The sequence below is a fragment of the Ailuropoda melanoleuca genome, chromosome 8, assembly GCF_002007445.2.
Source record: "Ailuropoda melanoleuca isolate Jingjing chromosome 8, ASM200744v2, whole genome shotgun sequence".
NCBI classification, from domain to species: Eukaryota; Metazoa; Chordata; class Mammalia; order Carnivora; family Ursidae; genus Ailuropoda; species Ailuropoda melanoleuca.
In genome coordinates, this window is record NC_048225.1 from 57,895,593 (window position 1) to 57,966,633 (window position 71,041).

A 71,041-nucleotide genomic window follows, 5' to 3' on the forward strand; every position below is an offset into this window, starting at 1 on the left:
ACACCAAAAACCATGCGTTACCTTGGAATTAACTTAACCAGAGACGTAAAGGACCTATATCCTAGAAACTATAGATCACTTTTGAAAGATATTGAGGAAGACATAAAAAGATGGAAAAATATTCCATGCTCATGGATTGGAAGAATTAACATAGTTAAAATGTCCATACTACCCAGAGCAATCTACACTTTCAATGCTATCCCGATCAAAATACCGAGGACATTTTTCAAAGAACTGGAACAAATAGTCCTTAAATTTGTATGGAACCAGAAAAGGCCCCGAATCTCCAAGGAACTGTTGAAAAGGAAAAACAAAGCTGGGGGCATCACAATGCCGGATTTCGAGCTGTACTACAAAGCTGTGATCACAAAGACAGCATGGTACTGGCACAAAAACAGACACATCGACCAATGGAACAGAATAGAGAACCCAGAAATGGACCCTTGGCTCTTTGGGCAACTAATCTTTGACAAAGCAGGAAAAAACATTCAGTGGAAAAAAGACAGTCTCTTCAATAAATGGTGCTGGGAAAATTGGACAGCTACATGCAAAAGAATGAAACTTGACCACTCTCTCACACCATACACAAAGATAAACTCCAAATGGATGAAAGACCTCGATGTGAGAAAGGAATCCATCAAAATCCTAGAGGAGAACATAGGCAGCAACCTCTACGACATCGACCACAGCAACCTTTTTCATGACACATCTCCAAAGGCAAGATAAACAAAAGAAAAAATGAACTTGTGGGACTTCATCAAGATAAAAAGCTTCTGCACAGCCAAGAAAAACAGTCAAAAAAACTAAGAGGCAGCCCACGGAATGGGAGAATATATTTGCAAATGACACTACAGATAAAAGACTGGTATTCAAGATCTACACAGAAATTCTCGAACTCAATACACGAGAAACAAATAATCAAATCATAAAATGGGCAGAAGATATGAACAGACACTTTTCCTATAATTTTATTTCTACCTATGTGAAGAATGTCTCACATTCTTCCCTACAAGGCGTCCATAGATTTCTCCCTTATTTCTACATCTCATTGCTTGGATTGCTGCCTTTTCCATCAGCGTAATCTTGTCTTCTCTCAAAGTGTGTAAATTCTATTCATTGCTCCTGATCCTTACCAACACTGAGGTCTGCAGGACACCTTCTCCAGTAACCCTGAACCAGGCAGTCCATTCCCTGCTTATAAAATCACAGCTCTTAATCATTTTACCAAATAATCAGATGACTGTATCGAATTTTACATTATTTTCCTGCTTATTCTCCTGGATTCTCTTTTCTAGATATGTGAGCATCCTCTGTTAGTGATTGGGAACTCCTCTTGAGGACAAATTTTCTGTCCTCATGCATTTCTTCCAGAGTAAAAGAAGGCCAGATTTCACATAGAATAACCATTCATACAGTCTCAGGAGTAAAACTGATATTTCAAGCTGTCATTCTTTACTTATTTTTTCATTGTGTCCTGTTTGGGCCAGAGTATATTGAATATATATCTTGAATACACACACACACACACACACACACACACACACACACACACACACTTCTTGGCTTATTGTCTCATCTCAATCTCCAATGGAAGATTGAGTCTTTCTCAAGTCTCCTTCTTCTAACCTCCATAGTCATATATCTCTGATTCTGAACTTTCCTATCTCCCTCTTCTACTTTTAAAGACGACTGCAATTATATCAGAATCACCCATATAACCCAATATAATATTTAAAGTCAAGCGATTAGCAGCCATAAATATCTTTTGACATATAAATAACTCATGCACAGTTCCAGGGATTACGATATGCATATCTTTGGTGGGTCATTCATTATTCTAGCTACCATAATCTTTCCCTTGATCTTTCCCAAGATCTTCCCCAGTCTGCTCCCCAAGACTCCTACCACCATTACCACACTCAGATTATACTCACAGGCACCTTATTCTGATGTAGGAAACCAATAAAGAACTTGAAGAGGATAGTTCCAAGATACAGGAGGTAGCACAACACAGTTAGGGAGGACATATAAAGAGAAGGGTACCCAGACCAGAGGTGAGACATGGGAACAAAGAAATTTAATTCCAGCCAGGAAAGACTGACACACCTGGACAGCATAACCATTTATTTCTCATTGTTTTTCTCAGGGGATTAAAAGACTGAAAAGTAAGGGCTCTAAATTCCAGGGGGACACCAGGGACTCCAGTCACCAGTCGATATTATTGTATTAGTATATAAATGTTTACATTAATGTTTTCCTGGTCTAGAAATGACATCATACACAAACATGGTATGATTCAGGGTTTTGGACAGAAAGGAAGAACCAGGATGTGCTGGAATACTTCAGCCTGTGTAGACTAGTCATTTATAAAGAATTCAAAAATTTTTGAAAGATAAAACAAATTTAAGTTAGCTAGGCTCCAGGTTCTGACTTTGAAGAATGGTGTGATAATAACCCATTAAACTCTGGATCCCAGATGTTTCTGTGAATAATTGGAGAAAGACAATCGATTGATTAGGGATGTGGGTGAGTTCCAGATGATATGGTTGTAGGACAGATATGAGTATCACCTTCTGTTTCACCGAATGGGGCTTTCTGGTCCCTACTTGTAACCGCATTGAGGTACTTCTTTGAAGAAACTCTGACTTCTGAGGAAGATGAACTAATCTTTTACATAAACAAGTCCCTTAGGTCATTGCTTATTATCAAATGTTTACCATACTGCTGGAGATTATCATTAACATCTAGATACTTGTGGCAGAAACCTTAAAGTTATTCTTGAAACCCTTTTTCTCTCACTTCTCTTATTTTCTTCTCATTTTATTGATTCTGTTAATGTATGGCCAAAAACAAAACAAAACAAAACACCCAGAAGCAAAAAACTACCACCGGTTGTAGTGTCTTACAGACACCTTTCACATTTGAATTGCTTGTATAACAGTATAACAGATACACAAACAAAGCGAGCTTTGCTTACTACAGAAAAAGCTGAAGATACATTGTAATTTTGTGGTGCTGGCGAAGCCTTCCATTTTACTAAATCAGATAAAAGTATCAAGTTCAGAATATCTCAAAGGAAAATAGTCCAGAGTATTAAAGGCTGTGTATGCTGACTAGCTTGGTGTATCAATTGTGGCACCAAAAATGGGTGAAATAACCTCCTCCTCCCCTAAAAATATATTCTTTTGACTCTGTTGTGTCCCTGAGTTCTTGCAGATCTTTGAGCAACTTACATGAAATTGACCTTCTTTCCGCTCAACCAGTCAAAGTGGGAATTCCAGAGCAAGAAATCAAATTGAGCACAGGGTGACACCAACCCCATCCATTCCAACAATATAAAAAGCTAAGTTAAACATTTTAAAGTAAAAACACATAGCATACACAAAAACTCCGTTTTAAAAATCAAAGTAAAATAGTAACACTTTGAAACATTTTAAAACTAAACTGTTGCATCCAGGAAGAGCCTAAGGAGACATGACAACTAAATATAATGAGGTTTCCAGGACAGGACTCTGGGACAGAGAAAGTATGTCAGTTAAAACCAGAGAAATCTGCTATGGCTGCTTGTACTAAATTGTCCTTTGTCTCTGACCCAGGATTCCTGTGTCTTCTACCAGCCACCATGAAACTGTGGCAAGATAACTTGTTAGCTTGCAAGTAGAAGAAAATTTCGGACTCCTCACAGTTCTTAACATAGACAATTCGGTACTATAGAATAAATATATCATACTCTGAATGTAAAACCAGGTAAACAAAATATCCCTAAGAAACAATGACTCACAGAAATAGAAACTGTCTTTACTATCAGCTGTCTTCTTTATTAAGCCATCAAGATTATGATTCTTTGGAACAAATAAATTTAATTATAAAATGATTTGTTGCAAATTGAACAGGTATATACCATTCTAGAACGCTATATCACAATAAGGAGTGTTGAGTTACAGCTCTTTGTAACAAACATGAGTTATTTCCTGAACCTACAAAACATACAGTAAATACTCAAAAGTTGTTTAACTATTATTATTAGCTCTTATGGATAATAAAGAATATATATGTATGTATATATCACCTATTATTTTATCATCATCTTTTTTTCTGTACAAATAATCTTAGTTATATACCAGTATTTCTACTGCAAATATACTGTAAACAGAAGTAAATCTTTCTGATATAAATTATATCTGAAATGAATTTTTGTTGATATCACTTTACCTTTATTAATAATAATATGTAAATATTGGTGTATTGATTATAACAAATGTATCATACTAGCGTAATATATTGGTGATATCTTATTATTAATTACAGGAATCTCTGTACAGTCTTTGAAAGTTTTCTGTGCTGGAAACTACTAAGAGTTTATTATAATAATGGGATACAAGATAATGTTTTTAAAAATCATTGGCATTTCTCTTCTCCTACAACAATTCCTAAGAGCATGAAAAAAAATGCTCCTTTCATCGTAGTTTCCACTTCTCTCCTCCCATTCTCTCATGAACACTCTCCAGTCTCTACCACCTTCTGAAATTGCTCTCTTTTTGGTACCCGGTGACCTCCATAATGCCCAGTCTCATGGGCAATTCTCAGTTTTCAATCTACTCAACACAGCAGCAGAATTTGAAAAGTATGAACGCTTCCACCTTCTTTAATTTTTTTTCTTTTCATATCTCGATTTTTATACTTTCTCCTGTTCCTTCTTCCACTTTGTTGGCTGATCCTTATTTTCTCCGTTTTTAGGTCCTCTGTCTTTCCTTTTTCTGAATCTTTTATTACTCCACTACTCTGTCTTCAGCTCTCCTCTCTCTAGTTTTACTCCACAAAATGTGTGTGTGTGTGTGTGTGTGTGTGTGTGTGTGTGTTTCAAGCACCATTTATTCACTCATGGCTCCTAAATTTATGTTTCAGATTCCTAGATTCGACTGCTTTCTCAGCACATCTGCCTAATGCCGCATAGACATTTCAAGCTAAGCATGTCCAAAACCAGACTCTTCCTTCTCCTTAAACCATCTTTATCACTGTAAATGGCAGCTCTTTTATTCCATTTGCTGAGACCAATAACCCTGGAATCATTCTTGATTCTTTCTCTTATATCACTCCTGTGATCATCATTAAATCCTGTTAGCTCTGCTATCAAAGTGCATTCAAAATTTGTTTTCAAAACCTCTAATTCTCTGTCCCTGGTCCATGTGGCCATAATCTCTCATATGGAAAATTGTAATAGCTTCTTACATGGTCTCTCTTTAGTTTACTTACCATAGGAAAGCCAGTAATATTTCTTTTTTTTTTTAAGATTTTATTTATTTATTCGACAAAGATAGAGACAGCCAACAAGAGAGGGAACACAAGCAGGGGGAGTGGGAGAGGAAGAAGCAGGCTCATAGCGGAGAAGCCTGATGTGGGGCTCGATCGCATAACGCCGGGATCACGCCCTGAGCTGAAGGCAGACGCTTAACCACTGTGCCACCCAGGCGCCCCAAGTAATATTTCTAAACATGTAAGCCATAACATATAATTTCTCACTTCAAAATCCTTCTGACAACACTATAGAAAATAGTTTGGGAATTCTTTTCAAAACTAAAAATACACTTACCATATGACCCAGGAATTGCATTATTGGGCATTTATCCCAGAGAAATAGAGATATTTTCGTGCATGAACTTCTATTTGGATGTTCATAAAGCGTTATTCATAATAGCCCCAACTGAAAACTACACAAATGTCCTTCAAAAAGTGAATGGTCAAACAAACAGTAGTGTGTCTCTGTCATGGAATACTACCTGGCAACAAACAGAAACCAATTGTTGGCACACGCAACAACTTGGAAGAACCACAAAGAAATTATGCAGAGTGAAAAGCCATTCTCAAAAGAATACATACTGCATAATTCCATTTATGAAACACTGGTAAAATAATATAATTATAGAGATGGAGACTAGAATAGTGGTTGTCAAGGGTTAGGAAGAGGGAAGGGATAGTCATGGCTAAAAAGGAGTAAAATGAGGGAAACTTGTGGTGCTGTTATGTTTGAATATCATGATTTTGCTGGTAGTTTGGCAAGGCTGCACATTTAATAAAATTGCCTAGAGCTATACATACAGACACAAATGAGTGCATGTATAAATGATGGAATTGGAAGGAGCTCTATGGATTGTATCAATGTCAATTTCTTGGTTTTTGATATTCTATGATTGATATTTAAGATGTCAACATTGTAAGAGGCCGGAATAAGGGTGCATGAGATTTCCCAGTACATTTCTTTGTGAACTTCTATGAATTCATTATTATTTCAAAATTTAAAAAGGTTTAAAGACCTCTTACTATGCTTTTCTAGCTCCATAAAAATAAAATATAAAATTTGTACTTCATGGCTTACTGAAGCCCCTGAAAGATGTGGCCTCTTCCCCACTCAATCACTTACCCCACCAATTTTCCAGTCCTAATGTATCACTTCTTATTCTTCAGATACACCAGTCAAGCTCAGGTCTCTAGGCTCTTACTCTTATTGGTACCTGTGCTAGGGATAATCTTCAACCAGAACTCTGAATGTTTGCTTCCTTCATCTTAGTCGAGTATCTGAAATGACATCACTCCTGATTGACCCTATGTATAATAGAACCTATCTGTGCCCACATCATTCTCAATCCCATTACCTTACTTTATTTTTCCTCATTTCACTTATCACAACTTGTCATATTATGGATTCACTTATTTATTTACTTATTATTATTATGTATCTGCCTCCACCGGAATATAATTTCCATGAGAACAATGACTTTATCTGTTTGGTTAACACCAGTAAGCACTCAATAACAAATATTTTTGAATAAATAGTAAGTGTTTGGATATAGGGGAAAGAGTGTTCTCACACAATGTACATATAAAATCATATGACTGTTAGTAGGCACAGAAATTATAGACAATGATACTAATTTTATGTACACAAAAAAGTATCTGACAGAATTGAAGGAATAATTTCTAAGAATAGAGCAATGACTTTATAATATTTTACTACGGCAGCTACGATATGTGGGGTCACAACTTTAAAAACCCCAGAATCAAGAAGCTAATGCTTCTGCCACTAACATTACCGCAGGTGATTCTCAGTTCCCGGAAGGCTGCAGAATAAATCTCTACAAGTTAGAATCAAGGAGTCACCAATGACACCGCCATCGATGGCTATTATATCCACATTCTAGTCATACTGGAAGAGTGTGCAGATAAATAAACAAACAGATGAACAAAAACTTTCTCTTTGAATTTTTTTGAAAAAAAAAGAGGAAGAAGGAAATCATGATCTCTGACTTCTTTCTGTTAAATCTTTAAGAGTCCATCCAATTGAAGAAAATTAAATTTCATTCGGATGTGTGGATGCAAGTGATTCAGAGAAAAATATATGCTTTAATTTTCTAAACTTTTCAAAAACAAAGGAATGTTAAATGGAAATTTTAAAAGCCAAATCACAGAATTCACTGCATATATATTCTCAAATATATATTATACATATAGGTGTCCTTTTCTTTACTTCCCCTACCTATTTTATTTGACCCATTTTCTATTGCAATTTTTGTCTTTTTAATCAATTAATTAATTAATTAACTTATAAGACTGCCTCATAGTTATTTTCCTAGTATTCAAAAACTGCTTCCAGGCTGATGTTTATCATTTCACTTATTTTATATTTGTGTATACAGACATTTTCTATGTAAATATAATCACAGTGGTTAAGCGTTAACTTTATGATTTGTACTTTTTGAGTTCTAATAAGAAATAAGCTCTCATTCAGTTATACATTTATTTCTTATACTTTCTTCTATATGTTTTACATATTTTCATAAAATATGAAAGCCCCCCCCCCTTTTAAATTATAAAACATAAAAACAAGGAGCAGGAAAGAAAGAAACAATTGGTTTTTGAAACTGCATCAAGCCAGCTCAAGAACACTTCTGCAAGTATGTTTAAGAATGCTTTTTAGGGGCGCCTGGATGGCACAGTTGTTAAGTGTCTGCCTTCGGCTCAGGGCATGATCCCAGCGTCCTGGGATCGAGCCCCACATCAGGCTCCTCCGCTGGGAGCCTGCTTCTTCCTCTCCCACTCCCCCTGCTTGTTCCCTCTCTCGCTGGCTGTCTCTCTGTCAAATAAATAAATAAAATCTTAAAAAAAAAAAAAAGAATGCTTTTAAAAATTTTTCTGTTTGAAAGTCATTTTATTTTCTATATACCTATTATAAAATGGGGGGGGATTCTCCCCCACAGTGTCCCAAATGAGGTAAAAGTCATGATGCAAGTTTACTATAGGTTCACACTTTCCCCCTAAGGGATGCAATCATGTACATAAAGGGGTCAGAACAGCTCTGTTGTGTGAAATGGCACACGGCCAGTCCTTTCAGAGTTTTGCTAGTGAGACTACATCTGTATATTAGTTTGTTTGTTTGCTTCTATTTGTTTTTGTTTTCGTTTTGTCTATTCTTCATCACTGGAAGAACAGCACCTGCTTGGGGCCTAGATGCTCCTGGAGAATTGAAGAATGCCACCTTAGGACAGACCTGTCTGGTAGTTCCCTGGAAGACCTGACTTACACAGCTGATCAGAGCTTGTCCAGTATTACAAGCTTTCTGAGGGAAGGAGACATTTATTAAAAACAAAGATGGCAAGTGTTTTAGTTTTGTGCTTGCCTGAGACAGTGGAAACCACTGTGGTAAACAATAAACTAACCAAAAAACCTGAAAAGATATCTGTAGAACCTTTGAAAAAGACTGGCATATCCCTGTGAATCTAGGAGCTCAGAGACATGTGGGGGCTGTTATCATGCTCGGGAAAGACCTGAGAACACCCTAAGTTCTCACCTCTTGATGACCTTCAGGCTGTGCAAAGGCAGGAAATGAAGGCTAAGGCAGGGTCGTGAACTTCATGGCTGAGCAGGGACCACATGCTCTAAAATGCACACAGAGCCCCCCAGTAAAGACCGGGTGATTTATTGCTCTTGGTATTTATGAAAATCACTGTCTAATCACTTGCCAACCTCTAGGATAACTGAGTAGAGACTTCAGTGACCACATGAGACAAAGAATATAAACTTTACAGAATTAGTTCAAGAAAGTGATTAAACAAACAGAATTACAACAATTAGCAACAAGAGCATACCCTAGGAAAAAGGTAAAATTCAATTTCCAGAGTTACCACAGTTAAAACCACTGCCCAGTTTAAAGAAAAAAATTATGAGACATACAAAAACATAAAATAAATAGCTATAGACCAGAGAAAGAATAAATAATAGAAACTGTTCTTGAAAAGCCCAGATGTTTGAATTACTATACAAAGACATTAAATCTGCATTTTAAAAAATAGGTTCAAAGAACTAAAACAAATCGTGCCTATAGAATTAGAATTATAAAAGAGAAAAAGAAAACAAATATAAATAATGGAGTTGAAAAGTATAATAATCAGACTGAAAGGGGCTCAAAGGCAGATTTGAACTAGCAGAAGAAAGAATCAGCAAATGAAAAGATAGGTCAATTGAGGTCATCCAGTCTGAGGAACTAAAACTAAAAAAGAATAGTAAAAAATGAACAAAGTCTCAGAGACACGTGAGACACCATCAAATATACCGACGTGTGCGTAATGGGAGTCCTAGAAAGAAAAAAAAGAGATAACAGTGCAGAAGGAATATTTAAAGAAATAATGGCAAAAAACCACTTCCTAAATATAACTTTTAAATGACTCTACATATCCAAGAAGCTCAATTATTTTCAGGTAGGACAAACACAAAGAGATCCACAGCTAGACACATCATAATGAAATTGTTGAAAGCCAAAGACAGAGTATTGAAAACATCAAGAGAAGTGACTCATAATGTACAAGGAATTGTTAATAGGACTAACAGCTAATAACTCATCAGAAACCCTGGAAGTGAGAAGGCAGTGGAATAACATATGTATGACGTGCTGAAAGAAAAAAAAATCTCAACTAAGTATTCTGTATCTGGGGGAGCCTGGGTGGCACAGCTGTTAAGCATCTGCCTTTGGCTCAGGGCGTGATCCTGGCGTTGTGGGATCGAGCCCCACATCAGGCTCTTCCACTCTGAGCCTGCTTCTTCCTCTCCCACTCCCCCTGCTTGTGTTCCCTCTCTCACTGGCTGTCTCTATCTCTGTCAAATAAATAAATAAAATTTAAAATAAAAAAAAGAATTCTATATCTGACAAAACTCTTGTTCAGAAATGAAGATGACACTGAACAAACTATGATAGAAGGAAACTCCCTCAATTCAATAAAGAGCATCTATGTAAAGCTCATAGCTAACATCATACTTAACAGTGAAAGATGGGATAATTTCTCCTTAAGATCAAGAATAAGAACAGGATGTCTGCTCTTGCCACTTTTATTCAACAATGCACTGGAGGTTCTAGCCAAAGAAATTAGGCAAGAATAAAAACTAAAAGGCATCTAGATTGGAAGAGAATAAGTTAAACTACCTCAATTTATAGATGACATGATCTTGATATAGAAAATCCTAAGGAATCCACTAAAGATAAAAATAAGAAACTATTAGAATTATAAATGAATTATTCAGCAAGGTTGCAGATCAATACACAATATTTAAGGTCAATATATAAAAATTGCTTATATTTCTATTCATTTGTAATGAACAATCTGGTAACACATTAGTAACATGATTCAATTTGTAAGAACATCAGAAAGGATAAAATACTTAGTAATAAATTTAAGAAGCATAAATAAATTGTATACCCTGAAAATATAAAATATTGTTGAAAAAAATTAAAAGAGATGTGCTGTGCATAATAAATGAGAAAATATCCCATGTTCATGGATTGAAAAACTCAACATTGTGAAGATGATAATACTTCCTAAACCGATCTGCAGATTCAACTCAATCCCTATCAGAATCACAGCCGACTTCTTTGTAGAAATTAGCAAACTGAATCTAAAATCCATATGGAGTCACAAGGGTACAGAATAGTCAAATCAATTCTAAAAAAGAAGAGTAAAATAGGAGAACTCACAATTCCTGATTTTATAACTTATTATAAAGCGACAGTAATCAAGAAAGTGTGGTGCTAGTGCAAGAATAGGCACTTAAATCAAAGGAAACTTGTAAAGTTCTTTCATATTCATTGTCTCATTTGGCACTCACAGTAAAATCATAAACGCACATGTGTACACAAATCTGTGCATACCACATTCATTTCAGTTCCAAGTGCAATTGGACACTCTCTGAAGCCACCCCTAACTTTACCAGCCAGAATTATTCTTCTACCCTCTGGGTTCCCATAACACTTTACACCCACCGTTTTATTTAATTACTGATAGCTGCTCATGGTCCGAGGACATGATTGCCTTACCTGTAGACCTGAAATGCTTACCAAAGAGGTCGATCTTGACTTGTTGAATTTTTAAATGAGCAAGACAGGGACAATAGTTCCTATCTATCATTTCCTTCAGGATGACATATGAACGCAATAGATTTTTAGGGGCAATGAAGGGGTGAAGAGAGAGCATTAAGGTGAAAAAGGAGAAGAGGTTTGAAGACAGACACTAGGCCGATGATGAATGAGAGAAGCCCAAGAGGAAAACGCTTTAGGGGAGACAAAAGGATGAGAGGAAGAGAGGAGAGAGAGTGGGATTGAAGGCCTGGAAGAGAACTAGCATTGGGACAGAAGATGCAAAAGCAAGTTCAATGGAAACTCTCAGACTAAGTAAGAGCCTCTGAATTGGTGCTGACCACCACGGCACCACACCCCTTAGGCTCTCAGAGTGTCTATCAATAGATTTCTTTTCTCTGGCTCTATGCCAGAGCATCTCCTGTGTGCCTTAGATCCTGTGTTGAGCAGAAATATACTGGCCCAAATGGCAGGGGAGGGATTTGAAACTAAGGGAGGAAAGGACACACAAAGGGAGGAGAATCCCTATCCCCAAAGGAGAAGAGGAAACAAAGACTATATAAAGCAAGGTCTTAGATTCAATTCTATATATTGAGGAAGGCTGAGCTGTGCAGGAAACATTGAATTGAGAAACTGTGAATCTGAGAAGGTGGCCTCAGGGAGGTAAGTCTGAGCCACATATTTTCAAGATGGAGAGGAGGTTATTAATATGAGGGACTGGATGGGGAATGGGTACAAGATAAGTAGACAGCTCTTAGCAACATTCAAGGAGAGGTGAAGGGTGAAGGGGAAGAGTAGACTAGGTCACCAGGGGGTATTGTGCTCTCCTGCAGAATGACACGGGGAAAGAGCAGTTTGAAGGGTCACTTTTTATAAAGGTCTTTTTTTATACAGGTGAGGATGGGAGATTAATGAGCAGGTGATCCTAGGCTTGTAAGGAGGATGGTAGGATCATAAATGGCACACAGGTGCTATCCTCTGACACTGAGAAACAATGGGGAAAATGTCATTCTACCGCAGTTGGGGGCCATTTGTAAAGGATAAAGTTCCTGGATGGAACAGTCAGGTAAAGGACTCAAAAACAGGTGGAAATAGGAATTCACTGGAAAAGAAGGAACACTCTTTCTGGTAATTTCCCCAAAGCTGAGAAAAGCAAGAACTAGAGGGCAAGAGAATGGGGCATAGAAGGAGTCGGAGGCTGAAAACAGGGGCTGCCAGAGAGAAAACTATAAGTGGAGCTCTTAGGGATAATCCCTAGTTTGGGGGTGCAGCAACATCAAGGGTGCCTGAATTGGAGTGAAAGCACGAGTCCCATGGCTGAGCAATAGGGAACTACTGTGAACAAAGGCTGCCTTGGAGGTTGTTATGTAGGAGGAGAACGAAACGGAACAGAATGGAAGCCAGAGAAGAAAGTTGACTCAGGGGCCGATGGAACCCAGGAAGGTGGGAGCACCTAGTGAAGGGTGCTCATGATGGGTGATGCTGGGGGCAGAACGGTGCAGCAAGTGGCACAGGCTACAGACTAGAAGAGGGTGTGGGAACCAAGGGATGGTGATTACAAATCCATGGTTTTTATGGCATGAGTGTGTGCCCATTACAGTGTGAACTTATGTGGCTGTGTGAGTGGAGACTTACCTGTTCTCTCATCTTTCTTAACATTAACCACATGTCAACTCCGTCCCAGACACGGTGAATAAGACAGCCCTGACCCTTACGGAGCTCATGACATATTGGGGTTGAAAAGATTTCAGTGTGGTAAGTGCTAGAGAGAGCTGGGTACTTGCAGGGGAACTGAGGTGCCTAGAGGAAGCACACAGCTCCACCTTGTGGGTTGAAGAAAGTCTTCCTGAATGAGATATATAAACCGGGTAGATAAAAGTGAGGATGGGGGTACAAGAAGCAGAATGTATGAAAGACCACGGAGAAAGAACAGATTCAGGACCAGCATTTGATCCAGTTTTGGCAGAGGAAGCAGGGAACATATCTGTGTGAATCTCTAGGGCAGAGGGAAATTATTATCTCTAATCACGTAAGTACTGTGCTCAAAACACGATTTAAATATGGAGACTGGCTTCGAGACTGGAAGGACTGCAGACTAGGTAGGGTGCAGTGTTCAGATAAGTGGATCTGAAGCCTGGAAAACAATGTAGATGACCAATTCAGATTTGGGAGGTATTAGCACACATGCACTAATGGAAGGCCAGGCTGTGGACCAGATAAGTCAGGGTGAGTGGGGCGAGGAGAAATTGCAGACAGCCCAGAGGAAGTATCAACAGTAAACCGTCCTGCTGGGACAGAGTAACCCTTGATGAGGATGGGAAAGGCCAGGAGACAAGAGAAGAACCAGTGGAGGGTAGAGAAATCAAAACCTAAAGTGGTGTTTATGGAAGGACTGACTTTGAAGGAAAGAGGAAAAAACAGTAAATAGTGGAGCAGGTTAGTGGAATAATATATTTTTATGATAGCTGTTGTTATTTTGTTTGTTTTCAAGGTTTTAAAGACTTGAATGTTTATAAATTCTAAAGATCCAAGAACCAAGATCGAAGAAATTAGGAGAAATTGAAGATATATAAGAGAGGAGTAACTGACGGAACAAAGTCCCTGAGGAGGTGGGAAAGAAAGAGGATTCGGAGAATAGATGGGAAATTATTCTTTTAAACATACGTTCATACTTACACACATTTACATATACACACACACACACACACACACGCAGGGATATGAGTATGTGTACGTTTATCCAGGTGGTTTAAGACGACACACACACAAAAGTAACTATGCGAGGGGCACCTGGGTGGCTCAGTCAGTTAAACGTCTGCCTTTGGCTCAGGTCATGATCCTGGGGTCCTGGGATCGAGCCCTGCATCGGGGTTCCTGCTCAGTGGGGGATCTGCTTCTCCCTCTCCCTCTCCCTCTGTGCTCTCTGTCTCTCTCTCAAATAAATCAATAAAATCTTAAAAAAAAAAAGTAACAATGAGAGGTGATGGATGTTAATTAACTTGATTGTGGCAATAATTTCACAACTGTATGCATATTCTAGATCACCACGTTGTATACCTTAAATTTTTTGTTTGCCAGTTATTCAAAAAATTAAATTAAAAATACAAACTACAGATTTATTTTGAGAAAGTCGGTATCTTCACAATCATCTGGGTCCTCTGACATGTGTACGTGGTGTAAATCTCCATCTACTTAGGTTCTAAAAAATCTCAGCCATATTTTGTAGTCCTCAGGATAGAGGCTTTGTGAATTTCAGTTACATTTATTTTTAAGTATGTGATTTTTTAACATATACTTTGTATGCTTTTATGTTTATATTATAAGGAAAATTTAAAATTTAATTTGCTGGTTGTTTGCTGCCAGTATAGAAAATTACAATTGATTTATAGTGTCTCTAAATAAATAAGTAAAATAACCTAAAGGAACTTTTTTATGCCTAGGTGAAGTAAAATATATTCCAGGTCTGATAAAGGAATCATTCATTGAAACACGGAAGAAACATTCACATGACTTTCTCTTAAGACTGGAGGAAATGAGAGCAGAATGGGTGCAGAGATAAGATAAATTTGTGAGAGCGGAATAATAATATGAGGAGTTGGCTCCCGGCAAAACTGAAGTCTGGGTTATACTGGAGGAAAGTTCTGTTAGGGCAAGAGGAACATGGACAGTGATAGAAGTTATATGTTCAGTGTGAGGATAAGCGGGTAGGACTGAGGGGTCAAGTGGCCGGAGGTAGTAAAGACTATTTGCATGGTCGTCGTTTTCTCTACATCCTGACCATGTGAGCTAACACTGGTTAGATTTAGCGGAAGTCTGGGGGCACCTGGGTGGCTCAGTCGTTAAGCGTCTGCCTTCAGCTCAGGGCATGATCCCGGGGTCCTGGGATCAAGCCCCGCATCGGGCTCCCTGCCCCTCTGGGAAGCCTGCTTCTTCCTCTCCCACTTCCCCTGCTTGTGTTCCCTCTCTCTCTGGCTGTCTCTCTCTCTGTGTCAAATAACTAAATAAAATCTTAAAAAAAAAAAAAAGATTTAGCGGAAGTCTGAGCATTTCCAGGGAGGATGCTGCAGAAACCAATTGAAACTGAGAAGCTACTGATTCTGGCAGAAGCGATAGACACATAGATTACATAGAAAGGTAAAAAGCTCTTGTCTCAGTGGCTCACAAACTTTAGCATGCATCAGAGTCAGCTGGTAGCCTTGCTGCCTCCTAGCCCTGTTTCTGATTCATTAGATCTGTGGTAGGGTCCAAGAATCTGCAAGTTCCCTGATGATGCTGATGATGCTGGTCTGAGGACCTCACCTCCTGAAACATTGTTCCACACCTTCCTTCTTCTTCTTGGCGACAGCAGCACACTTCAGAGACAGATGGGTGACACAAGAGGCACCACACCATTTAATAAGGCTTCCAAAGACAAAATTTAATGTAATAAACCAACAGGACAACAGTTATGCTCATTTTAAAGATCAGAAAACATTTTAATTAGAAGAGACAGTAAGTTGCCCAAAATCACGCAGTCCAGTTGGCAGAGCAGACGCAGAAGCAATTGCTCCTTGGCGCGGGACTGTAGCCCTCCTGTGCAGAGCTCATGACAGCTCACATGCCTACAGAGATTATGGAGATCGGCTTTGGTGTTCTAGCTATTCCTGTGCTTTTCAGAACCTGTGGCACTGTACTGGGTCTGGCAATGTTTTCGAGCCCTGTGAAAGTCCTAGAACTATACTGAAAGCCTCCGAACAAGAACACAGACCCTTTCTGTGGGTAGGGTCTATCATTGTGCACTTTGTGCAGACCCTGTGTGTCATTGTCTAGAGAGAATACGCCTGTGCCGAGCCCATCGTGGTTGTAGGACCTGGAAGTGCGTGCAGACCTTGTAGCTGTTTGCAAGCCTTTATGTGCACTCTGCTAGTGTATATGAAGTCTGAAGCTATGTGTCCGCTTTGGCACAGGTGAAGAAAATCATGGCCCTTTCATCTGCCAGCAGCACAGCTGCTGTAAACGACTCTGACACGCGTGTGGCAGGCTGCTTCCTCGTTGGCATCCCTGGGCTGGAACACCTGCACATCTGGCTCGCCATCCCCTTCTGTATGTAGCCGCCCTGGCAGGCAACAGCGTTTTAATTTGTGTCATCCTCTCCCAGCCAGGCCTGCACGAGCCCATGTACGTATTCCTGTCCATGTTGGCCAGCTCCGATATCTTGCTCTCCACTTCCACGATGCCCAAAGCACTGGCCAACTTCTGGCTAGGTTCTAGCCACATTTCTTTTGATGGCTGCCTCACCCAGATGTTCTTCATCCACTTCCTCTTTGTGGCTGACTCTGCTGTCCTGCTGGCCATGGCCTTTGACCGTTTTGTGGCCATCTGCTCCCCGCTGCGATATGCCACAATCCTCACGAGCACGGTCATTGGGAAGATAGTCGCTGCCACCCTGACCCGCAGCTTCCTCCTCATGTTTCCACCCATCTTTCTTCTCAAGCGCCTGCACTACTGCCGGATCAACGTCATCGCACACACTTTTTGTGGGCACATGGGCATTGCCCGTCTGTCCTGTTCTGATATCTCCATCAATGTCTGGTACGGGTTGGCAGCCGCTCTACTCTCCACAGGCCTGGACATCATCCTTATCACTGTTTCCTACATTCACATCCTCCGAGCTGTATTCCGCCTTCCTTCTCGAAATGCCCAGTCCAAGGCCCTGAGCACGTGTGGCTCCCATGTGTGTGTCATCCTCCTCTTCTCCGTCTTTGCCTACAGGTTTGGTGGGGGACGCATCCCACGCTATGTCCGCATCCTCCTGGCCAACCTCTGTGTGGTCATCCCACCTATGCTGAATCCCATTATTTATGGAGTTAGGACCAAGCAGATTTGGGAGGGGACTAAACAGATGTTTTCATATCTTGCCCAGGAATCTAAATAAGTGTTCTCGACTTGACCTCAGCTTAATCCCTTTCCATATCTATCAGTTGTTCCTGTATTCACGCTGTCCTCCTCTCTACATCTTTCAGATATCGCTGAGCTATTATCATCTATGTCCTGATTCATTTAAATACACACTTTACTCAAACCCACCTTTGATTTCTTTTTTAGAAATCTGCAGTAATACCCACCCCACTTTCTTCCATCTATTACTCAATACCTTCTGATAACCCACCATCTCAAGAAAAACTGATTAGGGGAAATGTGATAACTTATCTGAATCTACCATCCAAACAAGACTTTACTTAGCATTCACTTGCATTTTCTCCTTAACATGTGTATAAGAATAAGTATTATATATATTCCTATAATATATATAATATATGAAAATATATATCATGTAAGATATATACAGTGCTTGATATATAATAAATGCTTTGCAAATATAGCTTTATTTGTATTGTTGTTTTAAGCATTATTAATTAATAGCTCAACCAACTCAATTAATATCTCATTACCTATAATTAATAAAAAGTTGTCCCGAGACAAACCATAAGAGACTCTTAATCATAGGAAACAAACTGAGGGTTGCTGGAGGGGAGGGGGCTGGGGGCTTGGGTAATTGGGTGATGGGCATCAAGGAGAGCACATGATGTAATGAGCACTGGGTACTGTATAAGACTGATGAATCACTGAACTCTACCTCCAAAACTAATAATGCACTCTATGTTAATTAATCGAATTTTTAAAAAAGTAGTCCTGAGACCCAAGCAGATTGTGTAATCATACATGAATTTTATTTCTACCTAGAGGAATAGGAAAGAGAAAACAAGATTTAAAAAAGAATTAATCTAATATTTATAGTAACTGAATTCAATGAAAAGAAATTTTTAAATATAAAAATTAACCGTATTTAGAAATTGTTGTAGACATTGCTTTAAGTACACCTACTACAAAACAGAGAGACTCGATTGCTGTTTTGCAGACACACCAAGTTCATCTCCTCCTCAGGTCCTGTTAACTGTCAATCTGATGCCTGAAACTCCCTCTTCCTATATCTTTACATGACTCACTCCCTCCTTTCATTCAGTTTTCTGTTGATATGTTTCTTCCACAGAGACATCCCTAAAATCTTCCAATAATAAATACTTCCCTTTTTTCATGGCAAAACAACCAAAACCAAAGCCAAGCCCCCCCCCCAAAATAAAACACCATAAGCAAAATCAAAAGTCAATGTCAAACTGGGAAGAAATACTTTCAAATTATATTACAGATGAATGGTTAATTTTTTCTAATATATAAGGAGCTAATAAAATGTAGGAAAAAAAGATTACGAGTCTAATGAAAGAGGACAAAGTCAACTGGAATATGCTTAACTACTAATAAGAGAAAATGAAATTAAGACTATACCAAAGTACAATTTCTCACCTGTCAGATTGGCATAAATTAAAAGGATTAACATGGTGTCGGCAAAGATTTAAATAAACGAGCTCTTTCATACATGGCTCATGAATATAAAATTTAACAGAATTTTTGTGGAATTTGAAAATATCTTGACAAAATTCTCGTGCATTTATCCTTTGATCCAGCAACCACACAGGAAACTTCCTTTTAGACATAGCTTCACAGGTACAAAACAATATATGCACAAGTTTAGTATTTATGGCAAAATTTTTATAATACTAGCATAGTTGAAAAACTTAAATGGAGTCTTGGGGTGCCTGGATGGCACAGCGGTTAAGCATCTGCCTTCGGCCCAGGGCGTGATCCCGGCATTATGGGATCGAGCCCCACATCAGGCTTTTCCACTATGAGCCTGCTTCTTCCTCTCCCACTCCCCCTACTTGTGTTCCCTCTCTCGCTGGCTGTCTCTCTCTCTGTCAAAAAAAAAAAAAGAAAAGAAAAAGAAAAACTTAAATGGAGTCTGAATCCTGGGCCCCAATGCTTACTAGGAGTGGTACATTTCCCAAGTTCCACAAAGACTTTAAAGCCACACAGACTTGACTTAGAGAAAGTCACCATATTCAGTACATACTAGCCATTTGTCACTAGGCAGTGTATCGAATCTCTTTAAACTTCTTTTCCTTCTCTGTAAAATGTGGTAACACCCACTTCAGAGTTGTTTTGATTATTAAAGAGATTAGCCTGACATAATAAAATAAATGGTGTTTTAATGGACATTTTGTTGCTAGCAAATTTGTCAGTATTGGGGCGTCTGGGAACTCAGTCAGTTAAGCGTCCTGCTCTTGATTTTGGCTCAGGTCATGATCTCAGGGTTCTGTGTCAGGCTCCACGCTCAGCCGGGTTGCTGCTTTAAGATTCCCTCTCCCTCTGCTTGCCCACCGCCCCATCTCCCTCTCTCTAAAATAAATAAATAAATCTTTACTAAATAAATGTGTCACTATTATAAAATAGCTGGAGTACACTTCCTTTCAGGTATATTTGTGTGTGCATCTCTGGGAGAACTGTATTTCTATAGGTTAAATACCTAAAAGTGGAACAGTTAGATGATAGATTATGCATATTTAAAATTTTAATAAATTCTGTCATTTTTACTAATAAGAAGGCTTTTTTAAAAAGCCTTATTTGCATATTTTTGTTCATATCAATTATGTTTTGAATTAAAAAACCCTAGGGTATCTGTTCCATTTTAGTAAATTCTTGGTAACTCCTTTAGTAACTTTTGGTAATGTATTTTTTTTTTTTTTTGGTCCTTCACCCCTCAGTCTGAATAACCTTGAAATAACTGACAGCTTTCCAGGCCTTGAAAGAAACAGAATCTCACCAATCTGAATTAGGAAACAGTTGCTAATGAGTAACAAGGAAGGAGATAACCTGTGTCATCATCCTGGACCTTCTGACAGTAGTACCTGGAGCACCAACTGTGCCCCCAGCATCCAGAGAGGCTGCATCCTCAGAATCTGGGAGAAGCAAGAGTCAGCCAAGGAAAAAGCCAAACCTAAGCTACTGTCTACCACGTACTGGATCGGCTTCCAACCTAGAACACCTAGAACACTCTAGCCCTTTCTCCATCTGGCCATCCTGGCTGAAAACCGCAGGACACTGAAGCTGGGTCCTAGAGTGACACTTCACAAGAATTGTCAGGAAACATTGGCAAAGATTGGGAAATGGGAGAAAAAGATCACTGCTGCTCTTGGAGTGGAATTTTGGATGTTGTCTAACAGACTCCGGGAATTATCTGGTTTTATAAGGATGTACTACTGTGATTATCTTTGATTGACTGGGGTCTAGGCTATTTTGCAACCCTACAAATTGTAGAAAATGTTAACAAAGCAAATGTTTTCTGTCTGGCATTGCAAATGATTCCTGCTCAGGGCAAATGAAAGTAATTTTGTCTGCTGAGAACACAAATTTCTTGCCAACTGCTGGCTCCCTCAGAGTAACCCATAAATAATCTGTTGATAAAACAAGGCAAAGTTTAGTCTTAATACAAGAAGAGAGACAGGTCTTCAAAGGGAGAATGAAGAAGTTGAGATATTTACAAACATTTGGAGTTCTATTCAAGATGGGTCTTGCGATTCACCGGCTTAATTAAGACTGAGTTAAGGATAACAGTTTAAAATTGATGGAAACAGTAAGGTAAGAAGAATTTTGAGGTAAGGAGGCTTGAAAAGCCTTGAGGAGTAAACTCTATCTATTGAAGTTGATCACATATGAATGTATTTCTATGTTGAATAATAAACTTACCCCAAATTTTTACCTTCCTGGACAAGAGCCTCCTAAAATAGCAAAATCATGTTGGAATAGTATGTTTTTACTAGTGTAGAGAGTAAGTTATTTAGGATGTAGAATGTTTCCATACTCATTCCTTAAGTCATAGTCTTATTTAAACTGATTTTAATATCTTACTGGTTCCTTCTTTAATTAATGAATTAAATAAATCTTTGACATGTGTTTATCTTCTATTTGTATAAATGTTGTGGATTTTATCTCTGTTTTAAATCCTTTAATGAGAAAGTAGATGAGAGACTGGGAGAGTGGGAGGAGAAAAAAAAATATATGACATTAAAGACTCACATGAATTTAAAGTGAGGGGGTTGTGTGTGTGTGTGTGTGTGTGTGCATTTCTCCAACCATGGTCAGCTAACTGGATGAAGAAAAAGCAGCAAAGAGCCAAATATAAACAGGGTTGGTATTTTGCTAAGAACCCACAAAGAAGGTGGAAAGTGGCAAAGTCTTCGAATGAACATGTCAACGAGTGATTATAATAGTGGAATTTAAACTGGTAATATTGGAGAGTAGTGCAGACATGGAGGGGGTGCTGTGGACAGGGAATAGGTGTCAGAAACCAGCTTCATTATGGTGGGATTAAAGGAAATTATGGTGATGGCACCCAAAGAGAAAAAGTGAAAGGATTGAAGCCAAGGTCATAGAAAGGTTTTGTAATTATTGGTGACAACAGGGTGTGCAACATGACCATGGGAAGGAGAGACTGAGAAAGGATGAAAGACAAGCTTATTTTAGGAAAGGTAGTGAACAGAATGAAGGTCAGTATAAGCAAGGATCCTCTATGAATTGAATTATCAAGAATCACGATAAGAGAGTAATGGAGAGAGAGAGACAGAGACAAAGAGCCAGGGGTGAGACCAAGAATGTAAAGATAATATTCCAAAAAGTTCATAATACAGGGAATTTTACTGATAGATGACCGTGATCTTGGATTGTCCAGTGGAGGATTTCAAAAGTTTAAGATGGTTGGAATATGGAATCAAAACTAGGGCTATCCAGGGCCTTATGGTGATAAGAGTCTGAGCAATGACCTTGAATCATGAGCTTCTTGCATGTGACATAACAGGGATAAAATGCATAGTGACATTGTTCCTAATGGTCTCAAAGCAGTGAGTGGTGGTGAGTATCCCGGGGAGAGAGGTGTGACGTGTCGGTCCAGGAGAACTCATTGTTGGCTGCTCCAGCCTCTGGAGATGTGGAGGCTGGGGAAGGGCTGGTCTTCTCAGAGGCAGAGGATCGCTCTCTTGATTCCTGGGGCATCACTCCAACATTCCATGCCCATTCTGGACAAGATGGACTTCACCTATTCTCCATAAGGCAGTCAAGTTCTTGCAGGCTCCCTTCTGCCTTAAATGCACAATGACTCCAGGACCTCTTAGGTGCTTACAAAATATTTGAATCTTAAAAACAATATTCCTCATAATATAGAGGAAGGGTAAGTTGTAAAACAATTAATCAATACTTAACTGTCTATTAACCATACTGTTATGCTTCAATTCGACTCTCCTTGTTAATTATTTTGAATACGTGGGATGTGGGCATGTTTTTGTTTCAAATCATGGAGGAAAAATAAACATCCCTGAGGCCAAGACCTCAATATCACTGTCTACTGGCCTCTGGTGATATCCAAGCCCTTTGTATTTGCTGTTCTTCAAGATCCTATCACAGTTCTTCCTTGCTTGGGGCAGGCATTTCTTCCTCTTTCAATTTCCCCATTGGTGTTGCAGCATTCCTGACAAAAGTACATACTGAAAATGACTGGATGTACTTTGAATACCTCCCTATAGCAGACTTTTGGGCTCCTCCAGTCCCATCCCATTCTTTCCTCTTTCACCCCTCCCCCACCCCCAGAACTTTTCCTTGCTCTCTATCCCATTCTGCATAGGCAGGTATAGGTGAGTGAAGCCAGGTGCCCTTCACCCTCCCTACTGAGAGTTTCACCTCCCCTACCAGACTTCAGTGGTGGGCTGGTGTTGAGTGGAGAAATGGAGGGGATTTTGCAAGTTTAAAGTGTGATCCGAGCTTGGGGAGTGAGCACAGAAAAGCTGACCTTGGGCCATGAAGCAGCTGTGTAAAGGCCGTTGTCCCGCAGACCCTGATACAGAAAGCTAAATGGAAGAGGAGCCGCAGCACTGAAGCCCTGAATAAAGGGATCACGCCGTCAGATAAGTGAGATTGAAAGGCCAGCATCCGGCATTTCTCTTTCTGCTCCAGGAGATAAGCCCAGTTTCCTTCCTTCCTCCCTTCCTTCTTTTCTTCCTCCCTTCCTCCCTCCCTCTCTCTCTTCCTCCCTTCCTTTCTTCTTTTCTTTCTTTCCATTTAAATAAGAGCTTTATTGAGATGTAATTCACATACCACACAACTCACTTGTTTTGAGTGTATGATTCAGTATTTATTATGTTCATAAAGCTGTGTCCCTATCACCACCACCAGTTTTAGAGCAACCCCGTTACTCACCTCCCCCAACAAAACCAATATCCCTTTTTCTTCCATCCCTCCTCCCAGCCTGAGGCAACTGCTAAACTACTTTCTCTTTTTATAGATTTACCAATTCTGGACATTTTACGTAAGTGAAATCATATAATATGTGATCTTTTCTGACTGGTTTCTACTGTTTTCGGGGTCCATCCATGTTGTTGCATGTACCAGTGCTTCATTCCTTCGGACGGCTGAGTCATCTGCTGTGGCAGGGACATAGCACGTTTGCTTATCCATTTATAAGTTAATGGGTGTTAATGTAAGGACACAGGAATCTGGGAGAGTTACTAGTCCTGAGACTCCTATATTCTACACTCCCCACTGACTTCGAGATCTTGCCAAAGTTCTCTTAATATAGACATCTGTCGATTCCTGCTAATCGTGACTCCTTATTACCCAGATCAGTGACCGTATCTGCTAGCTTCTCCATATCGCTTCTCCTTTGCCCGATGGTTCTCACAAGGGCTCACAGCATACTTCACAAGACAAAGTGATTAACAGTCTCCACCCCGCCCCATCCATATACTCCTTTACTCCTCTCTAGGACACTTTGCACCACCTATGAGAGAAAAGGAAGCGTCCAGAAATCACAGAACACACCCGCTTCGAGAAAGGCTTAATACTGAGGTCGGAAAAGCAGGACCCGGGCTGACTATACTAGAAACCCAACAGGGACCATGAAAGATGCAAAATAAGATCTCTAGGGTTTAGAACCTCACCATCCTCCCAGGAGCTTAATGCAAAACTTGTCTTAGATTCTCCTTGTTTCTACCTCAAATATGCTGCGGTCGCACAGCCTGATCTTGCCACCTCAGCGGCTTGCTTTTTCAGTTACTTTATATTCTAACTCTGTTGCCTTCTTCTAGTTTCATCTGGACTGGTTTAATCATCTATTAGTTGACCTCCCTGGTTCCGCTTTGTGTACCTCTTGGCTGCCACCTTCCCCAGACACCAAAAGATCTACCCAGAATACGAATAGTTACACTTTCCATTGCCTATAAGATAATAAAATCCAACCCCCTCGGGGCGCCTGGGTGGCTCAGTCAGGTAAGCCTCTGCCTTGGCCTCAGGCCTTGAACCCAGGGTCCTGGGATCAATCCCCTGCATCCAGCTTCCTGCTCTGTGGGGAGTCTGCTTCTCCCTCTGCCCCTCACCCTGCTTTTTCTCTCTCTCAAATAAATAAATAAAATCTAAAAAACAAACAAACAAACCCATAAAAGACATTTATTGAATGGAAAGTAAACTATTGAATGGACACATTACAGGACAACACCTATTAGTACCTGACATGCCAGTTGATTTTGGACAAACAAATGTAATTTGAGTTTCTCAGGGTTTCTTTCGAAAGCAGATTTCCATCCTTCACTATTTTTTCTGTGATAAGCTGAATTTCAGGAGTAAAAACTGAATTGTCAAAGGCCTGTGAAGGGTGAGGGTGGGTGGATTGGGCTTGCATGAAGTTGGGGTTCAACACTGAGGGGAAATAAGAGTCCAGGAGATAAGAGAGATCAAGAAAAACTTGTTAAGAGAACTCAAACTGATTTGAAAGATAAAAAGACATTTTAAAAAGAGCAAAGCAGTGTGGCTTTTGACCTGGAATTTTGGAGTAGCTAGTCTCCTGAGAGAAATGCAAGTTGGAAAAGAAATGCAAATTGTATTGAATGGAATCAATTATCCACTATTTGATTTATTCATCCTCTCATTGAAAAAAGATTTTGACGAAAAGAGTTTTGAGCTAATTCCTGTGCTAGGTACTGTCTTTCCTTTGAATCTTCTTCAGAACTAGGCCTCAGACTTCTTGTAAAAAACTATTATTGAAGTATAGTTGACATACGATGTCATACTAGTTTGAGATGCACAACACAGTGATTCGACAGTTCGTTATATTACTCAGTGCTCACTACCATAAGACAGTCACCATCTGCCACCGTAGAAAGTTATTCCGTATTATTGACTGTATTCCGTATGCTGTACTTTTTCATTCTGTGACATTTATTTTGTAACTTCAAGTATGTAACTCTTAATTCCCTTTACCTATTTTGCATCCCCCTCCACCCCAGGCCTTCTTTAATATCGGGACTCCCTTGAGCTTTCTCCTTGGCCCTTTGCTCTGTTTCTTCAAGGTGCTTTCCCTGGAAAGATGTTCCTTTGGTGCTCCTTTGACTATCACTTCATATTTCTCTTCTTACTTCCATTCTTCATCTTTTACCGCACCTCTTCATGTCATCATTAAGACATGAGAGGAAGAAATCTGGACGTACATCTAGAGTTATGTATCCTTAATTCTCCCCTACACATTATCACTGATTTGCATGGAGAGAAAACAAATTATTTCACAGATCCATTCTCTTTTATCCGAACTCAAGAGCATCTAGTGAATTACGTTTTCCTCTGTACTAAAGCAATAGCTAGACATTTACTCTCCGTGGATTGAGGCATTTTGTTACTTGCAGACCTCTGTACCCTGCTCACTGCTGCCAGGTGCTCTCTTCTTATGTGACATTTACATATTCAGAACATGTCACTCCCCAGCTGCCCCCTGCCGTCACACACACACACACACATACACACACACCTGATTAAAACTCTTTAGTGGCTTGCCGGTGATGTTAAGATAATCTAGTGGGGAAAGAAAATGGTCCTGGGAACAACTGGATATCTACATGCAAAAGAATAAAATTGGACTTCTATTTCACACCATAAAAATTAACTCGAAATAGATCATAAACCTAAGTATGAGAGCTAAATCATAAAATTTTAAAAAATATATAGGAGTAAATCTTGATTACCTTGGATTTGGTAAAGCCTTCACAGATATGGCAACAAAAGTCTAAGTGACAAAAAAGAATGACTTCCAACAAAATTCAAAACTTGTTCTTCTAAAGGATGTGGTCAAGAAAATGAAGAGACGACCTCTAGCATGGGAGAAAATATTTACGAATCATAGACTTCATAAAGGACTTGCATCTAGAATATATAAAAGAACGCTTAATAATAAAATGACAACCCATTTAAAAAAAAATAGGCCAAGGAACAGAATAAACATTTCTCCAAAGAAGATATGAAAATAGTGTAAAGTGTAGGAAAAGATGTGTAACACCATTAGTCCTTTGGGAAATGCAAATTAAAATATCAATGACATACCACTTCACACTCACTAAGGTGACTGTAAAAGACATATGATAACAAATACTGGCAGAGATATGGAGACATTAGAACCCTTTACACTGCTGGTGGGAATGTAAAATGGTGCAGTCACTTTGGAAAACAGTCTGGAAGATTCTCAAGAGTAAATACATGATCTGGTAGTTTTATTCTTAGGTATATGCCCAAGGGAAAAAAAAAAAAAGGCTAGGTTAAAAAAAACCAACAACAAAATTAAAAAAAACTTGTACAAGAAAATTCATGTCACATTATACATAAAAGCCAAAAAACAAGCAATCCAAAATGTCTAAAACCTGATGAACGGGTAAACAAAATGTGGAAAAATCCTTGTTGCCCAGCCTTTCTGCCCTGACTTTTACCTGGACCCCTCCCTCCTTCCTGTAGGCCCTCCTTCCCCAATGCACTTTCCCAGACCAGGTCAGGCTCATCTTCTCAGTTCCCTTGGGCCAAAAGTTTGACCTTCCTTTTCGTCTCAAGAGTTACTGTGCCCCTGAAACCTTATAGTTACAGCTCTCAGGCTTCATAAACTTTGCATGTATTCACAAGGAGCTAAAGACCCATATATAGGATCTCTCATAGGGCACATAGGTCACATAGGTTAAAATCGCAGATATAATTTTTAAGTTAAATTTTAATGATGTTTTGGGGCACCTGGGTGGCACAGCGGTTAAGCGTCTGCCTTTGGCTCAGGGCGTGATCCTGGCGTTGTGGAATCGAGCCCCACATCAGGCTCCTCTGCTATAAGCCTGCTTCTTCCTCTCCCACTCCCCCTGCTTGTGTTCCCTCTCTCGCTGGCTGTCTCTATCTCTGTCAAATAAATAAATAAATAAAATCTTTAAAAAAATTTTTTTAATGATGTTTTTGCAAAACGTACCATTATGATGCGAAGCGGTTATCTTTACCTACTAGTATAAGTTTGGATATTTTTATTCAGACGTTTTAATCAACAGGTGTACCATCAGTGTTCCTGAACACTGACACGAGGTCAGAAAACTCAAGTGAAGATTTGCAAGCACCATCTCTGGCGTTCAGGTGGTCTCCAAGGCCCCGAACCTGCCGCGCACAGGTAAGCAGAACAGCGCCCCCGCTGGCAGGTGCGGCCCCGGCGACCACACACACCCCTGGAGTGCCGGCGGCGCGGCGCTGGACAGGCAGCCCTATCAGCAGCCCTGGCCTCCCTCGCCCCGCCTCTGGGCTCGGAGTCTCTCGGCTGGGGCGGAGGTGGCCGCAGCTGTGTGTCCACGGCTCGGATCCAGGCCCCGGAGTCCAGGTTAGTGAGCCACTCCGTTTTCTGGCCAGCCACCGCTGTCCGCGCTGGTACCGGGAGTTCGACCGGCCCTGCAGGCTGGGCTGCGGGTTCGCGGGCGGACAGGAGTGAGGGAGACCTCTGCGGTTTTGAGTTGACTCAACTTTGGCAAGGGAGCTCGGCAGGCCAGGCTACTCCTGGCTCGGGGCCCGGGGTGGTCTGTGCAAAGGGTCGTGACGGGGCCGCAGGAGGTAGGGAAAGCAGCCCTGAAAGTTTTGAGTTCGGGAATGCGTGCAAACCGTGGGACCGGCGTGGATTCCGAGGTCAGCATCCCCTCCCCCATCGCTGTCTCTGCCCCAGGAAGTGACACCGCTTATCCTCCACCCGGGAGGCCTTGATCTCTCCCCGGGGAGCTGGGGGGTGAGGCTTCCGCCCTCGCCCGACCTGCGGGTCTGTTGCAAGGCCGGGCCCTCGAGCCCCCGGTCCTCACAGTCTACTCAAAACTACTGGGGGAGTCTTGACTCCCTGGGGGCTGCTCATTCTATTCGGTAGGCCGGTCACAGGGAGACGTCTGCCCTTCTGTGACAGGCCACTTGCTGTCACTCCTGGCAGAGGTGAGAGGGCGATAAAAGATGCGGTCCCCCCCTTTCGGAGCTCATGATGTTGATCATTTTATTTTCATTTCTTTTTCATCCTCACTGCGAATGAGCTCGGTGAGATTAGGGACAATGTTAAGTAAGTTAATCAGTCGATTTAGAAATGGGTGGTGATCCTGTGTCCACATTCCGCCTCTGACACTGACCTCTTTGAGCTTCCGGTTTTTTCTCCCATCTGTAAAATGGGTCGAAGTAATACTTATACCCTAGAGTTTTGGTGAGAATTAAGTGGAGGGAGAGGTTTAAACACACAGGCGACTGCCTGACAAATAGTAAATTAAATCATTATTCTTGACAAAGTCAACGCTGAGCTTTTAAAAAACTGCAGTCAGAACAATTTTTGCAAGAATAGAGTGGGGAACAAAATGTTAAAATGCACTATGATGAAGAAGAAAGAATATGACTAACATCTAAACAAGTGAAAATAGAACAAGAGTATTAAAAATTTGGAATTACACGTGGAATATCACAATGCAGGGAAAAAAATAAGAACTGTCCATTTAAAAAAAAACCTTGGTTAATGGCATTATCTAAAACTCAGGGAGAAGAAAACTTGTGCAGGACAATATTTTAAGAATTTGCAAAGTTATTAAATTATACGTTTCTGAAATGCATGGGATAGAGATTCTTTTGAAGTACATTTTAAAAAGAATTTGAACCTTATTATGTTCCAATTCCAATATTTATCAAGTGCCCCCTGCTAGATAATCCATTCCAGATAATAGGTTAAAGTAGAATATAACCGTACACAAAGGTAAAAAATACATCTTATTTTTCCCTGAGCATAAGAAACCAAACTCACTTAATGCAATTTCCACCATTTAGGTTTCTGCTGCATTTTCAGTCGCCCTCCCAGCTGGGGGACAGCGCTGCCCATCTTCTAACTCATTCTGCTCCCCCAGCCGGGGCTAGCCTGTAGTATTCCCTGCCCAGACACTGACTTTTATTCTGAAGCTATTTTGATACTGAATTTTGAGCTTCCTTTCTATAGAATGCTTCCGATCTAACTATCTGCCTATCCTCTGAATCTTCCGCCTTACCCCCCCCAACCTCTTTCGAGCTATTTTGCCCCCCAAATGGCATCTGCCGGGCAAGGAAGTGCCTTTACGGAAGACAGGGCTTCTGACCCGTGGATGTGCATAGAGTCACCTGGAGACCTTTATTGACTTGCAGAAACTGAAGGGGCCAGGGTGAGGCTGAGATCCTGCATAAAGAGCTCCACTGGATGCCAATGCTGATAGCGGACCACCCGACATTCTTTCTCAGGCATCTGCTTCTGATTTAATAGTTCCACCTGGTCCTGAATTTGGCCTCTTTCATTTGCAGATTTGATCCACAGGGCTTTGGGATCTGCACTCTTCACACAGCCAGGCTGTCGTCTCTCAGTCACTGCTCTTGACACAGAACTTCCTGGGAGACTGAATTGACCTGCCTTGTCTCCTCTGGGCTGCGCTCGGCTGCTGCGGGTAGTCAAGGACCTGCTGGAATCTGGGCAAGGGCTACTCAAACATGCTAACTAATTTCTTCCTTTCTGCAGCCTCAATTTTATACCCTCTGACAAGAGACATTAACTCTTTTTTTTTAAGATTTTATTTATTTATTCAACAGAGAGATAGAGACAGTCAGCGAGAGAGAGAACACAAGCAGGGGAGTGGGAGAGGAAGAAGCAGGCTCATAGCAGAAGAGCCCGATGTGGGGCTCAATCCCATAACGCCGGGATCACGCCCTGAGCCGAAGGCAGATGCTTAACCGCTGTGCCACCCAGGTGCCCCAAGAGACATTAACTCTTACAGCATCTTTTCTGTTCAAAAATCTTTCACTGTCTTGAATATCTATAGTACTGCATTAGGGGAAAAGAAATATAGAAATATAATGGGGCCACATACATAATTTTAAATTTCCAGTGGCCTTATTAAATAGAAGAAACAGGTGAAATTGATTCGAATATATTTTATTCAACTCAGTGCATCAATAATATAAAATATTAAGATGTGTAATCAATATAAAAACTATTAGTGTTATATTTACGATTATTTTTTCTAACAAAATCTTTGAAATCTGGTGTGTATTTTATACTTAAAACATCTCATTTTTGACCAGCCACATTTCAAGTGTGCAAGTGGCTGCCATATTCTACAGCTCGGTTCTAATTTATGATTAGACAATCAGAAAGCCAAGCCTTCAACTTTTCTCAATATGTTTCTTCTTTGTTTTTGTCAGCTCTAATGAGTTACAATTTACATCTATTAAATCAATTGTAAAGCATACAATTCTGTGAGTTATGTATACAGTTGTGCAACCGCCAACACACAAGTTTATAAAGGGCATTTTCATCGCCCCCAAAAGTTCCTTGTGTCCTGTTGCAGTTAATCCCCTTCTCACAGCCCTGGGTTTGGCATCCACTAGTCTATTTCCAGATAGTATAGTTTTATTTTTTCTAGGATTTCATATAAATGGAATCATACAGTAACTTACCTTTGGTATCTAGCTTCTTTCCGTTTGTATCATGCTTTTGAGATTTATCTTGTTTTAAGTATCAGTTCCATTTTATTGTTTGCTAATATGCCATTGTATGGACATACCAAATCTCTTCATGTACCAGTTAATGGTTTTATGGATTATTTCCCCTTTTTGGCTGTTACTGCATTGCATTGCATCTGTAAAGCAGAAATGCCCCATGGCCTATCCTGTACATGAAGGTCACGACCGGGACCCCAGGGCTAGTGTGATCTCGGTGAGGCAGTGCATTTGTGAGTTGGCTCTTCTGTAATGTCCCAGACAAGACTCCAGCTAGGTAAGCAGAGCACGTGGCTTACAAGGAAAGTGATTAAATGCAGGAACACACTCACTCACTCTAAACTTACGGGGATACATACATAAGAAAAATGTCTTTAAAAAATTCTCATTGTGATTTAAGACAATGGTAATATAGTTTCACAACTGAAAACTTCTAATAATGAGAACAAAATAGTGTTTTTCAATGAGGGCATCTATCTGAATTCAGCACAAACAATAAAGTTAGAATAAGTTCTAGCATCTCTAGTTGCGTAGAGAAGCTTCTAGCTTTCTTAAGTGACCCTTGCCCCAGGCACATGGAAACAACTGCCTCAGGTCAGGCTTTTTCACATTGTCCTTACATGCCATCTCATTAAATCTTGTTATGAATTGAAATAGTGGATTTTTCTCCTAGGTCTGAAAGAAGTAAGAAGAAATGAAAAGGGGTAAGAAAGTGATTCATAAATTCTTACAACAGATACTTAAACCGATCTCTCTCTCTACCAGACTTTGGTCTGTCCCCAGTAAAAATATTAGGAGACCCTTTTCCTCCTGGTGGCAGGTAAGAGCACTGAAGGATCGGAGAGCAGTTCCAGCATTAATGTAGCCATGACTAGTTTTTATTGAGACTGTTCTCTGCATTGGCTCAGGTAATTATCACAACTATACTCCTAGGAGAGGAATTGATCTCAGCAATGAGAAACGAAAGATGGAGCCACAGCTCAGATCAGGAATCATTCCCGTGTTCTAACACTAGATCAGTAAATTCAGGATTTAGACCTGGGTCTACATTACTCTAGCACCAGTGCCCTCTTTTCTGCCCTAGACTGCCAGGGAGAAGGAAGCAGCCTAGGTCTGTGGGATGTGCTGCCAGGAATGAAGCAGAGTGGGGCTGGGGAGGGAGCCTACAGAATAGCTTAGCAAGAGTGTAGGATGCTTTTAAGTGCGAAGAACAGGGCTATCCTGAATCAGCGCAGTCATGTCATGACCTGAGTGCCCTTGCAGGTGGTATGGGTAGCATGAAGAAAACATTTCCTTTTAAGGACCCGATGGGTCACGGGTTAATAACCTGAGATTTGGAGCTACATAAAACTGGATCATAATCTTTACTTTGTCACTTACTCACTCTGAGACTTTTGGCAGTTAAATACCTTCTTAAGAAATTCACTTTTCATATTCTTAAATAGGTGTTATTAAACTTCCATGATAAAAGTATTGTGGGATTTGCTTATACAATGTCTGTAAAGAGTCCTAGCCCGTAAGAAGTGATCAGAAAATGGTATTGATGATGATTTTCTGCCTTCCTATTTACTGTTCTTGAAACAAATACCTTCATACCTCATTATCTCCCCATACCAGCTACAGAACCATGCTTGACTCTAGGCCTCTCCCAGGACACATCTTATGTGCAAGCTGAGGGCTTGGGAGAGCCCTGGACTGGAGGTCACTGGTAGCCTCCCCCTCTTCTTTTTCCCTTGCATTCACTTTGTTTTTTGAGATAGACATCTCTTGCCATAAACTTCACTCTTTAAAGGTATACAGTATTTTTTTGGTATAATCCCAAATATGTTCAACCAGCACCACTAATTCCAGAATATTTTCACCACCCCAAAGAGAAACCTCAAACCTATGAGCAGTTATTCCCATTCTTTCTCCCACCAGCCCCCAACAATTAATCCATTTTCCATGTCTAAGGTTTGGCTACTCTGGACATTTCATATAAATGGAATTCTGTAATATGTGATCTTTTGTGTCTGGCTTCATTCACTTGGCCTAATGTCAAGGTTCATCCATGCTCTAGCATGAACCAATACTTCATTCCTCCTTCCTCCCACTTTGACACTTCTATCCCATTCGTGATTCCAAAATACTTCCCTGAAATGCTATAAGACCTCTTTGTGCCAGCCATCCCACGGGCACACATCTTCCTGGGGTCCTACACTAGGATGCATGTGGCTTCCACCACCCCACCTTTCCCACCAGCACTCGGGTCCCCTAAGACTCTTGTCAAAGTCTATGACAGGCCGTGGTGAAATTTCTTCAAATAAGACCTTTCTCATTTCCACTCCCCTAAAGCACTGGGTCTGTGTTCGACTTTTACCACCTTTACAACCAGATGTGTGGTGAAAGTTCTGAGGTTGAGGGTGGAGCCTTGAACCAGGACTGTGGACATGTTAGATTCTGCCAACTCTGTGGCTTACAAGATGTTCAATTTGATAATGTCACTTAACGTCTCTATTGCTTTGTCAAAGGGCCCAAAGTACTCCTACTTATTCAGAGTTTTTATAAGGGGTGAGGAAAGCAGGGGACTGTGATTTCTAAACCACAGTTAGGTATAAAAAGTTTGTAAAAGAGACAGCCTGTGTTCTCCTTTATGATTTTGAGGGATTCCTGTCTTACTTCGAGGTCTTTCATCCGTTTGGAGTTTATCTTTGTGTATAGTGTGAGAGAATGGTCAGGTTTCATTCTTTTGCATGTAGCTGTCCAATTTTCCCAGCACAATTTATTGAAGAGACTGTCTTTTTTCCACTGGATGTTTTTTCCTGCTTTGTCAAAGATTAGTTGCCCAAAGAGCCAAGGGTCCATTTCTGGGTTCTCTATTCTGTTCCATTGGTCTATGTGTCTGTTTTTGTGCCCCTTTGGAAAGCAGTGTGGAGGTCCCTTAAAAAGCTAAAAATAGAGTTACCCTATGATCCAGCAATTGCACTATTGGGTATTTACCCCAAAGATACAGACGTAGTGAAGAGAAGGGCCATATGCACCCCAATGTTCACAGCAGCATTGTCCACAATAGCTAAATCGTGGAAGGAGCCGAGATGCCCTTCCAACAGACAAATGGATTAAGAAGTTGTGGTCCATATATACAATGGAATATTACTCAGCCATCAGAACGATTACCCAACATTTGCAGCAATACGGACGGACGGGACTGGAGGAGATTACGCTAAGTGAAATAAGTCAAGCAGAGAAAGACAGTTATCATACGGTTTCACTCATTTATGGAACATAAGAAATAGGAAGATTGGTAGGAGAAGGAAGGGAAGAATGAAGGGGGCAGTAAACAGAGGGGGTAATGAACCATGAGAGACTGTGGACTCTGAGAAACAAACTGAGGGCTTCAGAGGGGAGAGGGATGGGGGAATGGGATAGGCTGGTGATGGCTATAAAGAGGGCACGTATTGATTGGTGCACTGGGTGTTATACGCAAATAATGAATCGTGGAACATCACATCAAAAACTAAGGATGTACTGTATGGTGACTAACACAACATAATAAAAATTATTATTGTTTAAAAAAAGTGTTGTAAAAATNGGGGGGGGGGGGGGGGGGTGAGGAGGGCTCTGTGAGGGACAGAGCTGTTAGAAGGTACAAGTGTCTTCACAGTAAAATGATTCTCTTGGGAAAGCTCCTGACAAAGGAGGTTTTGGATTTTCATTCAAACTAATATAACACTGTATGTTAACTCTACTAGAATTAAAATTTAAAAAAAAATTGAGAACCTGTGTGTCGACACTATTTCTGAAGATACAGTGATGAACAAAAACGGTCTGATTTCTCGAGCTTATTTTCTAGTGGGAGGATTCAGGCAATAAATATATACATTAGGCGGTGATAAAAAGGAAAATCAAGCAGGTTAGTATATGGAGAGTGATTGTATGGGTGGCCATGCTGTAGTTAGGCTAGACAGAGCCAACTGTTCTGGTAAGGGAGCATGTAAAGAGAATGTGGAATGAAGTCACTGAGTCAGGCAGATATTAAGGTGAAGGGTCTTTCTTGAGACAGTCACAGCAAGTGCAAACATCCTGAGGCAGCAGTGTGTTTTGGTGCTTTCAACACTGAGGGTGTGTTTTGGTGGGTGAGAAAAGATCAAACAGATGGTGGCTCACTCAAGGCTACCCCTCTCACAGGCTTCAGTTGGTCCCTCCATCCAGTAGGAGTGAAGGAAAATCATAATCCTTGTTCTACTGAGGATTGATGTCTAATAAGAGCTGGGGGTGAACAACACGTTTGAAGCTTGAGTAAGAAGCCCCTGTGACCCCAGGTATCTGACCTGTTTGTCCGGGATACTCAGCATCCTTTTACTCGCACTCATTTCTTACCCTGATCCCCCCCCTTTTTTTTTTTTGCCCATCTACCCAGGATTCTATAAGCAAGAAGCACGTTAGAAATCCCAGCTGGGCAGGCAGGAGCCAGGACAGAAGCTACAATGACCTCAGCGGTCCTGGTGGACATACGAGATGAAGTGACCTGCCCCATCTGCCTGGAGCTCCTGACAGAGCCCCTGAGCATAGACTGTGGCCACAGCTTCTGCCAGGCTTGCATCTCCAGGAACAGCGCAGAATCGGTGACGGGCCAGGAAGGGGAAGGCAGCTGTCCTGTGTGCCAGACCAGCTACCAGCCTGGGGACCTGCGGCCGAATCGGCACCTGGCCAACATAGCGGAGAGGCTCAGAGAGGTGGTGTTGGGCCCCGGGATGCAGCTGAAGGCGGTTCTCTGTGCACACCATGGAGAGAAGCTCCGGCTCTTCTGCAAGGAAGATGGGCAGCTCATTTGCTGGCTTTGCGAGCGGTCTCAGGAGCACTGTGGTCACCACACGGTCCTTATGGAGGAGGTTGCCCACGAGTACCAGGTAGGATTCCAGACCGAGGGAAGGCCGGAGACTGTAGCTTTTCTTCATGCTGTAATCTAATTTCTTTGTAGTTTTCCCATTTACCTGGAGGATGAACCTAGAAAATGCCCCCTGCCCAAGAGTAGAGACTTTATCTCTTTCTTGCTGCTCGAGACCTGCTCCACATGAATAGATTGCTGTGGGGGTAACTAGCGGCTTGGTGGATCGAGAGTGGGTGACATGGTGGCAGTGAGAGGAAAGTCCTTCATGGGCAGCTACTTTGCCTAGGAGGGAAGAGAATCAGCCTGCGCCCACGGGCTTTTTATGTGTCCCCCCAGTGCATAAAAGATCCTCAGGCCTTCTCAGTTCTTCAGCCCCTGCAAGACAGGCTTCCGAGGTCAGCATAATCTCTTCCCCATTCACTCTGTTCTGGGCACAGAGACAAGTTAGTGCTTGACCCTGCTTGCCCTGATGTTTCTTTAAGGAGAAGTTCCAAGAGTCTCTGAGGAAGTTGAGGCAAGAGCAGCAGGAAGCTGAGAGACTGACTGCTGTTATCATAGGGAAGAGGACATCCTGGAAGGTAAGAGAGATTCCTGAAGGTGTCCTGGGGCAGCAATCTGGGGCAGGGCATGGGACTCTGGGTCTTATCTCTTCCCTGATTTGGCTGGAAGACCTCTTTGCCTAATCCTTCCCTGCAGCCCTTCCAAGCAAGGGCGTTGTTCATGGTGTGGGGATAGGGAAAGGGGAGTTAGAGAATGGATGTATCAAAAAGGAATTCAGGTTTTTAAAGACAGTTACGGTAGGAGAGGAACCATGGCCATTGGCAGCCCACAATTCCTGATTCCAGACCTTGTTCTACAGTTTCAAGCTCTGAAAGCTCCTGGAAAGAGGTCTCACATAGGCCAGTCATTTCCACCTGGGTCCTGAATTGGAAGGGGAGGCCAACGCAGAGGCGTGGGAGGCCAGGGAGGTGGCTTAGAATCTAGACCTCATCCAGGAGCCACAGTCTGTCTTGGAGGCCTAGATAAGATAGCCTGGGGCTCATGGTCTGGGAAGAGCTGAAGAGAGAGCAGAGGGAAAGAACAACTTCTGCAGGACTTCCTTCCCATCTTCGTTACTCCTTTCCCGGTGAGAGCTGGCTGTGCTGAGCCTGACTCTCCACGCCCCCACCCAAGACGGAGACTCTCAGCTCAGCAGACGAGCAGCCCTTTCTCTTGCATGTTCCTGAAGAATCAGATGGAACCCGAGAGACACAGGATCCAGACAGAGTTTAATAAGTTGAGAAGGATCCTGGACAAAGAGGAGCGGCGACAATTGAAAAAACTGGAGGAGGAAGAGAGGAAGGGGCTGAGCATTCTTGATGAGGCTGAGACTGAGCTGGTCCGGCAGAGCCAGTCACTGAGGGAGCTCATCTCAGATCTGGAGCTTCGATGTCAGGGGTCAGCAATGGAGCTGCTGCAGGTGAGGCGCGTGGAGGAAGCCCCAGGCTGAGAGTCCAGGCCAAGGGAGACTAACTTGCCTTCCCTTCTTACATGGGACTCATGATCTGGTAGGGGCAAGAAGAAGATTTCTTTGGCCCTGTTGTGCCTCTTGCCTATTAAACTGTGCGGAGGTCTTGGGTAAAGCATATGATAAAGTACAAATGCTAGGGGACGGTCTCATTTTTATTTATTAAATATAAAGGGTAGTCCAGAAGTTTATTTGATACTGTGAAGATCTGTTATATGCCCTGATGTTCGAGAGCCGCGTTTCTGAATCTCAGCACTATGGCTATTTTGAGCTGGAAATTCCTTGCCAGGAGGGGCTGCCAGGTACCGTGTACGGTGTTCAGCAGCCTCCCTGGCCTCCACCTGCTGGACGGGTGTCAGTATCGTCTCCCCTCGGCTGTGACAACCAAAAATCCTCCAGATATTGCCAGATGTCCCTGGCGGTACATAATCCCCTCTGCCCTGGTTGGGATTCACTGGCCGTTTGGCACCTTTTGTCTCTGAGGCTGTGTTGGGATTTGTTGGGTACTTTTCATTCCAGTTGAGTCACAGGGACACACACACCAAGCTCAGGTACTTGGAGATTCTGTTTGTCATCGCCGTTCCTCCTTTGCTTGCAGTCTCTTCTCTAGGGCAGAATCATTTAACATGCTGCAATCGAAGTTTGAACAGGTCTTTTTAAGGCACAAAGAAGACTGGGCTGTGGGGGGTGTGTGTGTCCGCGTGTGCGCTGGAAGGGTGCAAGCCGTCAAATCTGGAGAGATTTGATGCAGGAGCTTGAACCGAAGTTGAAATCTGAGCCGGTGTTTTTACGTAGAGTGAATACTGTGACTATAGTAGAGACAGGGTGTACTTTGTAACATTCTGGAACCTTCAGGCTGTTCCTTACTTTCTGGTTGTCCTCTTGCTTTCCTCTTGGTCTCCCTTTGCTGGTAGAACAATCACTTCCTTACTTATTCTTGGGCCCTAGTCTTGGGGTCGTGGAGTAACTACATTCCACCTGTTGGAGCTTTTCTCACGTGCTGCTTCTGATTCCCATCTTTGTTTTATTCTTCTTGCCCTTTTTCTTCAGCTTGGACATTGGGTTACCCTGAAGCTTCTCCCTGTACCCGTTCTAGCCCCTCCACAGATTCTTCGAGCTATAAAAATTTTTCCATAAGTGCAGAGGGATCATCAGTTTATATGGTTGGCTCAGGCCCCTGTCTGGACCCTCACACCTGTTCATTCGTATGACTGCCCAGTGGGTCTTTTAACTTGGGTGCTGTTTCACAGTCAGATTTTCTAGAGCTCGCCCAGCACAAACACCGTCTTCCTCCTCTTCCCCGTATCTGTGTGACCTTATCGCATGTTAAGATTGGATAGCCCATGCAAGTCTGCAGCTTTCAAGTTTCAGGGTGACCCTTGAGAATAAACTAACTCAAGAGAAGGAGCCGAGAAGTGGCACCCGGATTTCGCCATTTGAGTTCCTCAGTACAGCCATGCCTAAAGGCTCTAGTGCTTTCCATATTCAAGCCAGTTTGAGTTGTGTTTCTGTCAAATGCCACTGAAAATAGCCCCAACACAGAGGAAATAGTTATTCCTGTGTTACGTAGATCAAGCCGTTGGCCATTTCTTCGGTCATTGTGGTGCGTAGAGTAGAAGTTGGGGAGACCAAACGGGAGGCCATGAGGTAGTTCCGCTCCAGGGAGGCCGGCGGTGGCAGTGATGACAGGGAAAGCCGGTGGCTAAAAGAAGGGGACTGGCTTGGTCTGAGATGGGACATCAGGGCGGATATGAGGTAGTTTTTAGGATCATGCTTTGTTTAAATTCGGTGATGCAATGGGTGCTGACAGCACTGAAGAAGATTGAAGGTCAGAGACCTCACGGTTGCAGGAAAAGTAAGGGGTTTTTTGTTTTGTTTTGTTTTGTTTAATGTCTTAAGTCTGGTGCCTGTGGCTCATTTGCTGGCGAAATGAGAGCGATCTGAGCAGAAATACAGATTTGGGAATCGTGAACGTGTGTGTCGAGATCAAGAAAACTGGCTGAAGTCAGCAAGGGTAGCTTGAGGGTGAGAAGAGGTGAAGTTTGAGAAATAACCACTTTTAAGGCTTCTGTATCCTCAGTACCAGAATGTAGTCATCTCAAGGACAGAAATTATGACTTAATCATGTGGGATTTTCTAGTGCTAATAAATGATGTACATACATAACATTTTAAACGCAAACACACACACACACACTCTCTCTCTCTCTCTCTCTCTCTCTCTCCCTTTCTAGTCAAAATAAAGGTACTAATGAATGAGTTGAATCATTTCCCAACATCTCTATGTAGGGTCTCAGGGACAGTCTGCTTTGAGTTCTCACTCTACTTTGTGGACTCCATTGTGGGTCCATCTTTATTCCCATCATACCATGGGGTGGTGGGGATGGAATAAGGAACATGGATGAGGCCTGTTACTCCCTGACTTAACCTTTCTCTTTCCTTCCTAGGATGTGAGTGATGTCACGAAAAGGTATGTGTAGGAGAGAACACAGGGTGGTTCCCTTGGGTTGACAAAAGATTCCTGCACCCATAGAGTTATCTTGTGGTCAGTGGAAAAGGAAAAAAAGAAAAATGACAAGGCAGGGAAGTTTTAGGACTGTGATGTCTTGAGTTGCTCATCATGAGAATTTTTGGGTTCCCCACAACAAATGGAATTACCTAGTTTCTATGGTCAGAGAATTTGGGTGATTTGCGGGGGATGGCCACAAATTGGGCACAGTCAGTCCTGTCCTTAAGAATAAAATTTGCAGTATCATTAACTCTCCTAGTATCCCATAATGGGACCCCTTTGCCACAAAACTCTACCTGTTTCCAGCCCTGATTCTAGTAGCTTTTAGTATTTTATCAGAGGAAAATTCCCATCTGTCTTTCCCAAGGACCAAGAATGAGCGCCTGAGGCATTTGCCTTCAATTTCCCTTTCTCTCTTGGCTTTAGAAGAGTCCTGCCTTTCTACCTATTTCTCCTCAGACTTCCATTTTTCTCAATTCCAGTAAAAACATAGACACGAGGTCTTGAGTAGATTGGCTTTGGCCCTGGAACAAAACATGTTCTCTTCTCTATCCCATGCCCTAAAATCTCATCCATCAAGGTGATACCTGAGGTTGCCCACACACCTGGTACCTTTAAGCTCCTCACAGACACATGAGATATAGAGCCTGTTGTCTTTTCTTAAGTGCTCATTCTTGGTTTGGAGTCAACCAAGTGAACCTTTTTCCAACTGGCATGATATTCCCAGAGAGAGTGCCTCCGAAAACACTGTTCTGCAGGGTTTTCTCCCTAGGCCTCTGGTAGATTCTAAGGCCTAAACTCACTCTTCAGAAGGAAGCCCTTTACTCAATACTCTCGGAGCCCCAGCACCAGGTTCCTGGTGTTCTCCCTGTCAACACACATCTCCAGCCCCTTACAGTAGACCCTTCAGATGTCACTGACATTTAAGCATTTTATATCGTTTTTAGAAGTAGCAAGAGATTTCCCAGGCATTATTTTATTTAATTTAATATAATCTTAGAATGTAGAGCTAGAAGGGGAAATTATTGTATTTCACAAAACCAAACACACTAAAAGGAGTCTTTGAAGGGTTAGATCTTTATCAAAGTTTGCACAGATGGTGAGAAGCTAGTTTCTAATCCAGGTCTTCTGGTCCCGGCACTAGAGCTCTTTGCAGAATGATGCTAATTTTCTTCAGGAAAGAATGCTGAAGTTCTCCCAGGGGCCTGGCTGATGAGCGGGACAGGTGTTGGAGGAACCCAAGGGCGGCAGTGTAGGAGATTCATAAGGTCTGTTCTCTCTAGAAGTGAGTTCTGGACCCTGAAGAAGCCAGAGGCTCTCCCTACCAAGCTGAAGAGTGTGTTTCGAGTTCCAGATTTGAAAAGAATGCTGCGAGTGTTCAGAGGTGAGGAGATTCAGGGGACAGCTCTTGGATATGGAATTATTGTAGCATAAGCAATAAATAGATAGAGAGTTGGTGTTTGGGAATAGCGGTGCAGAGAGAGGTCAGAGAGGGAGGGACATACAATGCTGAAGAAGATGCAGTTCATATTTAAGGAGGAACAAGATGGCTGCCTCTCATCCTCATAGAATTCCCTACCTCGCCCCTCAGTCAGTAAGGGAGACACGGCAGACCTGACCTGTGTACAACATAATTGACTCTGTTTATCATTACAGAACTGACGGATGTCCAGAGCTACTGGGGTAAGTGGCAGCCATGGCTTCTTTGAGCTGACACGTCATTGTCCTTGCTCACATGCTCCTCCCCAGACATACCCACACACACTCTTAGCTGTGAGTTGTTAATACCATCCCTCCATCCCCCCACATAGTTCCAGTTCCTCCACTTCTGTGTTTCCTCTTCTCAATGTCTTAAGACCCATGTACCCATCCTCATCTGCTGGTGTTGTACCTTTTCCCACAGTGGACGTGACTCTGAATCCACACACGGCTAATTTAAATCTTGTCATGTCTAAAAACCGAAGACAGGTGAGATTTGTGGGTGCCAAGCTGTCTGGGTCTTACCTGGAAGAGCATTATGACTGTGGTATCCTGGGCTCTCAGCACTTCTCCTCTGGAAAACATTACTGGGAGGTGGATGTGGCAAAAAAGACCGACTGGATCCTGGGGGTGTGCAGTAATTCAGTGGAACCTACGTACTGTTTCAACCAGTTTACAGACAATCGAAAAGTTTACTCCAGATACCAACCTCAGAGTGGATACTGGGTGATTGGGCTACATCATAAACATGAATATAGAGCCTATGAGGAATCTTCCACTTCCTTGCTCCTCTCCATGATGGTGCCCCCTCGCCGTGTTGGGGTTTTCCTAGACTATGAGGCTGGCACTGTCTCCTTTTATAATGTCACAAACCATGGCTTTCCCATCTACACTTTCTCTAAATATTACTTTCCTACCACCCTTTCTCCATATTTTAATCCTTGCAGTTGTGTAGTCCCGATGACCCTGCGTCGCCCAAGCTCTTGAACATTTTGCTGTCTCCACCCTTTTCTGAGCAGGACCCTTATCTCTGAGATTCATCTGTACCTCAGTTTCTCCTTTCTGAACTTCCGTTTTCTCATGTTCTCACATCCTTCCTTTCAAACATTTATTCAGTGCCAAAATATACCCAGAGGTGATAGTGAACATCCCTGACTAATTAATTACAGATCTTGGGATGGGTGGGGGGTAGCTTTCAACATGTTACCATTAAGCATGATATTAATGGAGTTATTTTTGTTGTTGATTCATGGGAGCAAATTTAGGAAGTTCTTTTCTGTTAATTTGCTATAAGTTTTTGTACTGAATGGAAAATTAATTTCAACAGATACTGTCGGTTATTATTGAGACAATCCTGTGTCATTTTTATTCTGTCATTGGAGTACATGGATTTGTTTCCATTTTTAAATGCAATACAAAGTCCTGAAATAAATCAATATTCTTCATAGGCAGTATTGGATTTGTTTTTCCAAATACATTGTTTTGGTTTCATTTCCATCTCTGTTTATGAAAAAAAATTGACCTGTATTGTAACATTGTTGTCAGGTCTTATAAAATGGAATAAATAAGCAAAGAAATTACTGTACTTTTGTGTAAGTATATATAGGATTGAGTGCTGAAAACCATTATAATGTTAATTTTGGCAGCTTTAAATTCAAAGAAAGAAATTTTAACTTCAGTTTTCACTACAACCTTCATGGATTTAAAAATTTAAGGGTAGTAATTGAAAATTTAAAACAATCTCCCAAATTCATTGAAGTAGAAAAAGGGGAGACGAAAATGATCAATCCACTACAGATTTTTCTCCCAGAATGGGAGGAAAACGTACAAAGAAAATACAAAGCACATTTCAGAAGAGAATGACTTTTTCCAGCTTCACCCCCTTTCTTTATGCTCAAACAAGAACAGCTTGTGAATGAGCTGCTGTGACTTTGCTAGAGGTGTTAGGTGCTTTTGAGTCAGCTGCAAAAGAAATTAGAAGGTGGATGTGAGCATGGAAACAAATATCAAGGAGTCGACTAGAGCTGCTTTCCAGTATGGTAGCCAAGAGCTACCAGTGGCTGTTGAGTACTTCAGATGTGTCTAGTCTGAAGTGAAGTGTGCTTTATGTATAAAACGCACACCTGATTTTGAAGACTTAATTTTAAAAAATAATGTAAAATATCTGATAACTGTTCTATTATAGATTGCAATGATAATATTTTGCAGGATTAAATATATTTGCAGGGTTTGCTGGATTCAATATGTATTAACTTCACCAGTTTCACTTTACTTTTTAGACGTAGATACTAGAAAATTTAAAATTACTATGTGGCTTTTAATGTCTTTCTATTGGATAGCTCTTTCCGTAATGCAGTTTCGATCCCTACCAGGCCCCTAGTGTAGGGCCAATATGTTCATCTCTACACATATCCCCTACCCCTCTGAGGTATTTTTTGTAGAAGAAGGTAAGGGCAGAGAGAAGAAGATCTCAACATATCTAGAAATCTATGATGTGGAAGATCATAGAAAGGGATCATGGTCAGAGAAAATGATTCTGCCTAGTCTGGTCCCTGTCTTTAGCCCTCAGTCTGTTGGACACTTGATGTTCCTTCGTAGTTTGAGGAAATATTAACTAGTTCATCCTCAGGGCTCAGCTCTGGTGTCTGTGGGACGATGAAGTACAGGTTACAGTAAAAGTCCAGTACTGGTTTGCTCTAGGGCAGAATTCTACTTGGGAGATAAAATTTGTGGGAGACCAGAGGCCGAATGCACACTCTTGGTCCTGATTTACATTTCAGTTGGAAGAAATATAAAAGGAGATAGAGCAGACAAATGGTTGCCCACAGAGCTGGTGGGGTTCAAGGATGAGAGATATTAGAAAAGAATCTGCCTGAGTAATTACTCCCTTCCGCTTATTTTCTGTGTAAGAAGTTCCAGGTAAAAGGAGTTAGCCCAGCTGTCCTCTACCAGCGGAGGTGTTCAGTGAATGACCTTAGACAATAAGGAAAGACAAAGTACGTGCCGGGATTCTGCAAATGAGATCTGGGGAAGGTTGTCCAATGAGATTCGGAGGAATGAATTTGCAGCCCTGACTCTCCTGGGGGTCTGGGCAGAGGCCTACTGGCCTTGACATCTTGGGCTTAATGTGATAGACTAACGTGCTATGAAAAGTAAATGCAAAAACATAATGGATCAAATGCTAAAGAAAGTAATTCCTTATAAAAATCAAACATGCTGTGTGGCACTGTTCCATGTGGGTTTCATGCACCAAGCTTTCTTCCACCTGGGTCTCTGCCATCCCCCAAAGACAGTATTGTCCTAAGTATCGAGCCAGAAGAAGGGGGAAAAAAAAAAAAAAACCTTGGGAGTCAATTTCCTTCTTAAATTCCTCACTTATATATGGAATTCATAATTTCTGCTCACTTTCTATTGCTGAGAATAGCTATGGGGACACACCTAACTGCAAGGAAAATTGAAAACTGGCTAGCCATATGTAATTTCATACAATCAAATGTCGAAGGAAAATAACAGATTTTTGTGGAGATATAGTAGTCTGTTACATGGGATACAAGGAGTGCCTGGAACCTTAGGCAATTCCTCTTTCTCATTACAGAAGACCCAGGACCTTAGCTTTTTTTTCTAGAACTATGTATATTCCATCCTGTAGCCTAAAATTGAAAAAGAAAGGGGAAAAGATGAGATGTTTTGCTGTCATACACATAGGCATGGGCTAAGTAACAACCATCTTTTTAAATTAAAGGCCAAGCTAAGATCAAATGGTAAATAAGTTAAAGGAGACAGAACAAGAGGAATGGAACTGGTGGAGAGTGTATCAGGATTTTCAGGAGGTTGGGAGACAACCAAATCTGGAATATATGCTCTGATCTGATTGGAGGGACTCCTGAACAGATTGCAAATGGGTTCTGTCTCTTGTCACTTCCAGGAAAGACCTCTGCAGAGATTGAAGTACTAATGAGAGCTGAGCCCAGGGGGTTGGGCCTATGGACATATATAAAGACATGAAATATTCAAAAGGAACTAGAGGAAGAAACATGGATGGACAGAGTAATTTACTTAAGAAATAGATACTCATTTAGTTAATAATGAAGTTATAGGGGAAAAAACTACATGTTAAATAATTACAAGGAGTTGAATATCAATAAATTATTGAAATGTTTACTGAAAGAAAATAAGAGGTCAAACTTCCTCTGCCTTCCCTTAAGTTATTGATGTGATAATTCCATATCGTAAGAAGCAGAGCTTCTATTCACCAGTAACAGTAAAATGGTTGACAGGAAGACAAACTTGCAACATCAGTAAAACTTATAGAAGATAATACCAAGAGGTGTTCTTGAGATGAAAATGTCATGGCCTGAAGGTCTCAGGGGCAGCTATTACCCCAGGAAGCTCAGAAGTAGAGCCAGCTTTTTAATATCTCTCCCTCTGACCCACATACACAGGCCACATATTTATGGCTTTTCAAACCCGCACATCCCTTCCTCCACAATACCATCCCTAAATTAGGTTTGCACATGTGTTAGCTCCAATAAATGAATTGTTAGCATTAGTGTGCCAAATAGTCTTGTTTCCCCTTAATGGGAATTCATAAATTTTAATACCATTTTAAATAAGGACAAATAATTCAAACATCCATATATTTTTATAAAGGCCATATATGAAAGACCCACAGATAATATCATCCTTAATGGGGAAAAACACCTTTTCCCCTAAGGTCAGGAGCACAACAGGGACGTCCACTCTCACCACTGTTATTCAAAATAGTACTGGAAGTCCTAGCCTCAGCAATCATACAACAAAAAGAAATAAAAGGCATCCAAATCGGCAAAGAAGAAATCAAACTTTTACTCTTTGCAGATGACATGATGATCTATGTGGAAAACCCGAAAGACTCCACCAAAAAATTGCTAGAACTGATACAGGAATTCAGCACAGTGGCAGGATATAAAATCAGTGCACAGAGGTCTCTTGCATTTGTATACATCAATAACGAAGCAGCAGAAAGAGAAATCAAGGAATCCATCCCATTTATAATTGCACAAAAACCATAAGATACCTAGGAATAAACCTAAGCAAAGAGGTAAAGGATCTGTACTCTGAAAACTATGGAACACTTATGAAAGAAATTGAGGAAGACATAAAGAAATGGAAAAACACTCCATGCTCATGGATTGGAAGAAAAAATATTGTTAAAATGTCTATACTACCCAAAACAATATACACATTCAATGCAATCCCCATCAAAGTAGCACCAGCATTCTTCATAGAACTAGAACAAACCTAAAATTTGTATGGAACCGAAAAGCCAAGGTAATATTGAAATAGAAAACCAAAGCTGGAGGCATCCCAATTCCAGACTTCAAGCTGTTATTACAAATCTGTAATTATCAAGACAGCATGGTACTGGCCCAAAAACAGACACATAGATCAATAGAACAGAATAGGGAACCCAGAAACAAGACCCTCAACTCTGTGGGCAACTAATCTTCAACAAAGCAGGTAAGAATATCCAATGGAAAAAAAGACAGTCTCTTCAACAAATGGTGTTGGGGAAATGGGACCACCACATGCAGAAGAATGACACTGGACCTCTTTCTTATAGCATACAAAAAATAAATTCGAAGTGGATGAAAGACTCAAATATAGGCAGAAATCCATCAAAATCCTAGAGGAGAACACAACCTCTTCAAACTCAACTGCAGCAACTTCTTGCTAGTCGTATCTCAGGGGGCAAGAGAAACAAAAGCAAAAATGAACTATTGGGATTTCATTAGGATAAAAACTTTCGCACAGCAAAGGAAACAGTCAACACCACTGGAAATTGTAAGTGTTGGAGGAAGTGTAACCCCTGTGCCCTGCTGGTGGGAATGTAAAATGGTGCGGGTGTTATAAAAAACAGTATGGTGGTTCTTTAAAAAATTAATAACAGATTTACCATATGATTCAGCAAATCCACTCCGGGTATATATCCAAAAGAATTTAAAGCAGGGTCTCAAAGAGCTATTTGTATATCTCTGTTCACAGCAACATTATTAGTAATGGGCAAAAGGTGGAAGCAACCTAAGTGGTAATCAATGGACGAATGGATAGACCTTATGTGGTTGCAATATTGTAATTTATAAGAAATATATATATTTGGTCGCCCAGAGGCCCAAAACATACTCCTCACTATGTATTTGGTCTTCATTTGAGGTTCCTTTCCAGGCTCTTTCTAAAACCCTTGGAATTTCCTGTGATAAGGGCAATAAAGGTGTCTTTTGTTCTGTTAATAAAGGTGACATTAGGACACCTCCCAGGAGCAGCGGCTGGTTGCCAGGAGGACCAGTTTGTGATGGAAAGGTTGGAACTTTTAGTTAAGGAGGGGAGAAGGGCTGCAGGTTGAATCAGCCAGTAGCCATGACTTAGTCAATCCTGACTATGAATGAAGCCTCCATAAAAACCCGAAAAGACTGGGTCCTAATAGCTTTCCGGCTGGTGAACATGTGGAGATTTGGGCAGAGTCAGGGCACTCCGAGAGCGTGGTTGCTCCTCGCCCTGTCTCCATACCTCACTCTATGCATCTTTTCCATCTGGCTGTTGTTTTGATCCTTGAGCTGTTTCCCTGAGTTGTATGGGCCACCCTAGCGAATTAAAAGAACCCAAGGAGGAGGCTGTGCAAGTCAGAAGCCCAGGAAACAGCCTGGGGCTTGCACCTGGCATCTGAAATGGGGGCGGGTCAGTCTTCTAGGACTGAACACTTCCTCTGTGGAATCTGATGCTATCTGGGAAGGTAGTGTCAGACTTGACTTGAATTCTTGGACACCCTGGAGGTTGCCTAGAATTGCTTGGTGTTGTGTGGAGGACCTTCCGCATTAGAATGGGGTCTGGGAATGCTTAAATGAGTGGTATATACATATAATAGATTATTCAGCCTTCAAAAGGAAGGCAATTGTGACACAGGCTACAACATGGATGAATCTTGAGGACATTATGCTAAGTGAAATAAGTCACAAGACAAAGCGTGTATGATTCCACTTACATGAGACATTCAGAGTGGTCACACTGATAGAGACAAAGAGTAGAATGTTTGCCAGTGGCTGGAGGCAGGGGGGAAATTAGTAGTTGTTTTATGAGTATAGAGTTTTGGTTTTGCAAGATGAAAAGTTCTGGAGATTAGTTGCACAACAATGTGAACATGCTTAACACTACTGAACCAGTACACTTAAAAATGATCAAAATGTTAATTTCAATGATTATATATGTGTATATACGTATATACACAGACACACACATATATATATATATATTTCTTTCTTTTCTTTTTTCTTTTTTAAGAGAGGGAGAGAGAGCAGGGGGTGCAGGGTGAGGGTCTGAGGGAGAGAGAGAGAGAATCCCAAGCAAGCTCCATGCCCAGTGCAGAGCCCGATGCGGGATGTTATATATATTTGCCACAATTAAAAATTATTAAAAATGTAAAAATAATTATGAAATGGGTGGGTAAAATATGATTTTATCATAAATCAAAATATTTTGCATCCAGAAGATATGTTTGAAATATAATAACTATTATAAATCTCTGTAAAAGATATAGTTTGGTTATGAATGTAAAAAAATATATAAAAGAGCAAAGAAAAAATAGATCAAACCACACTAACAACAGCTGTCCTTTTCATGCATTTCCTTATTTCTTATTATTTTAAAGTGAAAATTTAATGATTTTATATGATTTAAAAAGAAAAATATTATGAGGATCCTAATGTAATCCCTAGTCTTTTAGACGATCTCATAGACTCTAGCAGAGCAATATATATGGAATTCTAAACCTACTGTTGATTGGACATGTTGGGGAGGAAGAATTTCCTCTAGCAGGACTAAGAATCAAATTGACATGAGACAGATTCACAGGACAAAATCAAACTTAATAGCAATAGCATAGATACAGGGAATCCGCGCAGGCATGGAAATCCAGACAGTGAGGTGACATGAAGGTTTATGAACAAAGGAGAAGGGTAAGGGTCTGAGGATACAAAGGAGAGAAAGACCATTAGCAAGATGAAAGCTGAAGTTTGGGACACAGAGGTTGCCCTTTATGCAGATAAGGTTCTTAGGTCAAGAGGAATCTCTGTTAATAGTTCTAGTACAAGCCGGCAGTTGAAGAGGACATAAAAAGCTTTTCCTGAATCTGCTGGGTTTTGGTTGCTTTTTACTCAAAATAATGTTCATGCAAAGTGGCCCATCTTGGGGCAGACTGCCTTTGTTCCCTACAGACACAACAGTAAATAACTAATTACAATGACGTGTGAGAAATGTTTTTTTAAAAGAGTGTACTCGGCTAAATTATATATGGGTAAATTATTAATGTCTGCAGAAGTCCGTATGTTTGTCATGGTAATATGTCCACTTGAAATTGTTAAGTGAGGAAAATGTGTTTCAGAACAGTGAACAGTATACAGTACATTTTTAAGGCAAATATGTATTTGGGTAGAACACATATAGCATAGAAAATATTTAGCAATATTTTCTGAAATGATAGTGTATATCTCTACTTTGAAAAAAAAGTGATTTTTATAAACACTTTGTTTTGATTGTATTGTCAAATTGTTCTACATTTACCTGCTTTACTAAAAAATATACTTTTTAAAAAGAGGAATGTGAACATGTTGTTTTCTCACCAAGACAGTATGATTTTAGGGGCGCCTGGGTGGCGCAGTTGTTAAGCGTCTGCCTTCGGCTCAGGGCGTGATCCCGGCGTTATGGGATCGAGCCCCACATCGGGCTCCTCTGCTGGGAGCCTGCTTCTTCCTCTCCCACTCGCCTCTCTTGTGTTCCCTCTCTTGCTGGCTGTCTCTCTCTGTCAAATAAATAAATAAATAAAATCTTAAAAAAAAAAAAAGAGTATGATTTTAAAATGCTTCGTTGGGAAGATGATTTATAACATTCTCTACGACACAGCTAAGATTTCAGATGGTTGAGATCTGAGTACAGGTTGACCCATCAGTCAAAGAAGGAGGATATTCCTGGCAGAAAAAACCAATGAGGATAAAGACGCAGAAGTAGCAGAAATGCATGGCGTGACTAAGGAGGGGTGAAGGATGAATTATGCATTGTGTCTGAGGAACAGTTACGAAAGATAAAATGAGAAATATTGCTGGAAAAGTAGCCTGCTGCAAAATGCCTAACTACCTGAGGTGGGAATTCTTGAGAAACTTCCCTATGAAATAAATAGTGAGAAGTTCCCAAATCCCATTCCCTGGCATCATCTGATACCAATCAAACTGAGGTCAAATATTTCTATCATTCAAATAAAGGTTATTCATTCAATCACATTTCATTCGATAAATATTGTGTGCCTACAGTATGCCAAGAACAGTTCAGGTTTATGCTATGATGAAACAGCTAAAGCAAAACCCTTTCCTTTATGTCAGCTGGGATGCTTCTGTTCTCTTCAGCGTGATCTCTCTCTACCTAGTCTCTCAGTCATTTATCTAGCCTCCATTTTTTAAATGGCTGCTGGCTTCCAAGAGGGCAAATGGAAGTTGCAAGGTCCATATGCCCTGGAATTCACAGATCATTTCAACCCTATGCTATTGGTCAAAAGAAGTCATAAGGCCATCCCAGATTCAAGGGGCTGGAGCACAGACTGCACCTCATGATGGCGGGAATTGGCTTATGTGTGCAGCAGAGGAAAGAATTATTGGCAGCCATTTTTGCAGAGTGGCCAGCCACAGTTGATAAACTCTCAGAGTGACAAATGGTCAAAAGCTTGACAACAGGGATGCCTGGGTGGCTCAGTCAGTTAAGCGTCTGCCTTCAGCTCAGGTCATGATCCCAGAGTCCTGGGATTGAGTCCCACATGGGGCTCCTCATTCAGCCAGGAGTCTGCTTCTCCCTCAGCCCACTGCTCCTTCTTGTGCTCTCTCTCTCCTTGACAAATAAATAAAATCTTAAAAACAAAACAAAACAAAAACAAACTCATCGTTATTCATGATTCTAAAATTTGCAACTTATTAAAATCCAGGAGATGAATATAACTTCAAACTAAGTCCTTTTATGAGGAGCAAAACTTTACAAATAGAAATCGTTGGTACATATTATTAATATTTATATTACCTTTAAAAATGAGTTAACATTCATTAAGTAGGACTCTAGCAAGGCTAGATTAGGTGGAAAAGGCTTTCCTATCAGAGAGAGAAGCAAGAGAGAAGATGATCAGGAGAAGGGAGGGAGACGGGAAATGGTTTTAGAGACCCAGCCCATTTGGGAAGAGGGTGAGGCTGGTGAAGACTGGCTCTGTCCCTAGAGCCCTAGCGTAAGTGCTCCCTCCAGGGTTCCACAAAAGAGGATAAACAGCCCAACTCCTGACCCACAAGCTGAATTTTATTATGGATCTCACGTCATCTGCTCCTGGAGACTCAGCCAAAGGCTGGTGAGTGAATTAGACATCCGGGGGTGGAGAGGTTTCCAGATCAAGGTGGGGTGGTGTTCTGTCCCCAACAGATCAGAGATGACAGGACTCTTGGAGGCTATTGATACATGTGGACAAAGTGGTAAAGACCAGAGGCGCAAATCTGATTGGTTCTAGCAGATATGGAAGGTGAGGACTGGGAGGGGAGCTGAGGATATACGGGCTGGATGGAAGTTTCTGAAGCGTGGCGAATCAGGACAAGCAATCCAATCAGTGGCAGATGCCCTAATAATTATAGACTAGAGATGAAAAAATAGAAAATGCATTTACTTAGACTACGGACTCCTCCTGGAAAACCATGAAAGGAGCACTGAGAATGGCAGCAAACTGGTCACCTGCCCCAAGCCAGATTTTGGAGGGGACTTTGGGGGAAGGAGCCAGGGCATCTCAGCAGGTATGAGAACTAGGAGCCTATTTTCCTTTCCAGAAAGAAAAATCAAGGCTCCAAGAGAGGGAGCTGGAGTGCAAGCATAAGATTTATCTTAGCCCCTGAGTTAAATATTTTAAGATACCCCTTCATCTAGTATCTTCAGAAACCCCGTGAAGAAGGTATTTTATTATTGCCTCCATTTCTTCTTCTTTCTGGTGAAAACAGGATTAGATATGGCTGTCTTCTCAGGAGGTGCCCTCTGAGCTACACCTGGAACATCTTCCTGAACCCATCTGCTTATATACCCACCACTCCCTCAATCCATAATCCCAGTTAGGATGGATGTCTGAAAAACAGCCCATGCTTCAGATAAGCTTGCTGAATGATTAAACTAATGAAGGAAGGAAGGTCTGCTAGGAAGCAAATGGTAAAATTACATGTTAGTTTCTATCAGAAAAATCTTCCAAATATCAAGGACTGCACACCCTTCCCCAGAAATAATCCCTTTTTTCCCTCCAACTTTCAGTCATTTCTTTTTATTTTTAACTTCTTTTTTAATTTGTAAGTGATCTCTACACCCAGCATGGGGCTCAAACCTACAGCCTCAAGATCAAAAGTAGAATGATCCACCAACTGAGCCAGGCTGGCACCCCAATGTCAGTCATGTCTAAGGTTAGCTCCCCAAGGTGTAAACACAAGGCACACAATCCCCGACTGTTACCTCTTAAAGTTCTCTTGATTGCCTTCACAGATGAGAAAAGTGTATGTGGTGACGTCAGAGAGATTGCAAACTCGTTCCATCAATTATTGTTGTGAAATTTGGCAAGTGATTCATATTCTTTGAGTCTCTCTTTAGGTGTGAAATGGAGACAATGAAAATATCCACTTACTAGAGTGGGGGTCTGCCCTCTACATGGAGAATATACAAAATGCCACATGCAACGTGGATACTACAATCCCTGGCATAAAAGAGTGATTGGTGTTTTAGTGTCATTCCTCTGTGACTGTTTTACATTCAGATCCATTCTATTCCTAGAACACAACTTACCTTTCAGCATCTAGTTTCTCAGTCAATTACTATCCTAATAAATCTTCGAGACAGGTGATGGCTGCCGCCCTGTGTAAAGGGTGAGGTCTAAGTATGAAGTTGTGATCGAGGCTCTTCACTGCCTGTGCACCCCTCCCTGCTTCTCAAACACTCCCTATGCACCTGTCACCCTACGTTTGTTTCACCCTAGAAATGTTTCACGAACATACTGTGCATTGATCAGTATATTCACCTTTTCTTATGGTGTCTCCCTTCTGATAAATTAGTCAATTTCAAGTATCTTTTACACTCTTCCTATTCACGCATAATGACTCTCTCTGTTTATGTATAATCCTCTGTTTGAAAGTGAAATACATACAATAATGTTCCTGACTTTGATTAGTTGGAGGTGAGTATAATTGGCTGTCACTCATTGAGGCCCAGACCATATCCTTCACCTTGCATATTTTCTATTTGCATTTTCTGTGAAAATGAAGAGAGTGAGATATGCCAAATCTCTAATATTCACAAAGAATTTTAGAATAATTTCTCTTCAGAATATATTAAAAAGAATATGTATTTTCTGGGCACCTGAGTGGCTCAGTTGGTTAAGCATCTGCCTTCGGCTCAGGTCATGATCTCACGGTCCTGGGATTGAGCCCAGGCTCCCTGCTCGGTGGGGAGTCTGCTTTTCCCTCTCTCTTTGCCCCTCCCCCTGCTCATGCTTACTCACTCTCTGTCTCTCAAATAAATAAATACAATCTTTTTTTTTTTTTTTGAAGAATGTGTATTTTCATCTCTTTGTCAACAGAAAGTAAGGTCCCAGGTCATCTGCTCCAGGCATGACTGCATTAAACCACACGGCTGTCAGCCACACGGTCTTCCGCTTACTGGGCATCCCCGGCCTTGAGGACCAGCACAGGTGGATTTCCATCCCCTTCTGCATTTCCTATGTCATCGCCCTGCTTGGGAACAGCCTGCTCATCTGCATTATCCTCACCAAGCGCAGCCTCCGTGAACCCATGTACCTCTTCCTCTGCATGCTGGCCGCGGCAGACGTTGTCCTCTCCACGTGCACAGTACCTCAGGCCTTGGCCATCTTCTGGTTCCATGCTGGGGAGATCTCCCTGGATCGCTGCATCACTCAGTTCTTCCTCATCCATTGCACCTTCATCTCTGAGTCAGGGGTCTTGGCTGGTGATGGCGTTTGACCGCTACATTGCCATATGCTACCCACTGAGATACACCACTATTCTTACACGTGCTCTGATCGGGAAAATCGGTGTGACTGTCTTTCTGAGAAGTTTTTGTACACTTTTCCCCATAATATTTCTTTTGAAAAGTTTGACTTTTTGCCACAATAATGTCATTCCACACACCTTTTGTGAACACATTGGCTTGGCCAAATATGCTTGTAATGACATTCGAGTGAACATCTGGTATGGATTTTCCATCCTAATAGTAACGGTGGTTTTAGATGTTGTGTTAATTTTTGTTTCCTATGTGCTGATTCTCAGTGCTGTCTTCCACATCCCTTCTCGAGATGCTCGCCACAAAGCTCTCGGCACATGTGGCTCCCACATCTGTGTCATTGTCCTCTTTTATGGGCCTGGAATCTTCACAATCCTTACTCAGCGGTTCGGACGCCACGTTCCTCCTCATACCCACATCTTGTTGGCTAATGTTTGCGTGCTTGCCCCACCTATGCTGAATCCTGTCATTTATGGGCTCAAGACCAAGCAAATCCGGGAGCAGGTGGTTCATGTGTTGTTTACAAAGCAGAAATTACTTTGGTTTAAGAACTGAGTTTTTGGAAACTCTAGCCATCTGTGAGGTGGTCTCTGGAAGTGGTGGGTGGGAGGGATCCACTGAAACACTCAGAAATGGCTCAGTGAGTTCTGCCTCTGGGGCAAGTTCACCAGGGAGGTTACAGGACTTACAGCTTTGTCATCAAAACAACCTGACACAGAGCCCCGTTGGACTGAGCAAGGCTGCTCCCACAAAGACCTTAGGACAGGATGCACTGATTTTCAGAAGTCATACATCCTTAAAGACTCTAGCATGATCTTTAGAAATAGATGAAGTGAGAGCAGTGCTCTGGCCTGGGATTTTGTTTGGCTCTTCCTCAGTGAGTTTCTCAAGCTCTGAGACATCTTGTGATGTCTCTAAACAATCATATACTCCTTAATGGCCTTCATTCTTGCTAATGACATTCTTAGAATCAGTGATTCCTAAGTTTTGTAGTTATTCCTATTACATTATAATTTATACCCTGTCAACATGCATGTCTGTAAGAAGAGAATGTAAATGAATCGTGTGTTTTCTGTTTGGCAGGACAACCCCTGAGGAGACTGAGGGAATGGAGACTGGTCCCTCCTGTGGTTTCTGGGGGTTGATGTGTGCTGGGGGGTGCTGAGGAAGGGAGTCCTCCAATCTCAATGTGATACCGTGTTCTTCAGGGATCCCCTCCTCAGTGAGGCATTCAAGGCCTTGAACGACCTGACTCCTGCCCTCCTTTACTGCAACGCTGCCCGTGTCACCTCTGAGACACCTGAGCATCGGACTCACCAGGCCATTAACACCTCACCTTTCCAAAACCATGCCACGCTTTCCACGTCCCTGCTCTGCGTTGGGATAACTTCCATCAGCTTGTGGAAAACTCCTATTCCTCCTTCCACACCCACTTCTCATCTCTCCTCCGTGACTCTCTCCAGCCACAGCTCCTCCCAGTGTACTCTTTAGTGTTACTTCCTCTCGGAGGAAGATAGTGTGTTGTCCAAGATTCTTTTTTAAATATATATTTAATTAAAAATTGATGTCCCTTGTAGAAAATATTAGAATTTATGAAAAGAGACAAACATGACATGGAACTCATAATCCCATAAGCGTACAGCCCCCATGCAATTTTATTGTTAAAATTTTGTCTCCTATGGTTATATATGTATATCTACCTACTCATATCTTTATCTGTATCTGTGTCTGTGTCTGTATTTTTTTCTCCATCTGTATTTATAGCTTGATCTACTCCTTTATCTGCCTGAAAAATACTTATATGATACAGATATACAATATTGATTGTACTATGTATATGGTCTGTAACTACTTTTCTTCTCTGGCAGTACTTGTAGACATTGTTTCTAATACATATGCACTTATATAACCAATTACTGTGCCTACAAGGTATTTTACTGCAGGGTTTTACTATATTTTATTTAACAAAACATTATTTTTTTAGGCCCTTTTTGCAAAGCATTTTGACTATACATTTACAAATTTAAGGCTCAATTCTATTTGCTGTTTAAGTACACAGTCCAGATATGTTTAGATAAATTACTTGTGGGTATTATCTTTTAATATAAAATGCAAATACTCAATGTAAGACAGCTGGAAAACAACAGAAGAAAATCCCTAGTCAGGAGAAAACCACTGGTAACATTTTGCTACGTTGCCTTACATTCATTGTTTTTTGCATATATTTTTTCAGACGTTTTAAATATTTTTGGACATTTGGAGTTTTCTGTTTTTAACTATATAAACAAGACTTCTCTGATCATAAATCCTGTGTTTCAATTTTTATTTTCAGGTTGGAGTCCTAGAAATGCTATTGCAGATTTTAATAGATTTTTTTTGGTGAATCCTATAAAAATGTACTCAGAAAGGATGCATGATATATCTCTCTGCACTAACAATGGAGTTAAATATTTTTCTTCAAATTTTTTTTGCCATTCAAAAGGACAAAAATATTATACTGCAATTTTTACTTGTATTTTTAACTGTTTTGAGGTTAAATATATATTAGATAGCCATATCTCATCTTACAAAGTAGTAATAACTACCATTTGTTAGTACTTATGTTCCAGCTCCCATGCTGAACATTTTATGTACATTACCTCACATCACTTTCACTCGCATTTCGTAAAATAGGTCTTACAGATGAGGAAATGGAAACTCTACAAGGAAAAGATCAGAGTCAAAAACAAATCTGTTTCTTTTTTATTTGTCAAGTTTGTGCTCTTAACTACTAAATCACCTGGATGATTTTAGCTGTCTTTGCTTTTGCCCATTCAACTCTTAAAAACTCTGTTGTACTTATCGCTTTTCATGATTTTTAAAAAGTATCATAATAATATATGTAAAAATTCTCAATACTTAAATTAATATTAAATTTATTAAATACTTAAATTAATACTAAAATTCTCATATTTAAGTATTTATCCAGTATGTTTGCTTTTTATTTTTAACATCTTTATAAACTGATTTAAGTATTTAACGTTTTTATGTATATTAATAACTATGTGTATGTAGCTTCTGTCTTTTCCTATTGCTTAATCATAGAAAGTTCACTGTAAGCTAGGAGTTGAGTACTTTTCACATACATTTCTCTGTTTTCACTTTCTCATGTCTAAATTAGGATTATTTTATAAACATTACAGAGTTCTTGCCAGGATTAAATGATATACTATATGTAATGTGTTTAGAATGGCATCAAGCCTGTAGTGTTATATATATTTGCTATTATAATTATTACTTTTTTTCATTTGTCTTCAGATATCTTTTTTCACATTTAACACATGCAAAACATCTTTTAATTTTGAAATAATTTATAATACATATATTATGGGAAGGTGCAAAATAACTGTGTACTGGAAGGTTATGGTTTTCTTTCCGCCAGTTTCCCCCTATGGTAACATCCTGTGTAACTATAATACAATTATCAAAACTGTAAGGTTGACATTGGTACAAAACCATAGAACTCACTAGGTTTCATGAGTTTTACATGCACTACTTGCATGTGTGTGCTTGTGTCTCTGTGTGTCTAGTTCTTTGTGTGTGCGTGTGTGTATAGTTCTAAACAATTATATGACATTATAGATTCACACAACCTCCACCACAATTAAGAAGCAGAATTGTTCAATCACTATCCATAATATCCTTTTCACCCACACCCTTCTCCCTCCATACCTAGCCCCCGGCAACCGTTGATTTGTCCTCCATCTGTACAATTTTGTTATTTCATGAATGTTATGTAAATGGAATCCCACAACACATAACCTTTTAGAGACTGGGTTTATTTTATTCACCAAGTGCCGTGGTGCTGGCTCTGCCCGCCGCGATCCCTTACGCACCTTGCCAAGTCTTGAGTCTCTGAATTGACCCCCAGTCTAAGCTTCCAGTCGTTCCTGGCTGTACAGTTTGTGTGAGGGGTAATTGTCATATGGATGTGAAAAAAGGCATGTGTCAGTGTGAAACAGCTCATTCCTGGTGACTTATTTATCTAAATCTGTAACTCGCCATTGATTGATTTTATCCTGGCTTCTGTTCTTTATGATTTGAAAGAATCATTTTTAGAATGCAGGTTAGTGTACTTTAAACATGGTTACCTGGGTTTTATTTAAAGAAATAGAGAAAATTGATTTAAAAATCACAGATAATTCTAAAATTTCATCTAATTGTAAAGAATTCATCACTTTAAAAAAAAACCCCAAAACCTTTATTCTAAAACCACAACTTTATTCTCATCTTATTCCTTGCTGCCTTTTTAAGCAAATCAGCTTGCTTAAAAATAGTTCAATATTATTAATAGTTAAGTAGTAGTTAAAAATTGATTTGATATTCTTTTTCTAGGTGTAGAATTAAAACAAATAAACAAACAAAAAACAAAACATTGTCCTGTTTGGTGTTCTCTGAGTTTCTTAGATCTTGGATTTGGTGTTTGTTGTTATTTTTTGGAAAATTCTTGGCCATTTTTCCTTCAAATATTTCTTGTGGTCCTGCTTCATTCTCTCTTTTCTCCTTCTAGTATTCCAATTATACATATGTTCCATATTAAGAGATTGCCCCACAATTCTTGGGTATTTTCTTTTTTTTTCCCCCTTATCATTCCTTTTTCTCTTGCATTTCATTTTATTATGGGGAACTCTTTGGGCATATTTCATAATGGTTCTTTAACCTCCCTTCTGCCAGAGAAAAGAGAGGAATTTTTTCCCCCCTTGGCTCTTTACTAGAAGACCCAACTTGGTTTTCTTGGAAATAAATTCCAGGACTGTGTGAGGTGGTCCCCAAAGGCGGTTTCTCTCAGGAATTTCTCACTCTCCAGCAATCCGTAGCCAGCCTCCTGCAATTCCTTAGAATTACCATTTTTAATGCACCTGTTAGTTTATGTTTTCGGGCAACTTCTCTAGGTAAGCAGATGGAGGCTGTTATTCTCCGTGCTAACCTATCATCTGTCTCTAGTTTCTAGGGTGGTGCTTATCTTGTGGCCTCAAGTCTCTGTTGCATCCCAAAAAATCATGGATGTTCAGTTTGTTCAGCTTTTTCTTTCTTTACATTTTTTTTTAAATTGGAGTGTAGTTGACGCATACTGTTACATTAGTTTCGGGTGCACAACATAGTGATTGCACAAGTCTATATGTTACGTTGCATTCCCAAGTGCTGCAATAAACATAAGGGTGCATGTATCTTTCTGACAGTATTTTCATTTTCTTTGGGTAAATACCCAGTAGTGGAATTGTGGGGTCATAGGGTAGTTCTATTTTTCACTTTTTGAGGAAACTCCATACTGTTTTCCAGAATGGCTGCACCAGTTTGCATTCCCACCAACAGTGCAGGAGGGTTCCTTTTTCTTCACATCCTCACCAACGCATTGTTTTTTATCTTCTTGATTTTAGTCATTCTGCTCAGCGTTTTTCTTACTGTGAAGTTAGAAGTAATGGCTTTCATGTTCTTTACGTGTTGGAACTAAAACTGCAAGTCTCTGATATTCTTTCTTTCTTTTTTTTAAAATTTTGCAGTAATTTAATTATTTTTTTTAAATGTTTTTTTTTTTTTAATTATATTATGTTAGTCACCATACAGTACATCCCTGGTTTCTGATGTAAAGTTCGATGATTCATTAGTTGCGTATAACACCCAGTGCTCCATGCAATACGTGCCCTCCTTACTACCCATCACCAGTCTATCTTTTCTAATTAGCAGTAATTCTCTTTCACTAGAAACTCTTACCCTCTTTGCCCAGCCCAGTGTGCAGTTTTCAGCTTGCTTGTTCACATTATGACTGACAGTAACAGAGGCGGGCTCCGGAGCGCTGCTGGGACGCCCTCAGCAGTGGGGTAAGTGGGTCAGTGTTGCTTTCCTCCCAGTAAGTCTCACCCTCCGGTCAGGAATGAGGTAAGGCCTGTTCTGTGTCTCCAGCGAGAGAGGTCAAATGGTGTCTCCATACTTGGTAATATCCCAGGTCTTCTGGCATTTTCACTGCCGATTATCCCTTACCAACTTCTGCCCTGAAACAAATAAAAGTAAGGAGCTGCTTGACCAAGTCGTTTTTGCTCTGGGCCCTGCCTTGTCAGGAATTTTTCAGTCCCCCAGCTCCCGGTGACCTTTGGTGAGGGAGGGATTATGGAATCAGACACATCCAATCTCTCTGTGCGTAGACACAACCCTTATCTCCAGCACTCGTCCATGGAGACGGACGGAAATCAGCTTGGATCTATTTTCCTTTAGACCCCAGCATACCAGTCAGTTTATTACTACAGTGCGGCTCTGGCTCTTGAATTATTGACAGATAACTCTCCAGGGATATTCAGGTCTTTCATTCTCTGAAGCTCCCAATCCCCCAGTTCAAGATGAGAAAGTGGTTACAGAGAAAAAAAAAGACTTGAAATAGCAAAGGCGAACAGAAAGATCTGCAAGCTAAGGGTAATGATCTTTTGCACAGAACCCCCGGCCCTAGAAATGGCGCCCTCTGCTGACAAGACCGTGAAGCCTGTGAGCTGCTTCCAATTTTTCCGTTTTCAAAGACCAGAGAAAGGCTCTGAATTGAAAGTAAAAAAAAAAAATCCTGTGGGTGCCAAGTGTGGATTCTCACCACCCAGGAATTAGTTCTAGGACTTTCTCCTTCTCATCATCTCTGAAAGTGGATATGGCAGTAATGCCATCTGGTTTTTCTGGGGCCTTAGGACGATGCTGGGCCATAATTAGAGATGACATGTCCACCATGAAAGTTTGGGGGGCTCAGGAAAATCCCAGGGCATAAGGAGCCTTCAGTCTGCAGGACTGTCCATGGACAGTGAGCAAGCAGCAGTAACTAGAGCCATCACCAGAGGGCGATCGGAAGTTTCTCAACCCTGGGAACCTGAGATACTCCCTGGAATAGACCAGGATTTGTGCTCATTTGTGTGAAATTCTAACGCTCTTCCCTTTAGTCTGAGGACGATGCTGGGTGATCTCTTGATCCTGCCTCCACCCCAGATCTGTTTCGTTTTTGTTAATCTCAGGACCCTCAACCTTTACCCCCTGCAGGGCCTCTCCCAGGCTGTGCCCCTACCCAGTGCGGGTGGCTCATCTCCTCTCCCCAGGGTGGGAGGAGAATAATTGCTTTTCTCCTAAGGGTCGCTTTGCCACTGAGACCCTACAGGCAAAGTACTATTTCCTAAGTGCTCTAAGTTATTCTTGGGAATACTGGAGACTTAAGAACAAAGGTCCTAATTGTCTTCAAGTTGTTTGGTGCTTGGGGGGCACCTCATGGTCCATAAGTAAGTGTTAATTACCTTTCTCCCAGAAATGCAATTATGCCAAGTGGTCATCTTTAACACACTCTAACGACTTTAGAATGTTTATATTTAATGTGGGGTATGAGTGCATTGTTATTGTGCTGTAGGAAAGCAAAGAGATCATGCCTTGCAGGTGGCATCTGTGGCCCCTCACAGGTTCTCAGAGGCCTCAGATTTTCCTCTTCATTCAGTGACCATGCCACTTGGCACTGATGAGTACAAAAGGTTTGACGTGTCTCTTCTACGGACTGATGGGCTGCAGCTGTATCCACGGCGCTTGGGGTCTGAGAGCCTGTGAGTCTGCCCTGGGCTGTGCTCGTCTGCCCGAGAGCACTGTCCTTCCTCCTGCTCCAGCCCTTCTGAGTCATTCACTCCTTTGGCCGGTGTCACAAGTGGAGGCAGCTACTGCAGCACCCAGTCTTCTGCAGAGCTGGGCCAATGATTTCAGTTTTGGGGAGCCGCCCCAGCCTCCTCCTGTCCCCAAACTGCCATCTTCCCTCATACAGGGAAATTTGTTTGTTGAAGGAATATACTAGCATATAAAATACATGACACTAAATTTCAGGAGAAAGAATTAGGTGATCCTTTTACACAAACAAACAAGTCAAAAAGGTAGCACAAACTAATGAAATTGAGACTGGAAGTAGTTCATTACAGATAATTAAAAATAGTCAAAAGAATTACACGAGTCTATGCTCATAAGCTTTAGAATTCTGGGAAAACAAAAAAGTCCAATATTCAAAAAACAACCAGAAAAGCTTCACAATGAAATAAAAACTACAAGATGTACACAATTACCTTTATGTGCAGAGGGAATTATGCATACTGATGCATTTGCAGAGACCCAGGGTTCAGAGTTTCTTCCGCAAGTGGAGGCTCCCAGAGCAGAGAGCCCTGCTGGGCCCTGCGTGGGAGAGTGTGGGTACCATGGGGATGATGGGAGTTAAGTCAGGGAATCTGGGAAAGCTGACACTTTACTCCCACAGGGGGACGTATGTAGTTGTCATCCTCCTCCAGACAACTCCGTAACTCTCTCCTGGCCTGTGGAAATGAGTCTTGGTGATGTGACGCTTGTCCTCCTCTTGCAGCCTCTCTTCTGTTTATCTAGAGCTCCAAGTACAGTCCCATGGAACTATTTGCAGATTCCTGAATACACCAGACTTGCTTATCCTTCCTTCCAGGCCACTTCTGTCTCCTGGAAGCATAGCTCAGCTGACAGTGACATGCCAGAGAAACTCCTGATCCCCTAAGAGGAGTTTCCAAAAAATGCCATTTTTTCCTATCTTTAATATATTACATGTTGATAGATGGTTGTTAAGGAAATAATAAAAAAAAAAGGCAAAGTCATAGCATGGTTGCAAGCCCATTGAATTCATAGAGAAATCAGGTATAAGAAAAACAGAGGGGAAAAAAACCCCAAGTGAATAACATTAGTGATGAAAATTGGGTGTTACGCAGAAGTGATGGACAGTGCTGAGGTAATTTACACACCCAAACTAATGATTTACACGCCTAAATTAACAAATCTGTCTAGTGATTTGTTATCTGAATGTTGTAAATTATCAATATTGACTTAAGGATAACCAAGCTTCAATGCGTACTTATTGACTCCTTAAAAGTGGTCAGAACAGATATCTAAATGTAATAGATACAGATATTTCAGTGGGAAAGTTGTTAAAACTTCAAAGAATTTTTTAATTGTCTTTCGGCTTGGGGCTTGCCCTTGGGCCCCAAGCATGAGTCAGATAATGAGGGAGGACAGAAAGAGCGGTACCTTGGAAAGCAATTCCAGAGGTGGAACTTTTTAGGTCACGTGCTCTCCAGGAACTTAGGAGACTAGGACTTCCTTGCTGAATACACACAGAAAGTTAATTCATCCATGTATTCTCTTCATGGGCTCTTCATGGAGGCACAATGTGCTGGGGTCATCCTGACCATCCCATGACCAGAAAGGGCGGTGACTCCTGATAGGGACACCCCTGTTCAAGACGACTTCCTATCAGGTGTGGTGTCAAGGTTATCTCAATTTCAAAGCAGTCCTGTCTGTCCAAGGCCCCCAAAGGCCCAACTCACCACTTGAGGCCAGTGGTTCTCAACCTCAGACTCACGTAAGAATCACCTGGAGAGACTACATCAAAATAAAAACTTTTGCACAGTGAAGGAAACGATCAACAAAACTAAAAGGCCACCTAGGGTGGGAGAAGATATTTGCAAACGACATATCTGATAAAGGGTTACTATCCAAAACCTGTAAAGAACTTATACGTAAGAACTAGGAAGATCGGTAGGAGAAGAAAGGGATAAAGAAAGGGGGGGGGTAATCGGAAGGGGGAATGAAACATGAGAGACTATGGACTCTGAGAAACAAACTGAGGGCTTCAGAGGGGAGGGGGTGGGGGAATGGGATAGGCTGGTGATGGGTAGTAAGGAGGGCACGTATTGCATGGTACACTGGGTGTTATACGCAACTAATGAATCATCGAACTTCACATCAAAAACCAGGGATGTACTGTATGGTGACTAACATAATATAATAAAAAATATTATTATAAAAAAAAAGAACTTATGCAACTCAACATCCGAAAAACAGATAATCCAACTAAAAAATGGACAGAGACATGAACGGACGTTTCTCCAAAGAAGACCTACAGATGACCAAAGACACATGAAAACGTGTTCATCGATTTACTGTCGGGGAAATGCAAATCACAGCTACAGTGAGATATCACCTCACACCTGTGAGACTGGCTAAAATCAACAAGAAACAATAGGTGTTGGTGAGGATGAGGGAAAAAAGGTACACTCGAGCACTGTTGGTGGGAATGCAAACTGGTGCAGTCTCTGTAGAAAACAGTATGGAGCTTCCTCAAAAAGTTTAAAATGAAACTACCCTATGATGGAGGAATCGCAGTATTGGATGTTTGCCCAAAGAATACAAAAATGCTAATTCAAAGGGATACACGCTTTTCCATGTTTGCAGTGACATTATTTACAATAGCCAAATTATGGAAGCAGGCCAAGGGTCTATGACATCAACTGATGAATGCCTGAAGAAGAGGTGGTATATATCTACAATGGAATATCATTCAGCCATAAAAATAATAAAACCTTGCCATCTGCAATGACGCGGATGGAGCTGGAGAGTATTATGCTAAGCAAAATAAGTCAGAGAAAGACAAATACTGTTTGATTTTACTCATATGTGGAATTTGAGAAGCAGAGCAAAGGAGCAAAGAAAAAAACAGAGAGAGAGGCAAACCAAGAAACAGACTCTTAACTGCAGAGAACAAACTGAAGGTCACCAGAGGGGAGGCGGTTGGGGGGAATGGGTGAGACAGGTGATGGGGACTAGGGAGTGCCCTTGTGGCGATGAGCACTGGGTGTTGTCCGGAAGTGTTGGATTACTACATTGTACACCTGACACTAATACTATACTGTATGTTAACTAACTGGATTCAAATAAAAACTTAAAAAGCTGAAGTTTTACATCTGTGTGACTACTGCACAAATCGGATTTAGAAAATGATAGTTCAAAAAATTCTCCTGATCCTTTGCAGCCAACTCTTCCAGCACCCTCCATCCCTTGTCTGCCCAACTCCTGGCTATTTCCTAGGAGGTGATGGTGTGCTCTTTTGGGGGCAAATTTGGAAGGTGGGACCTGAGGGGATAATTTAAAATTGGTAGTCTGATTTGATGGCCTGTGCACAACCATAAAATGCTAGGAGACGCTGGGTGCCTAGTTGGCCCAGGAAGCGGAGAGGGTTAAATCAGCCTCTCTCCACCTCAGCGCTCTGGACATTTTGGGCTGGATCATTCTTTGCTGTGGGAGCTGTCCTGTGCGCCTCAGAGCGGTTCCCACTAGATGGCAGTGGCATCCCCCAGGTAGGGCAACCAAATTTGTCATCAGACTTCGCCCAAAGTCCCTTGGGGCAAGCCCGCCCTCCCTCGCTGCGAACCTCTGAGTTGCAGCATTTCTGTTCCAGTGGCCCCATGGGACCGCGGCCCATTGGGCCCCGAAGCTCCTTCCCCTTTCACCTTCCTGCCAGCCCCGAGATTTTCACTTTCGCTTCCCAGCCGGCTGGCTGCTCAGAGGAGAGGCTTCAGGCAGATCCAGCCCTGTCTGGTGAGGAAATGCTGACCACGCCTGCCCTGGCTTTTCTTCCCACTTCAGTCAGGAGCCAAGACTTCTCTGCTGGGGCTTCAAGGTGCGTGGGGAATTGAGTGGGGGACAGAGGGTGGGAGACACCAGGAGGAAGGTCCCACGGGAAGGTAGGTGAGGTTAGCGTGTGGCCCAGACCTGCTCTGAAGGGAAGAAAAGCCAGTTTGCAGACTTCCTGCTCTGAGTGCTGACAGAAGGCAGAGACAGCCTTGATTCTGGGCACGGATGGCCTGGAGAGAAAGGAGAGCCCAAGAGATGGAGCCACTGTTTCATCTCTGGAGGGGCCCTTCTTTCTCCAGGCTGCGTCCAGCCGCATCAACTTCCTGTTCTGTGGTTTGAATTGTCTGCCTCGTTGAGGAGAACTGGAGTCCTTTCCGTCTCTCACTCTCTGTCTCTCTTTCTCAAAGATGAACAGAAAGTATTTTCTCATCTGCTGACCTCTGCCCGCTTGAAGGAAAGCTGGCGGAAGAGGTCCCTGTGTCCCTGATGTTTGAAAGCCCAGGCTCCTGGGGTGGAGCACCAGACCGAATGGAGTTTGGGGGGCATGGCCGGGCTCGTACTGAGGCTGATTCTCTCATTCCTCCCCCGGGGAACCAACAAGGGGCTGTCTGTGGCCTTCCTGACGTCTCCCCAGCAGCTGGCCTGCGGGGTGATGTGCCTGCCACCTGCCTCCATGGCCCCCTTGCACCCTGGGTCCTTCTGAGTGCCAGTCTCAGGGGTCTCCCTGCACTGCCCTGCATAGGCCCCTGTCCTCTTGCTTCCGGGAGCCCACTGACACTTGCATCCTCACCTGCCCTAGGGCTCTTTCTCCATCATTCTTCCTCCGTAGACACACTGTTGCATGGCTACAATTCCTTATTATCTTTCTTTCTTTGGAGCCAATTAACAGGAGCTGATTATTGCTCAGAAGGAGATCCAGGGGTCTTGCTAAGACATTTGCTCTATGACAGACAGTGATGATGTCCTATCTTAAGCTCATTTGTGAGCAATTTTCACATTGATGGGTTTGTTACATACCTTCTGACACACATTCATCCTGTATGCCTACTTTTCAGAAGTCCTGCTCCTGTCTTCATGGGGGTCTAGGCTTTACTCCTGGATGGGGTCCACTTCTGCCCAGATACTGATTGTCCCCCAGGGTCCAAAGCAAGGCCCGATATGAAGGATGAAATAGATTTATATATTTATTTATTTAAACAGTTGATTCATAGGTACTAAAGCTGCTGGTGTAGAAAAAAAGTGCAACGAATATGCATCAACATGGAGTAAATGTTAAGTACACGGAAGAGCTTACAGTTGAGATGGGGAGAGATTGTAAACAAACGGATAATTGACATGTATACAGGAAGGTGACTAATATCACGGGGTTGCAATTTTTAAGCGTCAAATGTAGTGACCTGGTAAAGGCCTTGCAACTGTAAGTAGTTTTCCTGAAGGCCTCCGTGTGAGGAGATATTTGAGTAGAATCTGAAGAATGTGAGGGATTTAAAGGCTTTAGCATGGCTTTCCTCCCGAGATTGAGAGGAGGCCAGTGTGGGCTGGGGTGGAGTAGGCTGGGAGCAGGAGGGGAGGGGTGTGTCATGTGGCCCTGACTGATGGTGATGAAGACTGGCTCCCCCTGGACAGCATGTATTTGGACACAAGGGTGACAGGACTCGTGTCTGCTCTGAGGAGTACTCTAGTCCGCGATGTGGGAACAGCGATGGCCACACACTGAGGAAGGACAATGAGAGTTTTAGGGAGAACCATTTCCAGGAACCCATGCAGGAGACGACAGTGGAAATGGTTGGAACTAATTTGAAGAAAACACTCTTAGTGTCTTCTGATGACTAATGATACCAGGAGCAATTTAAGAAAAGTGATCCTATGTTACAAAATAACCTTTTTTTTTAAAATGACTTTTTAAAAATACTACTTTCTAAAAACATATTTACCAGAGAGCTAGAGCTCTAGGAGAGAGAGAGGGTCATGAATGGGGGTCGTGGGGGCGGGGGGCACAGATTTAGTCCTGGATTCTAAAGAGTTGCGGAAGCTGGAACTCTATTCAATATAGAGTTATGGGGAGGCAGAATTGCTATCTTCCTGAGTTCCCCACATTTCTCCCATGTCAAAAACAGGTCCGACATCCCCCATGGGCAGTTCCTGGCCCAGGAAGCCTGATTATTGCTGGCTCTCAGGTCACTCTTGGGCACTGGTGGGGTCACTGCCCATGTGTGGGGATGTGGCTGCTTTGTACCTTCCTCTTTCTGTGGCCAGTGTGGTGCCAGCGGCTTTAACATCAACTTCTTGTAGCCCCACTGTGAACGTGAGGTTTATAACCCACAGTGGAATGCACGTCCCACTCCCCTGTAGACTTCAGATGTTTCGAAGCGTTGGTTGGATACTGAAGAGAGTGAAAGAAAACAGAGAACCCCACGCCTATGGTTGGCTCATAGCTTCAGTTGTAAGCAGGGGTGGATATTACCATGTCGTGTAAACCCCTGGTCTTGCCAGTCTTTAAAGCCTGATCTGACCATAGTCACTGCAGGCAGGAGCTAACAGCATATGGCTTTTGGACAATTTTCAATATCTGTACCATTGGCTCGATCACATCGACCAGCCCACATTCAGCTTTATTTTTCACCAGGTTCATTTCATGGATGATTGGAGAACTGAACGTATTTCTAGACCTAAATTTTTTTTTTTTTTTATTCGACAGAGATAGAGACAGCCAGCGAGAGAGGGAACACAAGCAGGGGGAGAGGGAGAGGAAGAAGCAGGCTCATAGCGGAGGAGCCTGACGTGGGGCTCGATCCCATAACACCGGGATCACGCCCTGAGCCGAAGGCAGACGCTTAACCGCTGTGCCACCCAGGCGCCCCTCTAGGCCTAAATTTATCTCCATACAGCTTTCATCGTGCCCCTATTTTCTGTTTGTAGAGCAAAGGGAAGATTATAGTTTGTTACAAACCTCAGTTCGTTCTTTCATTATAAGACCTTTTCAGCTGTGTTACTTTCCTAAGGTTTTATAATAAATTATGGCTTAAAACCACAGGAATTTATTCTCCCATGGTTCAGGAGGCCAGAAGTCCAAACTCAAGGTGCTGGCAGAATTGATTTCTTCTATAGGTATTGGGGGAGAATCTGTTCCATGGTGCTCTCCTGGCTTCTGGGCATTCCTTGCATTGCTGCTGCACTGCTCCAGTCCCTGCCACCATTGCCACGTGGCCTTCTTCCCTGTATGCGGCGTGTCCTCTCTTCTTAGAAGGTCATTGGATTTAGAGACCACCTATTCCAGTATTACCTCATCTTAACTTGATTACATCTGCAAAGACCTTATTTCCAAACAAGGTCACATTCACACAGGTGATGTTGATGTAGGGGATGGAGTTCAATCATTTAAAACAAACATCATGATTAATATCTACTGAGATTTTCCTTCTTTTTTTGCTTTGCAGTTCCTTGTCTGTAATGAGCCCAGGTTCTGAGAATCAGCAGCGTCCCCATGCTACCACTCTGTGATAGGCCTTCTGACTGACCACCAGCAATAGTTTTAGGTTTGGTTTGCCATTCCCACTCACGTGACTTAGCAGGACAGAAACCAGTCACGTTCACATAGCTTAGCTGGGGCATACAGGACAGGAGACACAGCATAGCAGCGCGGCTGCGTCACGTGAGCTCTCGGTGAGGGTCCATACGGTGGTATAGCAGATACTTCATCCCCTTCATCAGATCACTTGTGAGAGAACAGGACCACATGTTATGTATGAAACTGACATAGCTTAGGGTAGCCTTGGGCCGATAGACTGATTACCTTGTAAGAGCCATGAGCATAGCTTCCAGGACCCTGCCGGCAAGTATTTCATTACACCAGTCACGACCCACTTGTGGAAGTGGTCTGTGCTTACCTAAAATAATACAAATAAAACAAAGTGCTAGGAGAAGGTAATGTCAGTGTCCTTTTTATGGGAAGAAAGGACTTAAGCCTGATGATGACACTTAGTTCCCATACATCCAACCAAACTCCCAATCCTGTCGCCCCTTTTTATTTTTTTTAAAGATTTTATTTATTTATTTGACAGAGAGACAGCCAGGGACAGAGGGAACACAAGCAGGGGGAGTGGGAGAGGAAGAAGCAGGCTCCCAGCGGAGGAGCCCGATGCGGGGCCCATCCCAGAACGCCGGGATCACGCCCTGAGCCAAAGGCAGACGCTCAACAACTGAGCCACCAGGCGCCCCAATCCTGTCCCTTTTGTCTTACTGTTTCTCTCAGCCTCGTCTGCTTCTCTCCATTCCCTCTAGCAGCCTGTCTTACAGACTCCCATCACTGATCCCTGCTGTTTGGAGAGAGACTGTCTCTTTTACATCATTTAGGAAGTGTCACATTTTTGGTCCTTGCTAACACATTAATGCCAAAAGCCTAGCAGCTCTCTGCGCACAGCGATATGGGCATTTTAAAACGTGTAGAAGGTGCCGTCTCTTCCATCAACAGGGTATTCATGTATGTGACGACTTCTCTCTAAAATATATTTTTCTTCTTTCTCGTTCCATATCCCTTCTCACAACTTTTAGTTCAATCCTTATGTATTCAAGGGGGATATCTTTGATATTCTCCTATTCAGCAAATTATTAGTTCCCCCAAAACAGGGACCTCTGTTTGGTAGTGTTTATCACACCTACCAGACCCTGAACAAGGATTCTGAGGACGTTGTATTCACCCTGATTCAACTTACTGAATGAAATAATCTTTGTAAGCTACTAAATTCAAATTTACACATTTCAATAAAGTACTCTATTTCTCAAGGACTTTTGTATTAAGAGTAAATAGGTCAAAGTGATTTACAAATTGCAACTGGTTCTACAATTCTTAGTGGTAAAATTCCTTCCCTATTGTGGCCCTTGCTGTTTCTGTGAGTGTTTCCGGGAGTGAATATGAGGGAATGGAAGGGTTCTGTGTAGGACAGGTATTTGTGCAGGTAAGCATTTCTTATGCTGAAACTATATCTGTGGTCCCAACGTTTGCTTATTG

General features: G+C 41.7%; 3 protein-coding genes across 8 annotated transcripts; all 3 read left to right on the forward strand.

The window, feature by feature from the left end:
- The first annotated feature begins 15,567 nt into the window (after positions 1-15,567).
- Positions 15,568-17,309, forward strand: LOC100476502 (olfactory receptor 52B6). Its single transcript, XM_002926096.2, is given in 3 exon segments — positions 15,568-15,632; positions 16,320-16,474; positions 16,477-17,309. Coding segments are annotated over 3 exon segments (1,053 nt in total).
- A 10,544-nt stretch (positions 17,310-27,853) lies between these two features.
- Positions 27,854-43,051, forward strand: TRIM6 (tripartite motif containing 6). 6 transcript variants are annotated; one of them, XM_034666462.1, is made up of 9 exons: positions 27,856-27,971; positions 35,288-35,421; positions 35,520-36,009; positions 36,473-36,568; positions 37,219-37,449; positions 39,944-39,966; positions 41,289-41,389; positions 41,662-41,688; positions 41,909-43,051. In XM_034666462.1, the coding sequence occupies exons 3-9, from the start codon at positions 35,587-35,589 to the stop codon at positions 42,469-42,471; spliced, it is 1,464 nt and encodes a 487-aa protein (XP_034522353.1). In that variant the 5' UTR covers positions 27,856-27,971; positions 35,288-35,421; positions 35,520-35,586; the 3' UTR covers positions 42,472-43,051. The 6 variants fall into 6 exon arrangements, 5 of the variants coding, with proteins under 5 accessions (XP_011231727.1, XP_034522354.1, XP_034522355.1 ...); XM_011233425.3 differs by lacking the exon at positions 35,288-35,421 and having other exon boundaries at positions 27,854-27,971; XM_034666463.1 differs by lacking the exon at positions 35,288-35,421 and having other exon boundaries at positions 27,854-27,971; positions 41,292-41,389.
- An 11,116-nt stretch (positions 43,052-54,167) lies between these two features.
- LOC100476001 (olfactory receptor 52B4) lies at positions 54,168-55,131 on the forward strand. The gene is given in 2 exon segments (XM_002926094.4): positions 54,168-54,518; positions 54,520-55,131. Coding segments are annotated over 2 exon segments (963 nt in total).
- Positions 55,132-71,041: the final 15,910 nt, after the last annotated feature.

Coding starts and splice junctions, on each gene's coding strand:
- TRIM6 (XM_011233425.3), top strand. CDS start 35,587: ATGACCTCAGCGGTCCTGGTGGACATACGAGATGAAGTGACCTGCCCC. Junction 36,569..37,218: donor GGAAGAGGACATCCTGGAAG/GTAAGAGAGATT, acceptor ATGTTCCTGAAG/AATCAGATGGAACCCGAGAG. Junction 39,967..41,288: donor GTGAGTGATGTCACGAAAAG/GTATGTGTAGGA, acceptor TGTTCTCTCTAG/AAGTGAGTTCTGGACCCTGA.